General features: G+C 39.3%; 1 protein-coding gene and 1 pseudogene across 1 annotated transcript; both read left to right on the top strand.

The window, feature by feature from the left end:
- The first annotated feature begins 15,799 nt into the window (after positions 1 to 15,799).
- LOC147615468 (F-box only protein 6-like) lies at positions 15,800 to 17,873 on the top strand. Its single transcript, XM_086779571.1, has one exon. It carries the CDS (start codon positions 16,066 to 16,068, stop codon positions 17,626 to 17,628), a length of 1,563 nt encoding a protein of 520 aa, XP_086635697.1. The 5' UTR covers positions 15,800 to 16,065; the 3' UTR covers positions 17,629 to 17,873.
- Positions 17,874 to 25,696: 7,823 nt separating this feature from the next.
- LOC147615467 (type I inositol polyphosphate 5-phosphatase 8-like) lies at positions 25,697 to 53,600 on the top strand (annotated as a pseudogene).
- The last annotated feature ends 11,860 nt before the right edge of the window (positions 53,601 to 65,460 follow it).

Here is a 65,460-nt window from a genome sequence, read left to right as displayed (position 1 = left end):
CATTAAGCCCCGTGAATTCAATGTAATCTATTGGCTTTGGCTTCTTTCTCCTCTATTCTAACTGCAATCCTCCTATACCACCACATGAGTAATTGCCTCAATGCACTAACTTCATGGATTCCACCACCATGCGAGGTGGCCTTCTGAAACCCACAAAAATCCAATGTGAGTGCTCCATACCCTTGGTAGACTAGATAGCTAAGCTTCCATGATTTGTAAAGTAGGGATCATGAGCCTCCAAAATGTGCTGGCGTAAAAATGACAACAGCATATGCACATTGGTTATTTTCAATAAGAATCACTATACAACATAGGAATATACAAAATTGGGGATCTTACCATATAATGTGTTATGATACTTGATGTCCATGCCTCCACCATGTACTTGTAAAACATGGTTTAAAGTCATAGGAATTTCAAGTATAGGATCCCACTTTGGATCTACTCTAGCCATTGTTCTGCCATCCCATATGAATTGATCCCAAGTCAATGCACCATCCTTCCCAGTATTTATATTCCATGCCTTTTTTCCATTCTTACCCTTTCTCCTTGAGTGCATGCAATACAAGCAAGCAAACTTTGCATTTACAACATTTGAGACACTAAACATATATATATTTTGCATCTTATCTACAAAACATATATATTCATAAACTAATTTTTCCACAATTCTATAGATGGTATGTAGTGTACAAGGATGGATTCATGTTAAAGGAATGTCAAGTATAGGGTCTCACTTTGAATCCACTCTAACCATTGTTCTGCCATCCCATATTAATTGATCCCGAGTCAATACACCATCCTTCCCAATATTCATATTCCATGCCTTTTGTCCATTCTTATCCTTTTTCCTTGAGCGCATGCAATACAAGCAAGCAAACTCTGCATTTGCAGCATTTGAGATACTAAACATGCACTATATTGTCTTTAGATCGCCTGCCTGCAAGATGTCGTTCCACTGAGTAGTCTCCAAAACCATCCACATCATGTAGAATTTCACCTACTTTTTGATGTTGAACCACAATAGGAATCTCTGTTAGATTGAAAAACATCTTTAGGATCTCATGGTCCTCTTTTGGAACCTCAAATGTTTGCGAGCCACCAAATTTTGTTTTCAAATTTAACACTGAAGTACTAAGGATCACTTGGCTTTACGGAAGGATCCAATGCCTTGTTCATCATCAATGTCAAACATACTCTTTCTATCTTTTGATTCTTCATAATTTCACTCTCATCAAGTTTTAGTACAAATTTTAGTGTGCCACCACATTCTTGAACAGATATATCATAGAACTTTGCGTCGCAGCAGCTTGCAATTTTCACACATCTAAGACATAATTGTTGTTTGGATTCAGATTCAAGGTCACTTCTTTGGCACAATGTTTGAATATATACAAGTGAACTTTGTGTTTAGGCTCACCAATGAATTCAAGGATATTGTTATTCAATTGTTTCCTTGCTTTTCTGACACTAAAAGGTCACGATGGTAGTAGAGTTTCCCTTTTGTTTTGTAACATGGACTTAAAACTTTCATCCATTTGTCTGTAGACCATTGCATAGGATTATCTACTTAAACCAACTTTGTCACACATACCTTGAGCTGCAGTAAATGCATTCTTCACATCTTGCAATCGTGCATGCATGAGATCATCACTATTTGTTTTGAACTTTGAATAAGAAAGTGTAGAATTTACCATCTTTCTTGACAAGACTTGTGAGAGTTCTTTGTCATCTTGTTTAAGGTTCTTCAGATTATCAATCTCGGCATGTATACGACGTTTGTTGTGTCCACAATTTTTTGATAATGTAGTAAGTGGCCTTTGTTCTCTTACTCATTCACTTGCATCCAAATTAGAGGTGGGCCCATGTTTGAATGTTTTCTCTAATAGCCCTTCTAATTTGTTGGTCTTGGCCTCTAGATCCTTTTCTTTTTGTTCCAATTCATGGTTCTACAAGAGATGAGTATGAACAACTTCTACCAATTCATTGTATTCATTCTCCTTGTTAGATAATGGAGCATTTAACTATTTAATCTACCAACATGGTCAATGATCCCTCTCAATACTAGTAATATATTGTACATAGACTTAACAAACATAAGAATAAATAGTAGACTCTGGTATAATGAGACATTAAAAAACAAATTGTCTAATGGAGATTTTAGGAAAAGTGTTGGCAAAGGAGGTGCTGAGTTTTTTTTTGTTAATAGATAGGGATAAGAGTTGTGGTTTGCTAGTCAAGAAATACAGGTGAAAAGCAACAATGAGGCTAAATATTTTAGCTTCTATTTGGGTCTTGAAGAATGCAAAAAATGAAAGCTTAAGAGGTTGATTATAAAAGGTCATGCCACGCTAATCATAAGACAGGTACACAAGGCACTTGGAAAGTAAATAAGGATGAAATGAAGGGCTGGTTTTCTAAATTAAGGAAGCTTCTTAACTATTTTCATGCTTTTCAAACATGGCATGTGTCCAGGGATGACAGCAAAAGGGCTCATGAATTGGCAGAGCAAGTTTTTACCAAAGATGTGCATGCAATGGTGATCGAGAAGCCTTTATATCAAGGTAGAGAGTCTCTTTATGAGGAAGAGAATGTTCTTCTTTTACATGTTTTGCAAGAAAAAGTTTGGATTCTTCAAAGAGGAAAGAAATTGTCAAGAAAGCCATGAGGTATGTGTTAATTGTGGTAATTATCTTTATCAAAGGAACTAATGGTATTATGAGGAGAGTTTTATGTCAAGATAAGATCTAGGATTGCTTAAAAGCTTGCCATGAAGAGGGATGTGGAGGGAATTATGGAACTAGAATCACAAAGAGGAAAATCTTGACATCCAAGCTTATGTGGCCTAGCATGAACAAGGACATTAATCATTGGTGTAGGACTTGTCAGATGAGTGCTAGAACTTTCAAAAACTAATGCTAGTTCCTATGCACCATATTTTGAGCTATGGAGGTTTTGAGAAGTGGGGTATAGATGTTATTGGACCTCTTCGAGGGACTCAAAACAAGAAGCATTACATTATCATTGCAATAAATTACCTAGCTAGGTGGCCAAAAGCCAGAGTGACAAGCAATGCCACAGCACAACACGTGTGTAAATTTATTTATAAGATGATTTGTTGTCATTTTGGTGCTCCTTTGGAGGTTGTTAGTGATCTAGGAAGAGAGTTTAGGGTGGATGTAGTAAAATATCTTGCCAAGAAATTAGATATAAAACATAGGTTTACTACTCCCTATTAACCCCAATACAATGGACTTGTGGAAAGTTTTAATGGTGTCCTATAGAAATTATTATTCTGTAAGATTCCTCCCCAGCCTCTCAAGATGTCCAGTAACTTCCCCTATAATCAAATTCCTCTTCAGATATATAAAAGATCTTATTTCTACCTATTTTGAGAGAGAAAATGTTATAGAAAGAGGTTATTCAAATTTTAGATATTTTTGGATGAAAAAATATCTGTTCTTATTAAAATAAATTCCCCCGAAATAGAAGTTCAAAAAGATTTTCAAAAGGTGCGTTAGAAATCAATTATAATCTGATCAAAAGGCCTTATCCTAGGGATCCAGATTTTTGAAAATTTTAAATTAAGGTTTTGAGAGACCAATCAGATTCATCCAAATGTGTGGAGGAGATAAATAGAAGAAATAAAGAAAATCCCCCCAAAAATGAGTAAATACTCACATAAGATGAAGAGTGGAATAAGGACCAAAGGAAATACTAAAAAAATAAAATTTTGACACCTCAGAGTGGGGATTCTCCCTCATGAAGGAGGCGCCTAGTTCACATGTGTGGTGGAGTTTTAAATTCCCAAAAATTGAGATATTTCATCTCTCCTCTCTCCTAATTCAAGTCTAGTTCCAAAAAGTAAGCTAAACTGACCCAAAAATGGTCTAAAATTGACCAAACTGATTTGAAAAATTCTAGAATTAGTTTGCTTGGTTAGAAGCTCACTTTTTCCTATAAATAGAAGCCTCCCCCTTTGTTGAAGCTTAATAGTGTTTTATGCACTATTACTCTACTTCTCCCCAGAGCCAAAAACTGTGAATTTCTTAATAATTCACAAGTTTTTGACCATTCCCTCTTCTAAAGAATTGGTGGCCACTCTTGTTGCAAACAAGAGCAGATCCCTCAAACCATCAAGCCAAAGGAAGACTCCCAGAAATTCATGTAAGTTAGAAATCCTACTTTTTCTTTATTCTTTTAATGGTTTTCTAATTTTTGTTATCTTTAAAATGATAAATTGATGCTATGCCTTGTTGGAAAGGCTTTCCCCCTCTCTTCATTCTTAAATTCAGCCTTTCTTTATCCTAGTTAAGTAATCAAATTGTTAGAATTAAACTTTCCATATTGTTTCTCTTTTAAAAGTGGAATTTGATTAGTTTAGAATGCTTTAAACCATTAGGGGATAATTTTTAAGTAATTTAAGGTTAGGAAAATTTAAAAAATAGTCAGTCATACAAAGGAGGTTATGGCAAAATTTTCTTAAATTTTGTGAAATAAGTTTTATCTTTTATTATTCAAAAAGAGTAATCCCCATCGTTTGTGTATTCTAAAAGTGTTATTTTCATTCTAGGAATAGAAAAATGCATAGTAGAAATATTTTTATTATAAAAGTGTTATTTTTATTAAAATTAAATTCTATGCATAGAAAGATGCATATTGATTATTTTTATTATTATAAAAGAGTGATTTTCATTAGATTTAAATTCTATGCATAGAAAGATGCATATTGATTATTATTTTTAATTATAAAAGAGTGATTTTCATTAGATTTAAATTCTATGCATAGAATGATGCATATTGATTATTTTTTTAATAAAAGAGTGATTTTTATTAGATTTAAATTCTATGTATAAAATGATGCATAAAAGAATTTTTTTATTATAAAAGTATTACTTTCATCAATATTGATTTTTATGCATAAAATGATGCATAAAAGATTTTTTTAATTATAAAAGTGTTACTTTCATCAATATTATTTTTTATGCATAAAAGAAAATTTTAATTGCAAAAGTGTTGCTTTCACCAATATTGATTTTTATGCATAAAATGATGCATAAAAGAATTTTTTTATTATAAAAGTGTTACTTTCATCAAAATTGATTTTTTTAATGCATAAATAGATGCTTAAAAGGATTTTCCTTTTATATAAAAGTGTTATTTCCATAGAAGTTGGATTTTATGCATAAATAGATGCATACAGAATTTTTATATCAAAATAAGAGTTCTCTTTAATCCTATGTTTAAATCCCATGAATATTGGAAAATGAATAGGTAAATACTCTGATGCACGGGCTCGCGGTGCTTAGGACACCCATGCATATGTCGTGGAAGATATATATATGTATGATGAGTGACGAGAAAATTATTGTAATTTGTTACTGGATCTCGTCGTTTGCTGACCTGCTGGTCTCAACGGAGAGTCGAGAGTGATACTATTTTGTGAGAAACAAGGATTGAATGGAAATTTTGAGTTATGACATCTGTAACCAATAATTATTTAACAATGGATTGTTTTATAAATTAAAGTTTAAAGAGGAGTGTGTGCGTATCTGTATTCTAAAGCAAAAGTTAAGAAAGGCATTCAATTATGGGTGGGTGAGTACTTGTCTGGTTCTACCAATTCCAGTGGTTGGGCGGTGGCTAACCCATGGGCCGGATGGCTGGAATCAGTAGAGTTTTAATAATAAAATTGATCAATAGGAATACGCTTAGAACTTGAATAGTTAAATAATAACCTGAAGACTTCTCAAAATGAATAGATCAACGGTTGTGTGCCTGATTCAATTAGGAAAAAAGCGTTGATTCCTTCAAGTTAAATTTGTAATAGTTTCCCTTCTATCTGGTTTATTCAGATGAAGTTTGTAATAGTTTCCCTTCTATCTGGTTTATTCAGATGAAGTTTAGTTCAATATCTTGACCTCGTTAGAAAAACTCGTTAAGAAATTCAAAATGGTGGAATCGTCCCTGTTTTTCGAGCATGGGAAATTTTCCTGGTCTCGGTTTTCGGAATGACCACCGGCTTAGTCTCGTGCCCGGACATTCGAGGGCGAGGCCCCGAGTGAGAAACCCTGCCCCGCGTAAGAGGAAGGTACTTCCGCCTGCTACCATCCAGGAATCCGATGCGCAGAGGTGGCAGTGGGATCTCACATGTTCGAATTCATGGAGGACTATCCAAATGATATATTTGGCCAGGTAAAAAATATCATTTGAATGATAACTTGATGAATATAAAGATAATTGAAATTCAAGATAATTGATGAATATAAAGATAATTGAAATTAAATACGTACATATAAGAGTTCATCCTCCACATCAAGTTTCTCTCCAAGGTTCAACTCTTTAACTTGATCACTATGAATTAAGAGTGAATTTTTTGGTGAAGACGGGCATACAAATATAGTTAGGATAAGACATGTCCCCTGTGTTACACATTTTTTAAGAATTAAAATAAAGTCTTATTACCATTATATGTAATAAGATAGATTACCTTTGTTGATGTTAATTCCTTTTTCCTTCCCACAAGTGGTGTACACTCCACAACTTGGTGATGCACCATTACAAAACCGTGCATTGAGGCATAATGCTCAACCTTTGTGGCATCCTCCATCCTGTATAGCCATGTAAAGAAATGAGCAACATCAAAGAGAAAAAAGTGGTCAAATTTAAAGGCCGAGACATATATATCATCATTAACTTTATTCCAATAAGGAATCTTACTTATGGAACAACCCTCTACTACAATGTCCTATGCAAAGTCACGAAAAATCAGCTCAACACAATGATTCACCATCTTTCCTTTCACCTTGCCTTTAGTATAAATTATGCTTAAAGCTTCCATAACTCCACTCATGATGGTGGGGGCAGATAGTTGTTTCAAACTTTGAACATCCAATGCATGGTCTATAATGCTTACATTAAAGGAAAATATAGTTCATTTCAAATAATAGAATGGCTACATCTTGTGTAGATATCCATTATGATTGTTATGGCTCACCTTAACCCTCCTTGAAACACATCCAAAAAGAGATTAACTGGTGAACCCCAACTATCGTGAGGATCTTTCCAATGGCCGAGCTCGTAACCCTTGAGGTCTCCAAGCTCTACAACTCCTTGAGAAGCAATTCCACCACATCTCTCGTCGCCGCGAGCGTTGTCACACCGCCGCGTTGCGCTACGGGTGAGGTCATCCCTCCTCTCACCTCACTCCACTCACACACACTCACTAGCATGAAATAGGGAGAGAGATTAGTAAGAGTAAGACTCAATTGCACAATGGGAGAGTTTATTGTATTATGAGAGAAATTCACTTATATACATGGCCATAAGTGTTCACACTCACTTAAACTATGGCCGACCGGGCACTTTAGGCTCATAAGAGGCCTAATGCTATTATGATGACTACTCTCATAATATATCCATGAAGTACATCACTTAGGACTTCATCCTATCTTACTACCACACGCTCTTAAAGCGAGAATCACCATAAATACTCCATCACACCATTACGGGCGCTCATCCAAGTTGTAGCTTTGGACACTATTGCTTTATATCTTGAATGTATGACCCCTCCTTGATGTAAGATAATGGCGCTAGCTCTTGTTAATCCTAGAATTGGATTAACATTCTCCCCTTCCTGATGGCAATCATGTCCGCGTGATTGCGTTGAAAACCTTTGTGTGGGGAGAATGAACAAGCTTGTCGATGGCTTTGATGTTGAATGACATTCAACGGTCTTTGTTTCTCTCCGGAGGAAAAAAAGAAAGCTATTTAATGAATGAAGAGGTTAGTTGTGTATTTGGAATTCCTAACGGGGTGGGGGGTTTTGTGAATGATTGCATTTTTATATTTGTGTGAGCCCTTTTTTTTGGCCCACTTTGTTTTTGGGAATCATCGGCAAAGTTACATGTGATTTTTGTTAGTGGGGACACTAAGAGATGTTAATAATGGGAGAGAAGAGAGAGAAGGATCCGGAGGAACGTAGAATTAATCATCTGAACAAGATGGTGATTCTCAATTCCTCATTTGATTCATTGAAGCGACATTCATCATTTGAAGTAATTGGCTTGTGATGAATGATGTCCCTTTGTATGGCAGGATTCTTGTCAAATGTTGTTGAGTAGGACCTAATCTTGTCTTCTTCTATCCATGTGTTTTTTAGGTTTTTATGCATAATTAAGTGCTCTTAGAAGCAGATTTACATGAAGTACAAGAATTGAGTTATATAGACTCTTATATTGAACAGCTTTGTGTTGAAGTAGCTACTTGTTGGGGTGAGGAATAAGGATTGAAATAATTATGCTGACTTGCGAGGCTAATATAGATATCTTCACTAAGGATTGAAGATCATTGATTTGTGAATATGGTGGCATCATTTGGAGAGGTTTGTAATTTGAAGAAAAATTCTAGGTGATGGATTGTACCATTGACCAGGCTTTCGCCCACCATGGCCCCCCCATCTAGAGATGTACCTAGAAGTTGTTGATGGTGAGGCTTTGGTGCAAACATTCTCGAGTGCATGAGTATGGGTATTTACTTGTTATAGAGCAGCTGCTACATTAATTTAGCCGAAAGAATAATAAGCAATAAGCTAACAAATATATAATGGCTATTGAAAGATTATTGGAAAAGGTTAATGCGTGAGATGTCTTAATTCGTGATAAGGCTTAAATTGTGAAAGTGAAGATTCTTAAGCCATGAGATGGAATTCCGTAAATTTGTAGATTTTGACCCCTTTTATTTTTAATTTTATAGGTCATCTATGTCATGATTTACAAGCAACAGCTTCTTATGCGCTCATTTATTACTTCCAGAGGGGTGACAAGAGGATTGTTATTCTGTTCTTGATGTGCTCCTAAGTCTCTGTATTGCTTCTTAAATTTGTTGTTGAAATGATATCGAGGTAGTAGGGAAGATTGTTGATTGTTTGCTTGAAGAGACAAACTCTTGTGTTGGTGCTGAATGCACGGAAGTGGTGAGTGATTTGCTTGCTGTTTCTTGGGCCTCCATTCTTGTCGAACTTTAGGTGAAGTTATTGGAGTTGGTGGTGAGGTTTTCTTCACATTGTTCAATTTTGGCAACCATATGATGGAATTACCATCATAGTATCCTTGTTGTTGACGTACATGCACAGGCACTCATCTTTGACGAACACCATAACTTGGTGGCCGATTTTCTTGGTGTTGAGGCTTTCTTCTTTGAGCAAGCTTAGGGGACTTTGTTATGCGCTTGGGGACCCAAGCTTTGTTATTTCTTTGGTAGTACCCTTGTGCTTGCAGCAGTGTTTTTGGTACCCACACTTGTTGCATTGGTGGAGTTCTTTGAGGAACTTGCATAGGCTTTTGTGGACGGTGTTGTGGAGTACTTTTCTTTTGTGGACGGTGTTGTGGAGTACTTTTCTTTTTCCTCAACTTTCGAGTGCTACGGCAGTGAAGAAGAGGTTTTGACTGTCAAGGCACCCAAATTTGATTGGCACCTTCATAGTAGCCTTGAGCTACAAGTAGCTGCTTCTCCATCCACATTTTGATACTATTAAGATACCTTGATTGTGGTTGTCATGGTGGAGTTTTCGTTTGGGTTGATGTGGAAGGTTTGGGACCCTCCTTGACTTTGGTTGGCGCTGAGGCTGCAGGTTTGAGACTCATGGGCATTGTTGATGATGATGAGGTTAGAGTCTCTTGTGGAGTGGCTGTCGATGATGAGGCCTTTGAGCATATGGTTGTCTCCTTTGGTGAGGTTTGTCGATGAAGATGCATAGGCTCCGGGGTCTTTCCTTTGAGTTCCTTGTTAGAGATAGATGGTTTGGCTGGGGGAACTTCTTCGGGAGTAGATGTGGATTGCAAGGTTTTGGCATTGAACTTCGTAGATGGGGTTGAAGGAGTAGGGGCTTTATCGGAGTTGGTTGTTGATGCAGATGGTAGGTCATTATGTAGAGGGGCTTTTGTGGAAGAGGCTTGTATCATTTTGCATCCAGCATCATAGATATCCATTAAAGTTGGATCCTCTTCCTGGTAGTATGTTATTGTCAACTTTTTCTCGTTGACCATCATGATGACTCTATCGCTAGCAAAGCACAGTGGTGCTTGGGCAGCAACATTCCATTTATGCCCAAAGATTAAATTTGCTTCCAACACATACTCAACCCACAAAAAACTTGCAAGTGAGAGTTTCAATATACATTGTATGTTCAAAGTACCCCAGACATGGCATGTTCAAGTCTTGTGTAAAGGTAATTCTTTCAGGATGTGCCGTGAGTGTTGGTTAACCTTAAAAATCCCATAGCTCAAGGGTCATGAGGTTAAACACTTTTATAACATTTATTAAACAAAAAAAATCGCAACCAGAGTTAAGAATGTAAAGACGTAAGTAAAAAAATAAAAATTTTAAAAACATAATTAAAAATTTATAATTTATCCATATTTCAAAGAGCATTGTTGAAATTGCACATGAATCATTCCAATACATGTATATCGTCAAGGCTGAAAAGGTGATTGCCATTCTTCTTTACATGAACTTTTCTTTCATAGATGAATAACCTACAATAGATTTTCTTATTGTAGATAAGTTATCTTGGTGCTCCCTCCAATAAAAGTTGGATCTCTCTTAATAATGTTGTAGTTAGACTTCAAGGATGGCAAACCGATCCATTTATATCCTAGAATTAAATATGCCTCCAACACATACTCAAGCACAAAGAACTTGTAATTGAGGGGATTTGTTTGCATATAGATTTTTTTATTCAAGTGCCCTAAACATGGCATGCTCATGGTCTTTGTAAAAGGAATCCGCTTAATATTATACTGGAGGTTGGCCTAACAAATCAAAGGTCATGAGATTGTCTTCACACCATGAGTAAAGTTGAGCTTGTATCATTTTGATTGAAATGGACACTTTAATCCCAACCTCTAAACTCTAGGAGGATTAAGGTCAAGTTCAAGTACGAGGTTTTGTATTTCTTGTGATGCCTCTTCCTCCTCTTGCAAAAGGATTGCTATGAGCTTCAAAGTCCAATGCTCATTGATGCTAGGTAGAAACCAATGTTTGTGTGAACAATTAGTGGATTAATATATAGGCATTTAATCTGTAAGGGAAAAAGGTTGATTTGAATTTAAGCATGGGAGCCAATATTCAAAGAAAATCAAGGGAAAAAAGTTAAAGGCCTTTCACCTAGAGAATTATGGTGGTGATGGGTGTCAACTTACGATCCTTTGAGAGTTATGGCAGTTGTTACAGGCAACCCCGGCTACTACTGGGAATAGAAGCAAGATGATTGCTTGAGCTCGCAGCAGGGTCATGGTGCATAATCATCACTAGAAGAATCAAGAAGTGAGGATAGAAAGGCAAGTACTGAAAAAGTCAGAATCAGTGCTATGTAGAAGCTAGCTTGGAAGCCTATAAAAGAAGATAGGGGGTCTTTGTGGAAGTGGGCTTGGCCATCTACAAGGAGGTGATGCTACTGTAAGGATTGAAACCTGGAGATAAAGAGCATGAGTTTAAGAGTTTTCACCTAGCTAGCTTGAGTCTGTGGCGGTTATCATCCTTCCCATCATAGTCTTTAAACCTCACTCTTTTGCAAACCTTGATTCCATCATTCTATTGAGACTGCATTGAGAGAGGAGTGTGTGAGAGAGGGTGAGAACACAACCATGAACACCAACGTGCATCAAGAAGAGAAATCAGAAGAAAATTTTGGCTAGACATTTGCAGGCCTTGCTCTCAATCAGTTTTCTTCGCACAAGGCAATCTCCTTTGTTGCAAGTGGCCTACCCAATATTCTTTGGGTTTTTAGGTAATCTTTATAAAGCTTATAGAAGGAGGATTTAAAGAAGAGGTGGAGTTGCTATCTAAGGTTTTTTTGAGGATTTTCCAAGATGGTAATAAATGAAAGCTCAGAAGTTAAAAGAAGGTGAAGCTATCTCAAGGTTTTTACAGCTATCTAAAGTTGTGTGTTGTTTTAAGATAAGAAATACTTATTTTCTTGTCTATATTCTACCACTTTGGAGAACCCATCATACTTGTGAAAGAGGAGTAATATGCTAAACCTTGTCAAAATAAAGGCAAGTCAACAAATCTGATCCGAAGCTTTGTGTCACTTTTTATTGTGTTGTTGTGGACATTATGCGGTGTTGTTTTGTCATAATCAGTTTTTTTTAGAGAGTTTGTGAGATTTAACATCCCCATGCCACAATCATTGTATAATGTTTTTATCACTTTGTAAGATCATTGTACCCTTGTAAGTGAGTGAGTCAAGGAAAGTGTGAGTTGGTTTTGTTGGAGAGTTGGGCCTATGTTACCCCAATTTTGAGTGAGTTTAAAAATAGTTCTACTTTGATTGTATGGTTTGGGTGGGTTTGAGATCGGTTAGAAGACAACACAAACATTACATAATTCATTTTGTTCCTAATGCTGGTTTGTTTGGAGATCAAGATGACTACCATTATTTTGTCTTTGGTTCTTGAACTGCGTGTCTGAAATATTGTTTGCATTGAATTCATCGTGGAGGTGATTGGTTCCTTGAGGACTACATGTGAATGGTTTGTAATGCTAAAGCTCCCCGAATGGATGGGAAACCTTCACCTATCCTCACATCTACCTGAGGAGATCTTGCATGCTGAGTTTTGTGAAGAAGAAGATCTCATTTGATCCAATTGTAATCACAAAGTGTGGCTTAGTAGACATTGTAACTTCAAAATATATATAATGTCAACTTCAAATTAGATAGTTTGCTTTTAGTGTTGTACCAGATGCAATTAAAAACCCTCTGACGTTCTCCCACCAACACAAGGTTTCACTTGTACAGATATCATTGAATGTCAAAGGTAGTTGCTTTTAGATTGAGGAGAGAAAGAATTGTGCTGGTCTTAATGGTTGTCTAGTCTTGTTCCACTTGTGACTATGATGATTCTTGGCTAGCTATAGAGACATTTAAGTTTAAAGGGCAAGTCTCACATGTTTTGGTGCCCCATTGAGGATAGAGAAGCTTTGTGTTAGAGGTTTGATCATCAGGTTAGAAACCACTTTACAGGTCACCTTAAGACCTATGGTGGATGCTGGTGCAGGGTATGAGTTGTTCAAAGGAGAGAAGGGTGAGGATGTGGATAGATTTCTAAGAAGGATAGAGTTAGGATCTCTTAGCAAACAATAGGGATGATGATGCCTACAATTTATGAATGGTAGGGTTACTCTTGAAAGGAGCACCTAGGGAATGGTATGAGGATGTGCTAGAGAGCAGAAAGAGGACAAGAGTGATCAGAGCAACTAACAAATGATTTGAGAAGGAAGTATGGGAAAGTTGATAACCTAGAAGACCTTTTGAGAGAGCTTAGTATGTTGTATTAAGGGGAAGAGGAAGAGATATTAGCCTTTGTAAGTAGATTTGAAGGGGTATGGAGAAGATTTTACGGGTTTTGGGAGAAAATCAAGTGCCACCAGACTTCATGAAAAAAGATAAACTTATATGTTAGATATCCGTAACGCCGCTACGGGATTATTACATGGAGTTATTAAGGAAAAGGTGGAGCTTAAGGATGTTGAAACTTATGTAGAGGTAGTCAGGTTCCCCTCCTGTCTCCAATTTATCTATCACACCACATTTATCAAGTATTCTATATCTCCAAGTAATCACGTCCCATATTAATCTCAATTCTCTCTTCCATCCAATACAATTCTTGCCATATATCTTTATCCTACCTCTAGTATAGTTATACTTAAGTTGTCATATCCAGAGAAGGCCCTTTGGTTGCATCCTTCGTCCATGTAGGTTACAACGTCTCATGGTCATCATAAACGGGCCCCTGGGTATCGAACTAACGCTTTCATGCTGCTCGGTTGTTGAAACAAACCATGGGCAAAAAATAGTTGGATAATGCAATTAGAATCATAATTTTTTGTGAAATTAGAGAGCATCTCTTTATGTAACAGAGATAGTGTTAGCAAATTCTTATTCTGTCCTCTCCCTCGACCTCACAAAAAATGGCCCCTATTGGATTAACTTCAGGCATGTAACTCAAAACACATAGAAGTCGGAACTAAGGAAAAGTAACACGAAATCCATGTCTTGCACATGTAGCAAGGAAGGTAAGGACGTCTGACTCCGAGCCTTGCCACTCTCAGCACAGCTGCGGGAGGCAAAAGCAAGGACGTCTAGACTCTCTCTCCTGTGTGTCCGTGATTTGTAGCACAACATGATTCTCAGGAGATGGAATTCAAGGAGAAGGAAAGCAGCAAGTGGATGCGATTCTGCTTGCGTCTGTCATGTCGTAAAGGCTAGGGCTGGTGGAGACTGGAGCGTTGCGGCTTGAGGGAAGGAGAGGGTGGGAGAAGCTTCATTAAGGACCATAGACAGTGCCGAGCTTTAGCTTGGATGGCCACCCCGACCACATATGCTCCACCAGGCAACTGGCGATTACCATCAAGCATGCCTTTCAAAAGGGCATGATTTGGAGCCTGTTCCTTGCGCTCAAAACAAAAACCAAGTCACAATGCTTCACGATGATAAATGTAGAATCAATCTTCGTCTAGAAGAAGATCAATCTATTCTAATCTATGGGTGATCCATCTTGAGCCAAGTAAAATAGACATGAAGTAAGGCGAGAAGGATGCTCTGTATAGCGTGAAGGGGTCGAGATGTAGTGTCGTGTCTAAAGGGGGAAGGAAAGCGTCCAGCCGTGAAGAGGGTTTGGTCTGGCCCAACTTGAGAGGATACTTTGCAAGAGCAGAGAGCAGGATGCGTAGGGCTGTGCAGCGAGGAGCTATTAATGCAGGGTGACATGGAAGCCATTGGAAATTCAAAATGAATGGGTAAGTGGAGGCGTGTTCAGCAAGGCTTGTTGGACGAGGTTTGAGAGGGTACTGCTATGCTTGCCACCTGGCACTTGAGGGAGGCCTCACAACACATCACGTGGCACTCCATATAGATGCCACATCAATTCTCAGCCTTAAGGTATTAGAGAAAAGGCGACATCACCAAATCAATAATAAAGCACTTCCATGACATTTGCAAGGAGGATGGAGTCCTTGAAACGTTTCAAAATTTGATTCATACGAAAGATGTGAGTTTTCATTCGTAATCGTGTCTCAAAGGCTTTTGAAAAATAGCATTTCATGTATTATGCCCAGTGGGCTCGCTCGGCATTTTCGGACATCTCTTTTAGGCAGGGAGAAGGGGAGATCACAGGGGAAGGACAAGCAGAGGGATTATAAGGAGAAGGGAAGATCGCAGCGGAAGGGGAGATAACAACGGAAGGGAAAGCAGAGGCAGGAGGATCGAGGGGAGGATTGGAAGCAAGAGACGTTGAAGTGCAGGGGACGGTGGATGGCGACATGAGGTGGCTATGGCGGAGGGCGCAGCAGCTTGCATCAAGTAGGGTAGGGGCATCTTTACAGGCACGCAAGGTGCCGGGGAGCGATCCAGAAGGCGATGCAAGGACAGGTGGCATTGATATCTCCCACGAATTTATCCCTCTCTCCTGTCCCGCCCCTTCACCCCTTCCCCATGGGCTAATATCATTTTGCACCATTTGGACCCTATGTCGTGTCTCATGTCCATAATTTTACTCATTCTTTGAAATTTGATTACATCGTAGGGAGCAATCATGAATGAAGTCGAAATCAATCAATGAATGAATGAATTGGAAAATGTAGGGGGTAATCAATATGAAATGAATAAATTCTAAGCAAGTGATGATAGAAGAACCCAATATTTTCTTGTGATTATTTAACATTGTCAATTTTGCTTTCTGCTTTCTTGACGATTGCTTTCTGCTTTCTTGACGATCTATAAAGAGTTGCGGGGGGAGTATTTCCCGGAGGGGTAAACCTTGGCCATTTGTTCCAGAGATATTCCCCGGTCAAGCGGAAATTATATATCGCGAATCCCCAGCCTACGCCTGGGAACCCGTCTTCGAAGAGGAAGAAGGAGAAAAGGGCACCCAACCCGCTGATCAGAGCGATTTTGGGTGGGATCCCTGAATTATATTTCGGCTTTCTTGGCTTAAACCCTACCAACCGGCGGGGCAGAGGGGGAGGGGCAGGGTGCGGGGAAGAAAACGGTTGGTTCAGTGAAGAATGGACGGGGGCAGGCAATTAGGGCGCGCGGGGGGTAGGGGCGGAGGTAGGAGGCCGTTCAAGCATGGCAGGGCATGGGAGGCCTCATCAGATTCGGATCGCCAGGATCGCCCACAGAAGAGGTGCAAGGACGGGATGCAGGTGGTCATGGATGCAGCAGCTGCTGCAGCCGCCTCAACACAGCGAAGAATAGTGCAAAATACAGACTTTTGGTACCGCAGTCTCTTGGCCATCATAGCTTTGCGAAAGACGCCGCTGACGACAACTGAGTGGATAAAAAGAGCCAAGGAAGATCCAGGCATGTGGATCCAGGCACATGAAGAGCCTAAGTGCAAGTCAGGGCGGAAGGAGGAGCCAGAAACAGATGGTGAAGAAAGCAATGCTGTGTTTGTGCCTTTCCATCTCATATTTCCCAGGCTCCCAGTACATCAGCTTTTTCAACTTCGATGTGTCTGCAAGCTTTGGAATTTGATGCTGCAAGAAGGGCCACACACGAACAGGGAGGAGGAGCAGGAAGAATACTGGTTTGTCATGTCCCGACCGCTTCCACATGATCAACGAATTTGGAGCTTCAGGGGCTTCAGCAGCGTAGACAACAGGACCTTCTTCCGCTTCCCTCTTCCCAGCCTCAGTCATGGTAAATTATCAACCTTGCTCGGGGGAATGCATTGTAGCCTTCTACCGCGGTTCGAGCATCGATCTTATGTGGGCTCCTGTCTGCCTCGCCTAGTCAGTGCAGGGGGGCTTATGTGTGCCTTTGTGCATAAGCCAGATGCATTAGATGATTACTTTGTTATCGTCTTTAATTGTCTCTCAGGCTCTGTGAGGGTGCTGCCTCCTCTCCTGAATTCGCAATACCTCTCCACAGTACCTCGCTCCAAAGCTGTTGGTTGCCACATGTACATGTCAGTTGATGGTCAGGACCCAAGCCGGTATTTTGTCATGCTCACACAACAGGAAGCAGTTGTAAGGGACAGAGACAGTCCATACTTTGAGATTTTTGACTCCAGGAGAGGCTCTTGGAGGGTCGGGTGCAACATTGAATCGGCAGTGGCCGATTCTAAGGCGTCTCTCGGTGACTTCTTTTTTCTAACGTCTGAAGGGACTCTGCTGGTATACCATGCTGCACATGATTTGTGGAGGAAGGTGTTGGTGCCCAGAAGAGAATCTGGAGGTTCTCCAACCTTTTCAAAGCACAAGGGAAGATTGCTGCAAGGCCTCTCACTGACATCAGATAATACTTGCCTTGGGTTTGTTGTGTGGGAGCTACAGCTTGTTTCTTCCATAGATGCCATCTGGGTGGAGGTGGCAAGAACCCCACAGCATCTCTGGCAGGAGCTTTGTTGTAAAGATTGGATTCCCACGATCAGGGCAGAGGGAGGCCTTTTCTGCATGACATTCGAAGATTCAAATCTGCAGGGGCGTTTCAGACCACCTCTTGTGTATGACATCACTCAAAACTCGTGGTATGTATTGCCTGGCTCGAACGATTTTGGTTGCATCTTGGTGCATAGGCCAAGACTAAGTATGCTCCTGCCCCGTCTTGAGGGGGAAGAGGCATAGTGATAAAATTACCCCCTCATCTTACATACTGTACATAACACAGCTCGTGCAAGGCCCTTATCACAGAAATTCTTGGCCCTGTTTATGCTTTGCATGGCTTGTGCAAGGTACCTGTTTTATTTTAACAATTATGCTTCAAAGCTTTCCCTGGTCCAAATGCCTTGTACAGCATACTAACTGCACAGATGCACATCATGCTCTCGTGCAACCAAAATTACATTTTCCCCTTTTTGCTGGTGGTGTTTGTGAGGTTCCCACTGGGCACCTCATGCAGAGGGAGGGAGGGGGGGGGGCGGGCTTCATACAAAGATTGCTTCATGTGTGGCTTTTCTTTGTATTTTATCTCAAAATGTACACTGTCAAGGTGCGAGTGATGATTTTTACCAGCGTCAGTGGTTTAAAATCACATTGAGTCCGATTTTTACTTTTCTCACTTCTAATTATTTACTAGTCGCACGAACAACAAGAGTAAAGATTGGGTGTTCAAATCAGTGTCTGCTGCGAATGGGGTCTTTAAATTGGCCCCTGCGTTGGATGTTAATCAACTTGGAATCCCCTTCTAATAGGCTGTAGTGCGCATACTTTGTCATGAACATGGTAGGGCCAATCCAAGTCCAGCAGATTGTGCCCAAAACAGGATCTTTTACATGATTTGACAGTTGAAGAGAGCATTGGTAACAGAAAATAACCAGAAACTGTTTATTTGTGCATGTGCAGTTTCTTGGATTGTACTCTCAAAGACATAGTAGATTATATGAAGACCAGGATTTTGTTTAGGAATGCACACACGATTATGTTTTGAAGACATGTTAAGCTTGTCCATCCGTTTGCAAGCATCCTCCAAGGCGTGTGCCAAGGAGGAGATACTAGTGTTTTGTTCTTGTTTCAAGAGAGTTTTATATGCTGTAAGCACGTGTGTCAGTTCAGTACACAGACTAAAGTTCAAGAGTGCCGTCGTCTGCATGAACCGCAGCACGTGTGGTAGTATAGAAAGGGCTTGCATGTAGTCTCATGGTCTGCATTTATCGCAGGACCCAGTGCTGAATTGTTTGAATATATGCAAGGTGACACGTTCAGTTACCTTTTTAGCTTCTTGCATGCGTAAAAGCAATTTAAACCTATGATGAAATTATATAGATGCAGTCTTTAGCAATTTGATGGGACATGTATGTGGTACGCCTTGATGAAACATCCTCTTTGAAGGGAAAGCCCAGATTATTCTTAACAAGTGTGTTGTGAAGGGTTCTAAAGGCTTTTTGTAGCATAAGACAACTAACAAGGGCACTATGCCTGTAACATCTTGAAAACAATACCACTAAAGTAAATGAAGTTTTGTGGGGATAAACTCAATTGCATGCATATGGATGCAAGAAATGGGCGAAGCTGATGGTCTTCATATGGATGGATGGGACATCTCTCTTTGTTGCATGTTGCTACATGGACCGAGGACTCTAGTTCCTATATGCACCTTGACAAAAAAACATGCTATTGTGGAACTAAAAGAGAACAATACTTTCAAAGCAAATGCGATGTCATATAGCCAAAAAGTACTAGACTCTTCACATGACGATCATGCCATGTATCCCTTGTGGTGAGACTATGAACACATATGATAGACATGTTATGGATGTAAAAGAGCTCAACATATACAGGAAAACGTAAGCAAATGTGTAAGAGCACAAGTCTCCTTGTTGCAAATGGAATGACTCATACTGAGAACTTTGCCTACACAAAGCACGATGGCAATAATGTCACGAACTACCTCCAAGTAGTATGCATCATGTGGGAGATTTTACACCTGGTCCATGGGTTTCAAAGTCAGATCACCGTCTGTTAGATGTCGAAATTTAGAGCCATGCCCACTTCTTTATCCATTGTAAGAGGGCTCCCATCATCCATGTATGGAATCGTACAAGTCCACAAGATTCCACCTCATTGAGGCAACACACCTGTCATGTGCACGGATTGGTATCTAACGTGTACTGGGGTACACAAGACTAGCTCAGATAGCCTGGGGAGGCTTAGGGCTAGGCAGGCTTGATTCTTGGGTTGAGTGGCAAGGGAACGAACCAGTTAGAGGTCTTCGCTATTTTTGGCGCATTGGGCACGAGTCTATATAAGGGGCCCAGAGGTTCGGTTCTCAGAGAGCCAATGGGAGCAAGTCTCGTTCCCAGATGCTAGGTCTGATCTTGGATTGAGTCGCGGACGTGCGCCTGTATCTTAGTGTAGCCCAAGGCCCAACAGCAAATCCAAAGCCTCTAGGCGCCACCTGGTGGTATGGGACACCAGGCTGGTCAGGATCTGGTTGGGAGTTCGTGCTAGTAGCTCAGCTCGTGGCTCAGAGGGGACACCTCCTGATTCGGGATCGCATCCCGTAGATGTTATGGTTAGGTGGTGAGCAGCCTGCTCAGATTCCTCACGTTTGGTATGTTCGTGTTTGCTTGCAGATTAGAGGTTTTAGGAGTGCTGGGATCGTGTCAATTAGTATCAGAGAGGTAGGAATCTTTGTTACGAGTAAATTTGGATGTAAAAGAACCAAATACGACTAAGGAGAAGGAAATAAGCATATGCAAAGCATATGAGGGAAAGCATATGCATAAGAGAAGCATGAGACAAGGAAAAGAGAAGGAGAAGCATAAGAGAAGGAGAGGGGAAAAGAAGAGAAAGAAGAGGGGAAAAAAGATTGAAAGAGGGGAAAAGAACCAAATATGCATAAGAGAAAAAAGAGAGAAATCATATGCATAAGAGAAAAAGAGAGAAAGCATATGCTTATGCTTATGCATAAGCATATGAGCATATGCTCATGCATAAGCATAAGCATAAGCATACGCATAGGCATATGCTTATGAAAAGAAGAGAAAAAGAGAGGGAAAAAGAAGAGAAGGAAAGGAGCAGGAGACATATGCTCATGCATAAGCATAAGCATAAGAGAAGAAAAAACATATGCATAAGAGAAAAAGAGAGAAAGGATATGTTTGAAACAGGGGAAAAGAGATTGAAAGAGGGGAAAAGAGATTGAAAGAAGGCAAAAAGAAGAGGGGAAAAGCAGGGAAGGAAGAGGGGAAAAGAGATTGAAAGAGGGGAAAAAGAAGAGAGGAAAAGAGTATAAGCATAAGAGAAGGAAGAGGGGAAAAGAGATTGAAAGAGGGGAAAAAGAAGAGGGAAAAAGAAGAGAATGAAGAGGGGAAAAGAGATCGAAAGAGGGGAAAAAGAAGAGAGGAAAAGAGCATAAGCATAAGAGAAGGAAGAGGAACAAAGAACATAAGCATAAGAGAAAAAGAAGGAAAGCATATGCTTATGCTTATGTATGAGCATATGAGCATAAGAGAAAAAGAGAGAAAGCATATGCTTGTGCTTATGCATAAGCATATGAGCATATGCTCATGCATAAGCATAAGCATAGGCATAGGCATAGGCATATGCTTATGAAAAGAAGAGAAAAAGAGAGGGAAAAAGAAGAGAAGGAAAGGAGAAGGAGACATATGCTCATGCATAGGCATAAGCATGAGAGAAGAAAAAACATATGCATAAGAGATTGAAAGAGGGAAAAAACATAAGCATGAGAGAAGAAAAAACATATGCATAAGAGATTGAAAGAGGGAAAAAAGAAGAGGGGAAAAGAGCATAAGCATAAGAGAAGAAAAAACATATGCATAAGAGAAAAACAGAGAAAGCATATGTTTGAAAGAGGGGAAAAGAGATCGAAAGAGGGGAAAAAGAAGACAGGAAAAGAGCATAAGCATAAGAGAAGGAACAGGGAAAAAAGAGCATAAGCATAAGAGAAAAAGAAAGAAAGCATATGCTTATGCTTATGCATGAGCATATGAGCATAAGAGAAAAAGAGAGAAAGCATAAGCTTGTGCTTATGCATGAGAATATGAGCATATGCTCATGCATAAGCATAAGCATAGGCAAATACATATGCTTATGAAAAGAGGAGAAAAAGAGAGGAAAAAAGAGAGTGGAAAATAAGAGAAGGAAGAGGGAAAAAGAGATTGAAAGAGGGGAAAAAGAAGAGGGGAAAAGAGCATAAGCGTAAGAGCAGGAAAAGCATATGCATAAGAGAAAAAGAGAGAAAGCCTATGCTTGTGCTTATGCATGAGCATATGAGGGAAAGTGGGCGGGAAAGAGGGAGAAAAAGAGGAAAAGAGGGGAAGAAGAGGGAATAAGAGAAGAGAGGGTTCCTACACCCATGCCCATCACTGCAGCTAGCGCTTAAGGCGTTAGCTGCAAGCCAATGCAAATAACGGAAATAACAAAAGGGAAAAAGAGGGAGCACTTTCTTACCTGGAAAAGTCCCGAATCGTGTTTTGTGGACTGACCCTACAACAAAGAGGAAACATACCATTTTTTCAGATAACTAGCTAGAGGAAGGAGGAGTTTAGAGAAACAACTTTTGAAAGGGATTGGATGAGTTTGGATAAACCTGCAAACAAGGAGAAAGCATAAGCCTACAAATAAGGAGAAAGAGGAGGAAGAGAAATACCAAAAAGAGAAGAGGTGAGTCTTTTTTCTTTCACCATATCTCGTTTTTTGTCCTTAACCTCTGAAAGTCAAGCATGAAAATTAGCACATAGCCTTAGCAATACAAGGAGAAACATGCTTCAACACTCACAAAACAAAATCTCACAAAAAATGAACCTACATTGCTTAAAGAGACACACCTTCTTGAAAAACTTCCTTTCACATAAGCAGAGAGGGAGAAGGGTGGAGAGGGAGCACAAGTGTTGGGAGAGGGGCTGGGTAGGGGTGAGGAGTGGGGAATAGAGAGGAGGAAAGCAAGGTCGTCGAATATAAGGTGGGAGAAGAGATTTTTGCTTTTCCCACAATAGAGATGTGAAAGACAATGTCACACAGGGTTCCGAGTTTTAGCCCCGAGCGTCGCTAATTTGACTCATTATTTGGATATTGTTCGTTTTGAGAATCATCATGTATGTTTGAGAATCATCATTATTCGAAGCCTATGTATGTTTGAATTGTGATAGGTTGCTCTAGAAGATGTTGCTTGCACCAAATACCATGCCCGCATCAAGACTAGATGAAGCGAAGAAGATGCTAACAACGGTGGGTATGGATTATGATACCATCCATGCTTGTCGTAATGACTGTATTCTCTTTCATCGTGAGCATGGATTTTTGGCTAGTTGTCCGAAGTGTGGGGAACAACGATATAGAGATGACTTGTAGGGTGAGCAGATACTGGTAAAGATTTTGAGACACTTTTCCATCATTACAAGAATACATCACATGTTACAATGCAAATCCATAGCGGAGAACTGATGACTTGGCATGCATCTCATCGGTCCACTGATGACACATTGAGGATTCCTGCAGATTGTGTAGCTTGGAAGCACATAGATAATCATTGGCTAGACTTTGCGAGGGAGCCACACAACTTACATCTTGGGCTAGCCATGGACGGCGTCAATCCTTTCGGGTTACGCTCGACATCTTGGTCGACATGGCCTTGCTGAATTACAATATCCCACCATGGCTAACAATAAAGAAGGGACACCTCATGCTTGCACTACTTGTGCCACAAAAGTACAAGGCCAAAAATATGGACGTGTACATGGCACCTTTGATAGAGGAGTTACAGATCTTATGGAGAGGAGTGCGGGTCTTTGATATTTCCAGAGCTCCTAGACATACCAATGATATTTTGGTCAGGGGTATCTTGATGTGGACCTTGCATGACTACCCAGGAAATGCAGAGTGCACAACTACGTGGTTGTGTCTTTACATGTATACTATAGGATTATGCATTTATGACTCTCTCTCGCACGCATGTCTTATAATAACACATCCATGCACGTGTGCAGGACTTGTTACAAGTGGGTACCGTGCTTGTCATGTTTGTGGACCGGGTTGCACGACGATACTCCAAACATATGAGGAAAAATGTTTATGAAGGTCATGCTCGATATCTTCCCTCGACCATCTCACGCGTGGAGGTTAGCTTGATCCACCACCACCATATTTGAAGGCAAGTGACTAGATTCAGGCTTGGAGGGCGAATGGAGAGGAACCTCCTCGTGGTATGAAGAGGCTATCGATCTTTCATGAGCTTCCTTATTGGGGTTAGTTACAAATCAATCATCTCTTGTATTCCATGCATATCTTCAAGACTGTGGGGGCTACTATTTGGGCACACTTGGTTGGTTCCAAAGACTCGAGAGGAGTGTGAGCAGACTTGCGTGCTATGAATAGGAAGTCTCGTTTGTGGCCCCAACAAGTGCGTGCTTCGGGAAAAGTTGTCCTCCCGAAAGCAACATGGATCCTCTCCACGAGAGAGGAGGCAGCGGCGGTCAAGGCGGACATTTTCAAAGGACAATAAGCTAGAAAGGAGCATTTTCAAAGGACAATAAGCTTAAGGGGCTCAAGTCCCATGATTGGCACAAGGTCTTACAGGTATTCTAAGCTGTAGGATTAATGTACCAATAATCGTGATGCGTTAGTGTAATTATGATAATGTTATATTATTGACATGACTTCTTTATTGCTTTGATAGTTCATCCTCCCAATTACACTAAAAGGGTGCTTAAAAGAAGATGTTAGAAATGCTATATTCAAGATCAGTGGTATTGTGAGGTATGCCTACTATCAAATTGCATTGATTGCATTTTCTTCAATTTAAGCTGAATAATCTATAGACTGATTATGAATATATCTTACATGGGCATGTGAAATAGGTGGATATCTCAAAAAGAGATCTCCATATCGAGCATCGGGAAGGCTAGGGTGGATTCCATCGAAGCCGTATGCTTGCTTGAGAAGCACTTTCCCTCGAACATTATGACAACTCAAGTGCACTTGCTTGTGCACATAGTTAATGAGGTGGCCATTTGAGGTACCGTTCATAGTCGGTGGATGTTTTTTCTCGAGCAGTTTATGAAAACTTTGAAGGGTAAGACAAAGAGAAAGACCAAAAGCAAGCATGGCAGAGGGATGGCTTGTGCAAGAGTCATTAGTATATATCATGGAGTTTCTTGCATCCATGGATCCCGATATGCCGCAGGCTTGGCATAACAAGGATGATGATCGCATCGTTGGCGAGGTTCCCCAAGGAAAAGGGATTGAAAGAAAGATTAGCGAAGAGTAAATGGAGAAATTCAATAAGTTTTGTATCCTCAATAGCAAGGAGATGCAAAAGTGGATTGAGAGATATGAAGCGGCCAAAGCAGAAAGAATAGTTGCAAGGAAGAGATTCAGAGTAATTTATAGGTCATTGCAACCATATCCATCGGATCTCGCCCTTCTCCCCACTCACATGTCACTTGATTGGCTACAACTGGCTCTACGTAAAGCCGAATGTGATGGAGAGACAATAAACAAGCGCGAGCGAGAGTTATCATCTGGATGTATGATGCATGTAAGTTTCTTACCTCTTGACGTAATTAAGTAATTATTTGTGGCAATATACGCTATAAAATAGATGCATCTTCATTGTTTTAATGATGCTCTTTTGCAGTACAAAAAGTACAGTGCATTATGGTCATCTAGACAACATTTTCACATGGAACGGATTGATTCAAAGAGAGCCACGTATGATTGTGGATTCATGGCTAACTTCACACAAGATAGCCAAGCAAGTGCTTTGGATACCAATCTTCTCTTCTCATAGTTCGATTATTGTGGAACCATACACGAAATCTATGAAATTGATTTCAGATGATTTAGTATTTTCATTCTTGATGTAAAATGGTTTAGAACTATTTACAATGGTCCCCATGTGACAGTGAGAAAAGACAGTTTAGCAGTTTCTTTGCAATAGTCTCCACCAAACTTTGGACCGATGAAAGTGATACTTTTGTTCTTCCCGAGCATTGTGAGCAGGTGCATACTAATGATTTAATTAATCAAAACTTTCATTTTTAAAGATCCATTGATACATGTACTTAAGCATAATTTCATATATATAATTGATGGGATTTGGCACCCATCTTCAATATAGGTGGTTTTTCATCCGGATCGTTCTAATCCAAGATGGTGGTACGTGATCCAAGTTGCACTACAAAGTAAGCAAATTTTTGAAGATAGAGATGTGGATATGGAGATGGTACTACCAATGCCGGATCCAATTGATCCAAATGGATCTAGTGAAGAAGATGAAGATCACAATATGAGCCAAGAGGAAGATGCTCATAATGACATCGTACGGGAGGAAGATGGAGATCACGATATTGAGGAAGAAGATGACGATCATCAAGAATCACCACACTTTATTGAAGAAGATGATCAAGTCTTAGGTGAACGTACGATGTTAGAGTACGATGATGATATAGGAGATCAACTCGGTATAGAGTTAGAGGTAGACTTGTTTGGCACGTTAGACTTGGCTCAGGATGAAGCCGTTGATGTAAATGCTCTTCATTGATTTTTTTTCATCTCAAACTTGGACATGAATATATAAGCTTCAAACTTGATGTACATGCTCTTGTACTTTTATTCTCTCAAAGGATCAAACATGTATGAAAAGAAAAAAAAAATTGTCATTGGGAAAAACTATCTTTTAAGGTTGGTATGGGAAAAAACACTCTCTGTAAAACGTCGCTATAGGATATTGTCTCAGTGTCACTATATAATGACCATTCACAAGTCTAATAAGTGTTGCTATATAGCAACGCTCTTTAAACATCGCTATATGGGGACACTTGTCTAAAGTCACTATATAGCGACACTCAACAAATCCCGCTTTGATTATCGACGATTAGTGCCCCGCGCACACTAAACGTCGGTGCTTAAGCATCGGAATAGGGCCCGTGTGTAGAAGTGCTAGTCTCGCCGTGTGTAGAAGTGCTAGTCTCGCTGTGCTGGTCACCTCCTGTGAGAAGCCTCTACATTCTAGTTCCATTTTCTTCTTTAGCGGGCCGCCTCTTCCAAAGATCGGAACCCGTGCTACAATATTGCTACCAAAGTCTTTGACCAATGATGCTGACACTCCTCCACGTCCCACCAGTGTATGCATGGTTTAGAGCTACCCTCTGCTTTCCTCGTATCTCGATCGTCACACAGATTGCCAGGTACTCTTGCCTTGCACTCTGTGCACCCTAAATCTATTTGTCCTTTGGTTTTGCCAGGTCTTCCCTCTTTAAAAGCTGTCTTCTTATAATTCGCTCCCCCGTGCTATAAAACTTACCCCCCCCCATTGTTTTAGTCATTTAAGCTCCTCTCCCCTTACTAATAAACTTAGTACTAAATGCTTTAATCTACTTTTTTCAATTAAGTTATTTTTTACTTTCTTAATTTCTTCATTACATTCATAGCATTAAATTCATTACAATTCCCACAAATTTGATTCTTTATCTCTTCCAACCCCCCCCCCCCCTCTCCCTCTCCCCTTATTTCCCTTCACTTCCCCACATTTTCACTAGTCCCCTAACATACCTTTTTTAGTATAATTTCTTTATCTTTTTCATTCCAACTCGTAACCAAAAATATATTTTTCTCCATCCCCTTAAATCCTTTATTTTTCCCTTAGACATTCTTTCATATTACCCTCAATTTATTAAGCCCTTCTCTCCTTACTAATTTATTAAGTTCTTTACTAATTTCTGTCACATTTGTTTAAAACCTTTACATCATTTTTAGCATCCCCACTTTTTATCGTCCCTCTAAGTCTCCCTCAAATCCCTCCCTAATTTCCTCATTTCCCCCTTTAATTTGCTATGGCCCTTACATAGCAATTTTCCTTACAATCTTTGTATTCCTACTTCCCCTCCTTCCCCTTAATGTTTCTCTTTTTTCCCATTATGCTCCTTCCCCTTAATGTTTCTCTTTTTCCCCACTATGATCAACGGGTAGATGTAGTGATTTGAGACAAAATTTCTCCTAGTGAGAGCTGGTTGAAGACCTTGCCATTTGGTGATTTTGTCCTTGATTCTATCAATTACCTAGTCCCATTGGTCATTTATTGAGCATCTAAAACCCATTGGAATTCCTAGCAGCCTGAAGACCTCTCCCTCCCTTATGATTTTGCAGCCTTTATTTATAAGAATCTATGGCAGTGGGTTTCTAGTTGCATAGATACCTCTTTTTTCATGATTGATTCTCGAGCCAAAGGCTAAGCAAAACACATTTAAGCATTCAAGAATTCTAGTTACTGATTCCTCATCATTATGAGGAGTAAGATTAGTATCATCTGCAAATTGTTGGCATATGATCTGTCTTCCCCCTTCTACATGAATACCTTTCACAGTGCTGTTATCTGCCCTTTCTTGAATAAGCCAACCAAGCAGGGATTTTATATTCACGTGATCACAAGATTTTTTTTGTTAATAACACTTGTGAACATGTTATTCACATGTTCACATGTTTTCATGTTCTCAAAATAGCAGGTTACCAGTGACCTGGTAACCTGCCGAAGCCCGCCGGGCTTTTTGTTTTCCCGGCGGGAAAAAAAGTTAAAAAAATGGTCAAAATATATTCATGTTCACAGTCATTCCTACCATTTTTGGGCCTTCTGGACTCATTGATGATGTCAAAAGTTCAAAATTCTTTGTACAAAAAAAGTTATCTCTAAATTTATCACCTTAAGCTCGATTACCATCAATTAGATCTTATTATACTTCCAATTGAGTCTAATTGACATCAATTAATATCCAATTGAGTCCAATTGGTATCAATTAAGTCTAATTGGGTGTCAATTGATCGATTAGGCTCAATTGACATCAATTGACATCCCATTGGACTCAATTGGGCTTAATTGGACTTAATTGGATTCAATCAATTGACACCCAATTGGACACAACTGGGCTTAATTGGACTCAATTGACATCGATTAACACCCAATTGATGTCAATTGAGCTCAATTGACATCAATCCTAGTCAATTGATATCCAATTGATGCCAATTGAGCCGAATTGACACCAATTGCACTCAATTGGTACCCAATTGATGTCAATTGAGTCCTCAATTAACATCAATTAACACCCAATTGAGTCCAATTGACATCAATTAATACCCAATTGAGTCAAATTGATATCAATTAAGTATAATTGGGTGTCAATTAATCAATTCGACTCAACTGATATCAATTGACATCCAATTGGACTCAATTGACATCAATTGGGTGTCAATTGAGTCCAAGTGACACCCAATTGATATCAATTGCATCCAATTGGGCTTAATTGACATCAATTCACACCTAATTGATGTCAATTGAGTCCAATCCAGTTCAATTCACACCCAATTGATGTCAATTGGGCTCAATTGACATCCAATTGATGTTAATTGGACTCAATTGACATCAATTAATACCCAATTGATGTCAATTGAGCTCAATTGACATCAATCGTAGTCAATTGACACCCAATTGATGCCAATTGAGCCGAATTGAGCTTAATTGATATTAATTTCACTCAATTGGCACCCAATTGATATCAATTGAGTCCGATTAGACTCAATTAACACCCAATTAAGTCTAATTGATATCAATTAATACCTAATTGAGTCAAATTGATATCAATTAAGTCTAATTGGATGTCAATTGATCAATTGGGCTCAATTGGTACCAATTGACATCCAATTGGACTCAATTGACATCAATTGGGTGCCAAGTGAGTCCAAGTGACACCCAATTGATATCCATTGCATGCAATTGGGCTCAATTGACATCAATTCACACCTAATTAATGTCAATTGAGTCCAATCACGTTCAATTCACACCCAATTGATGTCAATTGGACTCAATTGACACCCAATTAACTCAGCCTAATTGATATCAATTGAGTCTAATTCAAACCCAATTGAGTCTAATTACATCTAATTGGACTCAAGTGATATCAATTAACACCCAATTGATGTCAATTAAACTCAATTAACATCAATTAACACCTAATTGATGTCAATTCAGCTCAATTGACATCAATCGTAGTTAATTGACACCCAATTGATGTTAATTGAGCCAAATTGGACTTAATTGACATCAATTGCACTCAATTGGCACCCAATTGATGTCAATTGAAACTCAATTAACATCAATTAACATCCAATTGAGTTCAATTGACATCAATTAATATCCAATTGAGTCAAATTGATATCAATTAAGTCTAATTGGGTGTCAATTGATCAATTGGGCTCAATTGATATCAATTGACATCCAAGTGGACTCAATTGACATCAATTGGGTGCCAATTGAGTCTAATTGACACCAAATTGATATCAATTGCATCCAAGTGGGGTCAATTGACATCAATTCACACCTAATTGATGTTAATTGAGTCCAATTAGGTTCAATTTACACCCAATTGATGTGAATTGGGCTCAATTGACACCCAATTGATATCAATTTGGCTTAATTGATACTTAATTGATATTAATTGGACTCGATTGACATTAATTAACACCCAATTGATGTCAATTGAGCTCAATTGACATCAATTGTAGTCAATTGATACCCAATTGATGTCAATTAAGCCAAATTAGGCTTAATGGACATCAATTACACTCAATTAGCACCTAATTGATGTCAATTGAGTCTAATTGAGCTCAATTAACATCAATTAGTACCCAATTGAGTCTAATTAATATCAATTAACATCTAATTGAGTCAAATTGATATCAATTAAGTCTAATTGGGTATCAATTGATCAATTGGGCTCAATTGATATCAATTGACATCCACTTGGACTCAATTGACATCAATTGGATGCCAATTGAGTCTAATTGACACCCAAGTGATATCAATTGCATTGAATTGGGCTCAATTGACATCAATTCACACCTAATTGATATCAATTGAGCCCAATTGATATTAATTGAGTCTAATTCGCACCCAATTGAGTCCAATTGCATCTAATTGGACTCGATTGACATCAATAAACACCCAATTGATGTCAATTAAACTCAATTAATATCAATAAATACCCAATTGATATCAATTGACTCCAATTGGGTTTAATTGACACCCAATTGATGTCAATTAAGTCCAAATAGATACAATTAGGCTCAATTAACACCTAACTGATGTCAATTGAGTCCAATTGGATTCAGTTGAGTCCAATTGGGTTAAATTAGATGCAATTAGGCTTAATTGATGTCAATTGAATTAAATTGGATGCAATTTATCAATTGATGTCAATTGAGTTCAATTGGATGCAATTAGGCTCAATTGACACCTAATTGATGTCAATTGAGTTCAATTCATACCCAATTATTGTTAATTGTATCCAATTGAGCTCAATTAATACCCAATTGATGTCAATTGGGCTCAATTAACATCAGTTAACACTCTTTTGAGTCCAATTGATGTCAATTGAGTCCAATTGGGTGTCAATTGATATCAATTGAGTCCAATTGATCAATTAATACCCAATTAGACTTAATTGATGTCAATTGGACTCAATTCATTCAATTTAGCATCAATTATAATCAATTGACACCCAATTGATATTAATTGACATCAATTAGGTGTTAATTGATGTCAATTGAGCCCATGTGACATCAATTGTGTGTCAATTGAATCCAATTGATGTCAATTGAGCCCAATTGACATCAAAACTAATTGACATCAATTGTGTGTCAATTGATACACAATTAGCTTCAATTGGGCTCAATTGACATCAATTGACACCCAATTGATGTCAATTAGGCTCCATTGACACCCAATTAGACTCAATTTGGCTCAATTGACATCAATTGACACCCAATTAGACTCAATTTAGCTTAATTAAGTCTAATTGGACTCAATTAGACTCAATTGATATCAATTGACACCCAATTATACTCAATTTGACTCAATTGACACCCAATTAGACTCAATTTTACTCAATTGACATCAATTGACACCCAATTGATATGAACTGATGTGAATTGAGCTCAATTGCATCGAATTAGGCTCAATTGACATTGATTGACACCCAATTAATATCAATTGAGAGCAATTGATGTGAATTGATGTCAATTGAGCTCAATTGCATGGAATTAGGTTTAACGGACACCCAATTAATATCAATTGAGTGCAATTGAGCCCAATTCAGCTCAGTTGTAATCAATTGACACCCAATTGATGTCAGTTGCATCCAATTTGGCTCAATTGAAACCCAACTGATGTCAATTGAGTCCAATTGATGTTAATTGGCACCCAATTGATGTCAATAAGGTTCAATTGATGTTAATTGACCCCCAATTGATGTCAATTACGTCCAATTGAGCTCAATTGACACCCAAATTATCCAATTGAAGTCAATTAGACTTAATTGACTTCAATTGTATTAATTGGATATTAATTGATATCAATTAACACCCAATTGCTATCAATTGAGTCTAATTCGACTCAATTGACACTCAATTTACATCTAATTGGGCGTGAATTGAGCTCAATTGTATCATATTAGGCTCAATTGACATCAATTGACACACAATCGATCACACAATTGAGTGCAATTGAGCCCAATTGATATCAATTGTGATCAATTGACACCCGATTGATGTTAATTGCATCCTATTGGGCTCAATTGAGCACAATAGGATGCAATTAACACCCAATTGAGTGTCAATTGAGTGCAATTGAGCCCAATTGAGCTCAATTGATATCAATTGACACCCAATTGATGTCAACTGAGCTCAATTGAGCTTAATTGATATCAATTGACACCCAATTGATGTCAACTGAGCTCGATTGAGCTTAATTGATATCAATTGACACCCAATTGATGTCAACTGAGCTCAATTGACACCCAATTGATGTCAACTGAGCTCAATTGAGGTTAATTGACATTAATTGTAATAAATTAACACCCAATTGAAGTCAATTGGGCTTAATTAATATCAATTAACATCCAATTATTATCAATTGAGTCCAATTCGACTCAATTGATACTTAGTTTACACCCAATTTATGCAAATTGGGTGTAAATTGGGCTCAATTGCGTCGAATTAGGCACAATTGACATCAATTGACACCCAATTAATATCAATTGAGTGTAAATCAAGTGTAATTGAGTCCAATTGGGCAATTGAGTGCAATGATGTCATGGACAATTGAGTCAACTGATGTAAGTATAGTTAGATTTAATTGGTGTGTCAATTGAACTTAAGGCTAGCAAATTATACAAAACTTTTTTTGTGCCAAGAATTTTAAACTTTTGACATCATAAATGAGTCCAGAAGGCCCAAAAATGGTAAGAATGACTGTGAACATGATTTTTTATTTTTTTATTTTTTTATTATTTTTATTATTTTTATTTTTTGAATTTGTCCGCCGGGAAAATGGGTTTTCCCGGCGGGCCCGCCGGGAAATGTACATTTTCCCGGCGGGATTACTGGCAGAGAAGGTTTTTGCAGGTCATAAAAAATGCCCGTGAATATACATTGTGATCACAAGAATTTTTATGTTAACAACAGGTTTTGTTAACGTGATCACGAAATTGTGAAGACGTTAATGAAATCCCTGCAACCAAGGGCATCAGTCGCGCTATTGCAAACAATAGTGGGGCTAGCGGGAATCCTTGTCTAATAGATATTTTTAACAAAAAGTGGGGAGAAACTTTACTCCCCACCATGTGGTCTTACCCTCTGGGTTGGGGGTGGGCCACACACACACACACACAAAATAAACTTGATTAGTAAATGTATCTCACACACACACACAACAAGAAAAGGCACCTACAGATGCACACACAAATGCGTTTCCATAATTTTAAAAAAACTTACAGGCGCATCTATTTGCGTGTCTATTGGTGCGTCGACAAAGCCGTGTCTAAAGGCGCGTCTATATAACAAACAGAGGTGCATACAGACGCGCAAATAGATGCCCTACTAGAAATTATAAAAAAATAGACAAATGTGTACATAGACATGCAAATAGACGCCCTGCTAGAAATTTTTAAAAAACAGAGAGACGCGTACATAAACGCGTTTATATACGCACTTATAGACGCTCTATAGAATATTTTTTGTTAATAAAAGTAGAATTTTGTATGGTTGAACAGAATGCTATGTATGTTATGTATGCTATGTAGTTACAAGAATCCCATTTCCACATTGTGCAATTCAATTCTTACAGCCAACCGCATTTTAATTAGCACGATTGATAGCACTTCTATAGCGGACAATTATAATTCTGAATAAAACATTACAACTCCAAAATGTTTAGTTCAGAAGGCATTAATTGATAGAACGTTGCACAAGGAAATTGAAAGCCAAAAAATTAAAAGGAGTGTATATTAATTCATAGCTCAGAAAGTGCTTGTATGTATATATAGCACGAAGCCAAGCCACGTCTTGTGGCTTCAAGTACAAAAAATAAGAGGAGTGTATTTACAAGAGAGGTATGAAGCCAAGCCGGTGGCTTCAAGTACAAAAAAGAGTAGCTAGCACTACTTCTACAACTAATCTAAGTTCTCCGTGTCCTCGCTCCCTTCTTTGCCCCCTTCTTCGCCCCCTTCTTCGCTCCCTTCTTCCTCATCTTCTCCCTCCTGATCAGCCGCCGCAAGGTTCTGTAAACGAGGAACAACATGTATCAATGTATGAAAAATCAAATCTTTACTTACAATATTGACATTATTTAATTACTTTCAAATACCTGGGGGGCCACTCCAGTAGCCCGGATATACTAATTCTTCAATAATCAACCCATCATCATAGAAGTGCCTCCATGTATCTCCTCTACGATGGTGGCGGTGGTAGGCTGTCTCGACAGGAGTAGGGTACCTGCCCATGATATCAAGCTGCAAGATGACACAATTTGCGAAGGGGTTAGTACAAAGAAACAACTTCCTAATAAACTACATAAACAATACAATTTGAGATCGATACTTACAAATTGGGCCTCCCATGATTCAACACCCCCTGCTCCAAAATGCATGCTTCCATATTGCTCCATTTGGATCCTTCGTGCCTCCACATGCTACAGATTGGGGTCTGCCTTCGTTGCCTTCATTGCTTTCTTCCACTCACGCTTGTGAGCGGTGTGGGGCTGGCCCCTTGGTGGTTGACCTCCCTTGAGCGTAGCAATCTCGGCTAGTGCCTGCCTCTTAAGCGAAGATCTTTTATTGCCAAGTATCATAACAATATTTGACTTGGCTTATTTATCTGTGAACTGAACATTGGGGGGATTGGGATACCTAGAGCGAACAGCAGGGAAAGTCTCAGCCAACTTTTTTGGATGGTCTTTGTAGTGAATAAAGCAAATGAGTGATGTCATAGTAAATCGTACCATCACCCTCTGGCATGTCTCCATCATTTGAATCATCCTTGTCCCCACCACTACCCCTCCCAAAGCAGGCTGCCATGCATCCCCCACCACTCTCCCTACTACTACGCCTGCTACACTGTCGTGTCGAGCTAGTACGCTAGCCGCTTGTAGTTGGAGAAGCGACTCTGGACTACATAAGAGTATGCTGGGCACTCGTAGCTGGAGAAGGGACTCTCAATGGCACGAGAGTACGCCGGTGGCTCTATGAGGCAGAAGGACCTCTTGACCCCGTAGGGGGGGAGAAGGGGCTTGGCTCTGTATAGCCAGTTGGGCTGTCTCGACTCTGCTGGGGTAATCTCAGCTCATGTGGGATTGGGGTGGTTTGGAGTCTGTACTGCCGACTCCTGAGGGGTGTTTGTAGTACCCATCATGTATGTGTATAACTCCGCACGAGTGGGAGGGTGCCCCAGAAGATTATATAACTCCCAAAAGATGGCATCTCGAAGATCAGGTGAGGCTGAAGATCCTGGCCACATGATGAACTGAAGAAAAGAAAAGAAAAAGATTACCATCAAGCATGCCCTTGTCACGAGATTGAAAAGAAAAAATAGAGTGACAGCCTGACATTGAGCAAGCATTTACAGGCTCCTGCATTCTTTGAATTAGAGTGACAGAAGTCTGTATTTGTTTGCTCAATGTTAGGCTATTGAAGCTTCACATGGGAAAAGAGAGGAAGGAAAGAGAGGAAAAGAGAGGAAAAAAAAGAAAGGAGATAAGATAGAAAAGAGAGGAGGGAAAGAGAGAAGAAGAGAGAAGGAAAGAGATGAGAAGAAAAGAGAAGGAAAGAGAGAAGATAAGAGAGAAAAAGAGAGATGAAAAGAGAAGGAAAGAGAGAAGAAAAGAGAGAAGAAAAAAGAGAGACAAGGTGAAGGAAAGAGGGGATAAAAGAGAGGAAAATAGAGAGAAGGAAAGAGAAGAGAAAAGAGAGGAGAAAAAAATAGAGGAAAAGAGAGGAAAATTACCGTGAAAAGAGAAGGAAAGAGAGGATAAAAGAGAGAAGGAAAAAGAGAGAAAAGGTGAGGATAAAAGAGAGAAAAAGAGAAGGAAAGAGAGGAGAAAAGAGAAGAGGGAAAGAGATGAGAAAAGAGACGAAAAGAGAAGGAAACAGAGGAGAAAAGAGAGGAAAAGAGAGAAAAAGAGAGGAGAGAAAAGAAAGGAGATAAGAGAGAAAAGAGAGGAGGCTGAAAAGAGAGAAAAAGAGACAAGGAAAGAGATGAGAAAAGAGATGAAAAGAGAAGGAAAGAGAGGAGATAAGAGAGAGATGAAAAGAGAAGGAAAGAGAGGATAAAAGAGAGAAGAAAAAAGAGAGACAAGGTGAAGGAAAGAGGGGATAAAAGAGAGGAAAATAGAGAGAATGAAAGAGAGAAAAATAGAGAAAAATGAGGAGGAAAAAAGAGAGAAAAAGAGAGGAGATAAGAGAGGAAAATTACCACGAAAAGAGAAGGAAAGAGAGGATAAAGGAGAGACGGAAAAAGAGAGAAAAGGTGAGGATAAAAGAGAGAAAGAAAGAGACTCGGAGAAAAGACAAGAAAGAAAGAAAGAAAGAGAGAAGGAAAGAGATGAGAAAAGAGACGAAAAGAGAAGGAAAGAGAGGAGATAAGAGCAAAAAAGAGAGGAAAAGAGAGGAGAAAAGAGAAGGAAAGAGAGGAGAAAGGAGAGAAAAAGAGAATGCAATTCCTTATTTTCTCACGAATGCAATCCCTTTCTTCAATCATGCTTTCCCTTTCCATCATTCATGCAATCCCTTTCTTCAATCATGCAATCCCTTTTCATCATTCATGCAATCCCTTTCTTCATTCATGCAATCACTTATTTCTGTCATTCAATATGCAATCCTTTTCTTTGAAGTGGTTCTTGGAAGTGGAAGGGGAAGGGGAAGGGGAAGGGAAAGAGAAGGAAAAGGAAGGGGAAAGGGAAGAACATATAAGACTGTCGGAGCGCGTCTATAAACACATCTAACAGCGCGTCTATAGGTGCGGTTGTCTGTTTTTCCAAAAGATAGACGCGTCTATAGACGCGCTCCGATAGATGCCTTTTTCTAAGAAATTGAAAAGGACATGCGCCCAACCACCGTAGTATAAAAAATATCCATTCCCTACATACGACAAAGGACGAATCCAAAGAGAGCAACTTCCAAAGAAGATCAACCGCCAAGAGACTTACCTTGGATAGAGGTATGGAAGCTTCTTGTCCTTCTTCAAAGTTGCTTCTCTTTCTTCTCTTCCTTGTTCACCCTCTGCTTCTCTTTCTTCTTTTTGGGTTGTTTATATGTAGGATGTCTTCATCTTCAACAAGTAAGTCCAATGAGGATGAATCCCTCCATATCCACCATCGAAAATGTGGTTGGAGCAAAAAATCAAATATATGTGTGATCGATGTCAAGGAAACATGTATCGTGCACGCAGAATTACACTCAATCACGTCTCAAAGTATGGAGAATGAGATGCGACTGTAAACATGGTAAGTGTTAAAGAGTTAAGGTTGATTGAGATACCTATGGGTGTTCATGTGTTTGAGTTATGATTCCCTTTTAATTTGATACAGGATGCAGTGCCACACCCGCATATGTTGCCCTATGCTCGTCGTGAGGAGGCAAAGCATCGGCGATATGAGGTGGGATCTTCAGGAGGGACCGTTACGGATGCATGGAGTGATGGTGATAGTAGCCCTCCGCCATTACCTCATGAGGCTGTGGAGGAGGAGGTGTTTGATTATATGGTGCGGGATTTATATGTCCATCAGTCCTCAGGTAGGGATGATAGCATGGAGTAGGATGATCTTTTTACCGCAACATCGACTCCACTGTTTGAGGGGTGCACATTCTTTGTTCTACGTGCCTCCCTTGAGTTACTAAACTTGCAGACCATCTATGGATGGAGCAATGCAAGTTTGAATGCATTACTCAACTAAGCTTTAAAGTCCATTTTGCTGACATGGTGAATTATGCTAATGGGTCAATCACTCGAATGCTTTTTCTCATTTATGGTATTCATGTGTAGGCTATTGTGTAAAATGCTTCCAAGGGAGAATAAATTACCGACCTCAAGAGATATGGCAAGGCAACATGTGACCTCTCTTGGAGGATTAGATTACAAGCGCATCCATGCATGCGTCAACGATTGCGTTCTATTTCATGGACAACATAAGGATGCACGAGAGTGTCCTACTTGTGGAGAGGCAAGATATAGAGCAGATCTCAAAACTTTGGATGTGCCTCGTAAGGTTCTGCGACATTTTTCCATAATCCTTCGCATCCAACATATGTTCAAGTGGAAATCCATTGCAGAGCTCATGTCATGGCATTCCTCCCATCGATCAATCGATGGCAAATGGAGAACTCCCACAGACACTCCTACGTGGAAGCATATTAAAGACACATGGACAAGCTTCAAGAAAGAACCTAGAAGCTTGAGAATTGGATTGGGTATGGACGGTGTGAACCCATTTGGTCTCAAAAGCACCTCTTACAGTGTATGGCCAGTGATATTGGTGAATTATAATCTTCCACCCTCTATGGTGATTAAGAAAGGACATGTTATGTTATCCCTTTTGATTCCAGGGAAACATAAAGTCAAAAATAGTGATGTTTATTTGGAGCCTTTGATTGATGAGCTAGAGATACTTTGGACAGGTATCGAGCAGGGATTTCATTAACGTCTTCACAATTTCGTGATCACGTTAACAAAACCTGTTGTTAACATAAAAATTCTTGTGATCACAATGTATATTCACGGGCATTTTTTATGACATGCAAAAACTTTCTCTGCCAGTAATCCCGCCGGGAAAATTATATTTCCCGGCGAGCCCGCCGGGAAAACCCATTTTCTCAGTGGACAAATTAAAAAAATAAAAAAAAATAAAAAAATCATGTTCACAGTCATTCTTACCATTTTTGGCCTTCTGGACTCACTTATGATGTCAAAAGTTCAAAATTCTTGGCACAAAAAAAGTTTTATATAATTTGCTGGCCTTAAGTTCAATTGACACACTAATTAAATCTAACTATACTTACATCAATTGACTCAATTGTCCATGACATCATTGCACTCAATTGAGCCCAATTGGACTCAATTACACTTGATTTACACTCAATTGATATTAATTGGGTGTCAATTGATGTCAATTGTGCCTAATTCGACGCAATTGAGCCCAATTTACACCCACTTTGCATAAATTGGGTGTAAACTAAGTATCAATTGAGTCGAATTGGACTCAATTGATAATAATTGGATGTTAATTGATATTAATTAAGCCCAATTGACTTCAATTGGGTGTTAATTTATTACAATTAATGTCAATTAAGCTCAATTGAGCTCAGTTGACATCAATTGGGTGTCAATTGATATCAATTGAGCTCAATTGGGCTCAATTGCACTCAATTGACACTCAATTGGGTGTTAATTGCATCCTATTGTGCTCAATTGAGCCCAATAGGATGCAATTAACATCAATCGGGTGTCAATTGATCACAATTGATATCAATTGGGCTCAATTGGGCTCAATTGCACTCAATTGTGTGTCAATTGATGTCAATTGAGCCTAATATGATACAATTGAGCTCAATTCACACCCAATTGGATGTAAATTGAGTGTCAATTGAGCCGAATTAGACTCAATTGATAGCAATTGGGTGTTAATTGATATCAATTAATATTCAATTAACACAATTGAAGTCAATTAAGTCTAATTGACTTTAATTAGATAATTTGGGTGTCAATTGAGCTCAATTGGACGTAAATGACATCAATTGGGTGTCAATTAACATCAATTGAACCTTATTGACATCAATTGGGTGCCAATTAACATCAATTGGACTCAATTGACATCAGTTGGGTTTCAATTGAGCCAAATTGGATGCAACTGACATCAATTGGGTGTCAATTTACAACTGAGCTGAATTGGGCTCAATTGCACTCAATTGATATTAATTGGGTGTCAATTAAACCTAATTCCATGCAATTGAGCTCAATTGACATCAATTCACATCAATTGCTCTCAATTGATATTAATTGGGTGTCAATTGAGCCTAATTCGATGCAATTGAGCTCAATTCACATCAATTGGGTGTCAATTGAGTAAAATTGAGTCTAATTGTGTGTCAATTGAGTCAAATTGAGTCTAATTGGGTGTCAATTGATATCAATTGAGCCAAATTGAGTCTAATTGAGCTCAGTTAGACTTAATTAAGCTAAATTGAGTCTAATTGGGTGTCAATTGATGTCAATTGAGCCAAATTGAGTCTAATTGGGTGTCAATGGAGCCTAAATGACATCAATTGGGTGTCAATTGATGTCAATTGAGCCCAATTGAAGCTAATTGTGTATCAATTGACACACAATTGATGTCAATTGGGCTCAATTGACATCAATTGGATTCAATTGACACATAATTGATGTCACATGGGCTCAATTGACATCAATTAACAGCTAATTGATGTCAATTAATATCAATTGGGTGTCAATTGATTATAATTGATATTAAATTGAATGAATTGAGTCCAACTGACATCAATTAAGTCTAATTAGGTATTAATTGATCAATTAGGCTCAATTGATATCAATTGGGCTCAATTGATACCCAATTGGACTCAATAGGGTGTTAACTGATGTTAATTGTGCCCAATTGACATCAATTGGGTATTAATTGAGCTCAATTGGACACAATTAACAATAATTGGGTATGAATTGAACTCAATTGACATCAATTAGGTGTCAATTGAGCCTAATTGCATCCAATTGAACTCAATTGACATCAATTGGGTAAATTGCATCCAATTTAATTCAATTGACATCAATTAAGCCTAATTGCATCCAATTTAACCCAATTGGACTCAATTGACATCAATTGGGTGTCAATTAAACCCAATTAGAGTCAATTGATATCAATTGGGTGTTTATTGATGTTAATTGAGTTTAATTGATATCAATTGGGTGTTTATTGATATCAATCGAGTCCAATTAGATGCAATTAGACTCAATTGGGTGTGAATTAGACTCAGTTAATATCAATTGGGCTCAATTGATATCAATTAGGTGTGAATTGATGTCAATTGAGCCCAATTCGATCCAATTGATATCACTTGGGTGTCAATTAGACTCAATTGGCAGCCAATTGATGTCAATTGAGTCCAAGTGGATGTCAATTGATATCAATTGAGCCCAATTGATCAATTGACACCCAATTAGACTTAATTGATATCAATTTGACTCAATTAGGTATTAATTGATATCAATTAGACTCAATTGGGTGTTAATTGATGTTAATTGAGCTCAATTAGACTCAATTGACATCAATTGAGTGTAATTGATGTCCATTAAGCCTAATTTGGCTTAATTGACATCAATTGGGTATCAATTGACTATAATTGATGTCAATTGAGCTCAATTGACATCAATTGGGTGTTAATTAATGTCAATCGAGTCTAATTAATATCAATTAGGTATCAATTAACCAAATTGATATCAATTGTCAATTGAGCCCAATTCACATCAATTGGGTGTAAATTGAACCTAATTGGACTCAATTAACATCAATTAGGTGTGAATTGATGTCAATTGACCCCACTTGGATGTAATTGATATCAATTTGGTGTCAATTGGACTCAATTGGCACCCGATTGATGTCAATTGAGTCCACTTGGATGTCAATTGATATCAATTAAGCCCAATTGATCAATTGACACCCAATTAGACTTAACTGATATCAATTTGACTCAATTGGGTATTAATTGATGTCAATTGAACTCAATTGGATGTTAATTGATGTTAATTGAGTCTCAATTGACATCAATTGGGTGCCAATTGAGTGCAATTGATGTCAATTAAGCCCAATTTGGGTCAATTAACATCAATTGGGTGTTAACTACGATTGATGTCAATTGAGCTGAATTGACATCAATTGGGTGTTAATTGATGTTAATTGAGTTTAATTGACATTAATTGGATGTTAATTGATGTCACTTGAGTTCAATTAGATGTAATTAGACTCAATTGGGTTTGAATTAGACTCAATTGATATCAATTGGGCTGAGTTAATTGGGTGTCAATTGAGCCCAATTGACATCAATTCGGTGTGAATTGAACGTGATTGGACTCAATTGACATTAATTAGGTGTGAATTGATGTCAATTGAGCCCAATTGGATGCAATGGATATCAATTGGGTGTCACTTGGACTCAATTGGCACCCAATTGATGTCAATTGAGTCCAATTGGATGTCAATTGATATCAATTGAGCCCAATTGATCAATTGACACCCAATTAGACTTAATTGATATCAATTTGACTCAATTAGATATTAATTGATGTTAATTAAACTTAATTGGATATTAATTGATATTAATTGATATTAATTGATGTTAATTGAGTCTAATCGAACTCAATTGATATCAATTGGGTGCCAATTGAGTGTAATTAATATCAATTAAGCTCAATTCGGCTCAATTGGCATCAATTGGCATCAATTGGGTGTCAATTGACTACAATTGATGTCAATTGAGCTCAATTGACATCAATTGGGTGTTAATTGATGTTAATTGAGTCCAATTAACATCAATTTGATGTCAATTGAGCCCAATTGACATCAATTGGGTGTGAATTGAATCGGATTGTGCTCAATTGACATCAATTAGGTGTGAATTGATGTCAATTAAGCCCAATTGGATGCAATTGATATCAATTGGGTGTCATTTGGACTCAATTGGCACCCAATTGATGTCAATTGAGTCCAATTGGATGTCAATTGATATCAGTTGAGTCGAATTGATTAATTGATACCCAATTATACTTAATTGATATCAATTTGACTCAATTGGGTATTAGTTGATGTCAATTGGACTCAATTGGGTGTTAATTGATGTTAATTGAGGACTCAATTGACATCAATTGGGTACCAATTGAGTGCAATTGGTGTCAATTCGGCTCAATTGGCATCAATTGGATATCAATTGACTAGGATTGATGTCAATTGAGCTCAATTGACATCAATTGGGTGTTAATCGATGTCAATTGAGTCCAATTAAGCCTAGTTGTGTCCAATTGGGTGTCAATTGATTGAATCCAATTAAGTCCAATTAAGCCCAATTGAGTCCAATGGGGTGTCAATTGATGTCAATTGAGCCCAATCGATCAATTGACACCCAATTAGACTTAATTGATACCAATTGGACTCAATTGGATATTAATTGATGTCAATTAGACTCAATTGGAAGTATAATAAGATCTAATTGATGGTAATCGAGCTTAAGGTGATAAATTTAGAGATAACTTTTTTTGTACAAAGAATTTTGAACTTTTGACATCATAAATGAGTCCAGAAGGCCCAAAAATGGTAGGAATGACTGTGAACATGAAAATATTTTGACCATTTTTTAAAACTTTTTTTCCTGCCGTGAAAATGGATTTTCCCGGCGGGCCCGCCAGGAAAACAAAAAGCCCGGTGGGCTTCGGCAGGTTACCAGGTCACTGGTAACCTGCTATTTTGAGAACATGAAAACATGTGAACATGTGAATAACATGTCCACAAGTGTTATTAACAAAAAAAATCTTGTGATCACGTGAATATAAAATCATTGGTATCGAGGTGCATGATGTGAGCAGGCCTCCCTCATCACGAGACTTCAACTACAAAGCAGTCTTGATGTGGATGATGCATGACTTCCCAGGCTATGGCGAGTGTTCAAGTAAGCATTGCACTTTTAATTATGAGTAGGCAATCGATGTGGCACCCTAAACCCACCTGGGACTCTTAATTGCGTCTATTGTTCAGGTCTCACTACATCAGGTTACCATGCATGTCCTGTTTGTGGTCCTTCGCTAGTTGCCTCACGGGTAGACGCATTGAATAAGGTCATCTATAAGAATCACCGTCGATTTCTCCCACCTAATCATCCTAGATATGTCGCCCCTTGGAATGAAGTCCCCCCATAGTCACTCACTGCGGGAGATTGGATGAGAATTTGGGACGGATCCACGACTCCTCCACCACTCCGGTAAGGATTTTTAACTATTGTGTGCTATATTGACTGGAAATAAAGATTGCCCGCTAACACCAGCTTTTGTTTAAATACTCCATCTTTTATCGTTTACCATATTGGTCCCACCTCAAGATCAATCACCTACTTGATTCCATGCATATCTTCAAGAATGTGGCGTAGAGGTGTAGAGCAATTATATGGCTTGAAATCTCATGATTGGCACAAGATGCTCCAAGTAAGTATTTTATGTGCATAAAATCTTTTTTCTTCCAAATTTGTGAGTGAATTAGAAGCAACTAATCAACCATTCCTCGTGTGTTCAGTTCATACTACCTACTAGCATTTCTCGCAGTGCATCGAAGGACGTGAAGGATTGTATTTACAAGATGGGCGAGCTTGTGAGGTACCTTACACGATACAAAATGTGAATATTGTATTTACAAGATGGGCGAGCTTGTGAGGTACTTTACAGGATGCAAGGTGTTCATATTGCTAATATTGCGTACTTTTTCCTTTTTAGGTATGTGAGCTCAAAGGAAATAGATCCCACCACGCTTGAGAATGCTCGAGTTATGTCGGTGGAGGTGGTTTGTTTAGTGGAGGAGACATTTCCATGTTCTATTCTCACAAGCCAACTACATCTCATAGTGCATTTGGTGGATGAGATTGCTATATGCAGTACTGTACATGCACGATGGTTGTTCTTCCTTGAGCACTTCATGAAGACCTTTAAGGGTTTCGTGAGACAAAATGCAAGACCCAAAGGTAGCATGGCCGAGGGTTGTTGGTTGGTACAGGAGTCACTTGTATATATTTTTGAGTTTCTTGTTGATGTGGATAGCTCTCTCCCACGACTATGGAGAGATGATGAAGACCTAAGGATGACCTCTATTGTGTCTCAAGGGAAAGGACGCAGCAAAGTAATAGACACGGAGTTGCTTAATAATATCAACCTCTATTGCATGCTTAATAGTGATGTGATGAAAAGATGGGTGACAAGATACGAGGATGCAAAGGCAAGAAGACAAGGAGAAAGGGTCCTCTTTCGTACACACCACGGATCTCGTGTGCCATACCCTCAGCATCTAAGAGCACTTCCAAAGGATATTCATGTGGATTGTCTACTTGACGAAATGGAGAGTGTAGAGAGAGACGAGGGGATGCATATCACAATGGAAGAATGGGAGTATGCTAGGGGATGCATGAGCAAGGTCGGTATATAGAATGTTATGCATAAGTTAGGAGCTTTCAACAATTTAGATTGCTTATTTAATTGATTTTGTCTTGGTGTAGTGTACTATGTTCACTGCTATATGGTGTGAGGGCAAGCATTTTCGAACACAACGGATTGATGATAAGAGAAACACACAAGATTGCGGCATCATTGCTAGCTTTGAGGGAGCCAATAGAGCCATGGATGATTATTGTGGCATAATCCAAGATATTATTAAGCTTGACTTTCGACGCTTCTTTGTGTATGTTTTGGATATAAAGTGGTTTAAGGACGTGGTGGAAAGAGCCCCTAATGCAACAATCAAAGGCCATGCAAGTGGCTTTGTAACTATTGACTCCACAAAGTTTTGGCAAAGTAAGAAGGATACACTAGTACTACCACAACAATGTGAATAGGTATTGTACACACATATAAAAATACTCACTTTTAAATATTTGATACCTTCGATGCAAGGAAAATAACATGATTATATTTGTGTTTGAATTAGGTTGTCTATCAACCAATGGTGGATAATAATAGGTGGTAGCATGTCATACCTATTACGCCACATTCCAAAGTGATGTATAGTACATTTACTAATATGGAGCGTATGGAGGATGATCATGGCCATGGAGGTGATGATGACCATGATACGAGAGAGAAGGATGATCATGAGATAGGAGATACAGATATTGAGGCCATTATCCCGTGAGGACGAGCCTACCATTGGTGATGCTGATTTCAATGAGCACATGAGTAGCACAAGTAGTAGTGGGTTGAACGTATTTGTAGATCTCAACACTGGTTTGGATTCTAAAGTAGATAGTTTAGCAAGGATTGATCTCATTGAGGATGAGATTGAACCGTAGCCCATCATTGATATTGGCAAAACTATCTTACATATTGTCTCATTCTCCTCACCTCACTTTATTTTTGTATATGTGAGTTTGCCAAAAAGCATTGATATTTTTGTTAAAATTACGTTCTTTGGTAATCATGAGCAATGTTAAGAAAGCAGTGATGTACATTTATCAACCTGCACCAAAATTTCATTTTCTATATTCTCTGTTTTGCATCTAAATCCGCATCTAAATCCCGTCTAATTCATAGTGCAGATGCGCTAATAGATGCGCTATTAGACGCGCCCATATTTTTGCTATTCGAGTAGTGTCTATAGATGCGTCCGCTATTTTGTGCATCTATCAAGCGCGTCTATAGTTGCTTTGTCTTGTAGTGACAGACACTTATTTCTTTACATAGGAACACACACACACATGAATACTTCCCTAACTATGAATTATTCTTTTATGTACCCCCTTGAAATCTTCCCTTTACACTTTCTTTTTAACCACCCCACATACCAAGCCCACTAATCTTCCCATACCTCCTCTAATCCCTTCTTAACCCATGCACTCATTCCACTTGTGACTTAAACTTCACTTGTGGCTAAATTATTTTTTTAATTATCTAAGAATCCATATGGTTGCCTATATTCCTAGGTAAAGCGATAACAAACCGGAGAAAACAGGCATTACCTATCTACCCAAACATAACTATGATGTTCTAACACCTAGTTTGTTTGGATGGTGGCAGGTAAGTGGGCCCCGACCTCGGAACTTGATTCCTAGGTAAAGCGATAATAAGCCGGGGAAAACATGCATTACCTGTCTACCCAAACATAACTATGATGTTCTAACACCTAGTTTGTTTGGATGGTGGCAGGTAAGTGGGCCCCGACCTCGAAACCTAAGGATTCGACATCTTTTTTCAATATTATGTTTGTCAAACTTAATATTATTAAAAATTCTTAATTTGATCAAATTTTTTGCAAACTCTAGTTGCCTTTTTCAACTTAGATGTCTCAAACATTTTTTCCTTATATGTGTTCCTTTTTTAACATTTTATCCAATTGATGGAATTAACTGTATGGCTCATGGGACTTTTTAATCTAAACACACACACACACACACACACACACACACACACACACACACACACACACGTGTCACACACACACACATTTGGCAATGGCTATGCCCTACTTCCCATCTATACACATAGCTCTTCTAGGATCTACTTAATATACATTTACATATATGTCTAACGAAATGTGTGGATTAGGGAATGAATTCATTCGTCATGCCCTAATCTACCTAATAAGAATTTGCCCAAGGCTGATCACATCCATGTAAGTGTCAGTGATTCCTTTTAAACAAAGTCAAAATACTTAAGCTACTGTAAATTCTAAAAGAATGGAAAATAGAAATGTTGACTCTAATTGCAATTCTATTTGTTATAGATACATATTTTTTTGACTTTTTAACACTTATTCATATGCTATCCATTGGAGTAATTTTTATAAAAAAGGGACTAAAAATGGTGTAAATTCTTATAGTGGTGAGAGAGAGAGAGAGAGAGAGAGAGAGAGAGAGAGAGAGAGAGAGAGAGAGAGAGAGTACTATTTGACGATGCTCCACAAATGATTTTATTGTAAAATGAAAGATCTAAAAATCTATTTTCTTCATTAATATAACAAGATTCCACCGTAGCATCTTGGAAAAAGCTTTTTAACTCTATTATACTTTGAGCACTACCTTCCTCATTTAACTTTGGGGGTTTGAAGGGTTTCTAATTTTGAATTTTTTGAGACATGTTAGATGTTTATTTTATTGGATGCATGATATCCATTTATGTATAACAACATACGTGGATTAGGGCATGACGGCATTGGTCACGCCGTAATCGAATTTGCCAAATTGATCACATTCACATAAGGGTCAATGAATTATTTTAAACAACATCAAAGTAAGATGTTGTAAACATGGAAACTAGAAACAAAACCCACACTTGTCTCTATACATTTCTATTGTCATTAATATATATTTTTCTCAACACTTATTCCAATGCTATCCACTGACATCGGTTTTGTCAAAAAATGAATAGAAAATGGTTTGTGAATTCTTGTAAAATGGTTTGTGAAAACTGAATTCTTGTAGTGGTGAAGAGGTTGAGAGGGAGACGGAGAGAGGGAGAGAGGGAGAGAGAGAGAGAGAGAGAAGTCCTAATATAACAAGATTCCACCCTAGTATCTGTAAGAAACCTTGAGCTACATTTGCATTTGATGTGGGGGAGTTTGGGACATGTTCGACCTTTATGTAATTGAATATTTAGTTTTCTATTTTTGTTTTGATTTTTTTTTGGAAGCTGGACCCATCATTTTTTAATCATCATAAGACTACCAAAATTATTTGCCACCCTGGTAGAATTAACGTTACGGCAAGGGTTTAACTCTTTGGTATAAGAGTTGATTCTTCACACCTTTTGATGAAAGGGCAGTAACGTGATATGGAATAGCGAATTATCTTGCATCAAAACTTTTGATGAAGTGATTCAATCCTACGGAACTTTTTCTGATCCCGTGATGCCGTCAACAACAGAGAGAAGAGCTGAGCTGATCAAGTGGTTGGGCGACTAGTATGAGTTTCTGCCGGGAGATCAAAATATTCAGGTGCTATAATTTCGTTTGGACGACCGAGAATTTACGGGAGCAGCAACGTTAATTCAGGTGGACAGGATAATAATGAAATTCTGGTTGTATGAGAGGTTGAGGATGGATAACAGAAGTAGGTTTCATTCGCCCAAACAGCATCACACTTTCCTACTATCAGCTTATGATGCTATCAATTCAGTATGGAAAATTCATCGTTTGGTGATGAATTCTATCACCTTTAGGATGGACTATTCATCGTTTGGTGATGGGGTAGTTAATTCTATCACCTTCAGGATGGACTATTCATCGTTTGGTGATGGCGGCTACTAGTAATTAATTATTTCTATCACCTTTCCGATGGGAGACTCATCGTTAATTGGCGATGGCAGCTACTACGATAATTATCTTTATATTCACCTTCCCGATGGAAAATTATTCATAGTTTGGCGATGCAACCTGGGAGTTATTAATCCTTTCGTAGAAGCAGCAAGGCATCACATTCTTCTGCTGCCCTTGATCAGCCTCTCTCTGTGATTCTTTCATCTCTTTGTAGACGTTTTTGAATTCGCTACAACGTTCCCTCTCAATTCAAGGCAGCGTCCGCTTTTTCGCCTTAATATCATGCACCAATGGGCCCCAGCCGCTTAAACAAAGTTTTTGAGTTGATTGGTGGTAGCGGTGATAGGAGATGCATCGCTCATGTATTATAATCGTTGCGCTCCCATTCTCCCGACCGAGGCTTATAAAATCAGAAGCAGCAAGGGCTCCATCTTTCTTTAATCACGCTCTCTCAGCTTGCAAAATGAGACAATTGAGTCGCAGATCATGTGACGAGGTGCAGCTTGCACGAGCAAGCGCGAGACATTTGCAGTCTCGACGCTTGTTTCACCAAATTATTGCAGGAGGCAGCTTCGTTAGTTTCGAATCGAAGACATTCCAAAACAAATGTACCGCCGCCCACGGCAGCTCTGGACAAGGGGTTTTCTAAGGAAAATTTCACTGTTGCGCCTGCCTCACCACCACAGATCACCTTGTAGCTTGTCCTACATCCCATCACAGCTGCCGCCGGCCAATCAATCCATTTCGCCGAAGAGCGTAGAGCTCTTCTCCCCTACCGACCCTCCAATCCCTTCTGGATATCCATGGCCACATTCAAGTATTGGCTCTCTTTTGACAATATTCCCTCGCTTTCAGTATCGCCATTACCCACCACAGCGCCATCGCCGAAGCTGTCGTTTGAACCCACACTTCTCCTTTATAGCATAACCTGGCCGCATAATCTGTCCTTCAAGCATAAGCGAGGGCATCATTGAGGAAGTGCAGCGTTCATGGACGGCACTATCAGGCCTCGTGGCCCCTTCCATTAAGAGCGCACTGCTGGAGAACTGTGTACCAGCTGTTTTTCACACCACAACAAGGAAGTACTTTCTCAATTATTTGAGTTCATGCTGCTCCAAATCAGTACTGTTGCAACCACTTTTAGTCACAGTTTCCAGGAGCCTGCAAGGAATTACACATGCGGATTCCGAAGAACAAAGGAGCTGGAGAGGTAACTTGATTCACCAGAGCTATGCGTCACCTCGATTTGGGATGGATATTGCAATTCAACATGCATCAATACATCCTTCGATACATTCCATGTCCAAAATGTTGCTCTCATCATTTTCCGTCCATCAACCGCACTTATGGCCCGGGTTATTGCTGAAGAAATGGGCGAGTAGCAAGTCCCTGGAGTGCGCTAACTTGCATGGGGTGCAAGAGAGGCAAGATATTCAACGACAAGGTACGGCTACCTGTGGTGGTGAATCTTGTAGGAAACTGTGATTGCCTGACAACATAACAAATTAAACCAAAGTTCACCTTAACCTGCTCACTCGAAATTAGGCGATCTCATAGCTAGGAACGGATGCCTCCCTTGTGGATGGCAAAGCCTGTGCTAAAGGATACGTAAAAGAACGCTTTCGGGCTACCGATAAAAGTTGCAGTTATAATTCTCTCTGAGCAATAGCACTCGAGTCCCCGGTTTGGAAAGCCGACGTTAGATTCAATGAAGGGTGTGGTAGCTAGCTTTACGGATTTACGATGGTGATAGATTGGGTTTCAGATGTTTCAAACTCCCTCGCTTTGCTTTAATCTTCAGCAATGTGAACCGACGATATTTCTGTTATACGAGGTTACTCGCCCCCTCAGATAAGCTATCAACCAGGAATGCATATAGGATCCTTGAAAGAAAGAAGGCATCTTTGCCGGCTAAACCGAAATCTTTGCAAGTACATTTCGCGGTCTCGATAGATGGACAGCTGTTAACATCTGGCTTGTTGTAATTAAGGTGTGAGCTAATAACACAGCCTGATGTCTTGCAGAAGAAGCTCTGAAACCCACACTGCAGAAGCTACTGCACGAGGAATCAGACACCCTATCGCCACTGTACGCTTGCAAAAATGATCTAAAGTAAGCTAATTGAGCAGCCTCACAGCAAACTTCTCGTTCTCGAATACATCATTGTAGGTTTCACCTTACCTTGTCCCGAATCGTTCACTGGAATTCGGATACCATATGATAACGAAGAAATGGATCTATAATGGAGCAGGTTGTGTGTCGGCACATGGAACGTGGGAGGGAATTCTCCACCTGCGGATTTGGATCTAGGTTGTTGGCTAGAAACTTCAGAGGCGGCAGACATGTATGTACTGGGGTAAGATTCAAACTAATCATTAATGGCACAAATGTATAAATCTCCTCTGGAAATCTTCAAAGTTTAACTATACGAGTAATACGACCACCACGTACTTCACTTTCCAAATACAGATGCCAGGGCTGGTAGATTGATCATTGATAGAATGACAGATTGGTGCTGCCCTGCAGGTTTCAGGAGATTGTCCCTTTGAACGCTGGCAATGTCCTCTGCATACGTGATGGCAGCCTTCGGGCAAGCAAATGGGATGCCCTCATACGTAAGACTCTTAGCACCAAGGGCGGTCAATTGAAGTGTTAAAGTTACAGTCTTCCCTGCTCCCCTGCCTCGGCCGAAGATGCGGCATCCGCTGTCCTTTACAGCCAATTCGACGACCTTGTATCGGGTGTGGAAGCTGCTGCTGCTCAACCGGAGTTCTGCTGGGTGAAGCAACAACAGCAGCAGGAAGGACCCTGCACAGCAGCTGGAAAATCAAGAGTTCTGGAGCAAGAGACTTGTTCGAACAAGCTGCACAGCTCCGTAGCGAACTCTCAATGCCGCTACAGTTGCCCGTGTTCACCGGGTGATGTGATCAGAGCCCTGGCCAAGGATAGAAACTGTTCAAAAATGCGACGTCCAGCTTACGTTCGTGTTGCAAGTAAACAAATGGTGGGCATCTTCCTATCAATTTGGATTCGGAGGAAGCTTCGGCCTTGTGTCCGGGCGCTTCGGGTTTCCTCCGTGGGCTGTGGCATCATGGGCTATCTGGGCAACAAGGTAATCATCTATGCATCTTCGATCCTTCGGATCAATTGTGTATCGAAGTGAAATACATTGTAGGGCCAGAATTCGCACGACCAGGGAATTGTTGTTGTAGCTGACAATGTCAGTAGGCTGAAATTGAAGCATGGGACGACTAAATGCATCTGACGACGACAGCGTTGCGACGACGATATGTACCTTTATGACATCAACATTATCGCGTAGTGTTCGGTATGTGACGAGACCGCTGAACACCGCAAAGTCGACACTATGCTTCCTTGTTAGACTTATACAGGAATGATACTATGTACTGTTCACTATCCCTATGAAACGTTTAACGCAAGCCTGAAATAACGGAAACATTAGACTAGACGCTAGACGCATCTATCAGAAGTACGACAGAAACATGACGCAAAGATAGCTCTTTCAGCAGAAGATCAGAATGAAATTGAAGACCGAATTACGAGAACCAAAGCGTGATTACATGCTTATGAACTTGATATTTCTTTGTGTACTCAGGGGGCCATATCAGTTAGTCTCTCCATCCTCGAAACAACCGTTTGTTTTGTCTGCTCTCACTTGTCTTCTGGAGAGAGAGAACGCGCAGAAATTCTGATGTGACCGAAATTTTGAAACGAACGAAATTCGCACGCAGTACCAGAGACCCCGTGCCAGGATTGGAGAAGCTACCACCACAAACAATTCTGAAACACGAGTAAGCAGCTTCGAAATCGGTTTCTTTTTCCTTGAGCAATTTGGACTCGAAATCGTGAGCTCATACGATGGAGTTAGCAAGACGTCTCTCACGTTCATTTCGATTCTGAACATTACAGCCAAATAACCTGGTTTGGGGACCTGAACTACCGTATACTTTCGATAGATTACTGCGCAATGAAGGCACTGCTTGACCAGGAAGATTGGACCGCGCTCCTCGAAAAAGATCAGGCATAGACGGTTTGCCATGCGACAAGAACTTGTAACCAAGCATTCGTGTGTGTACAAGCAAGTACTTAAGCAGCCAATTAACGTCTTATTTGCATCTTACATCGCAGCTAACATTTGAACTTGGAGCAGGTCGTGTGTTTGACGGCTGGAGGGAGGGATCCATAGAGTTTCCTCCGACTTACAAATACCGCTACAATTCTAATGAGTACCTGGCGATAGGGGGCGCTGCTGCTGGATCCGGCCAAAAGAGTCGTTCCCCCGCCTGGTACGTAGGACCGTACCCTGTAGGGATGAACGAAATGCCCAATCTCGCAAAGTTTCGGTCTGATCATCGACGACTACATTGTCCAATTGATGAGCAGCCAGTGATGATATCCGTAATGGAAATTTTGCAGGTGCGACCGCATACTGTGGTATGGGGAAGGCTTGAAGCAACTGGCTTACAAACGATCCGAGAGCCAATTCTCCGATCACCGCCCGGTAAAGGCTATATTTTCTTTGGAAGTCGAATTGTTCGGGCAGCAAAGCGAGCCTGTGCAATTGCCTAACCAACCTCAGCTAAAACCGGCACTTGATGATCAAACTCAGAGGATCCAATCTTGCGGGAAGATGCAGCGTGACTCATGCACGCAATTCAGCAGCAGCAAAGATCATACTCAGGTTTTGGGCATTTCCTGTATAAGGTTAGACAAAAGCCAGATAATTTATCCATGTTGACAGAGCTGGTGGCTCACTTTGCAGCAACGCTTACTTTTCTACCAGACCCAAATTGACATTCGTTACGTTTGCTTTCATAAGAGAATTTGAAAACGTATGGATTAATAGATTCGGCCTGATAATTTATAGCTGTAAGGTATATTTTGACATCTCTCACTGCATGAATAGATCCAAAGACATGCAGTGAATACCTCTGAAGACGCAGTATGGAGCGTTTAATGGCACCTTCTTCAAAGTTTAATTAGAGCAAAGCTGCACCAGGGACGCCCAAGAAGCACAATATACTTGCACATCACCATACGACCGGTTCATTCTTAACAGAAATTATTTGTCACACTCGGTGCAATATTTCCTTTGATATGTTCTGCTGCCTGACATTCAACAAAACTCCACTGTATCAGATTCAATGGGAACTGTTGTTGCACTTACCATACTTCAGGTCTGTTTTCACGACATAGATACTTCAATGCCCCAATGCTGATGATAATTAGTTGGCTTCCCTGCAACCCAATATCCGTCCATCGGGCGGGCCGTGCATTGGATTTCATCTTTTGTCACCACCAGCGTTAGTTAATGTCGCTTTGTACAGAGGAGAAACATGCCTACACATACGGAAAAGATTGAATAGCTATATTGCAAGAGACTGGATAATTTCATGAAAACGAGATTACAGGAGATAGAATCATATCTATATTGGAAACAAGTGCACTAGACTTATTGTTCTTTCTGTTGGAGACCCCGTAGTAACTCACTTGGGCCTTTGTAATCGAGTTTATCATATGATCAGTAATAATTCATTATCTGTGACTAGCTTTTGTGCATAGGAAAGTTGTGATAAGCTGATTAGTATTTTTATGAGCACTCCCTTGATAGTGGAGTGCTTCGAAGGTGATGGTTTCATATGTAAATTTACCAACTATTTTTAGGGGATGTCTCTCTCACTCTCTCCACGTGAGGATGTTGTGAGAGAAGTCATGGCTATTCCTCCATCAATTTAAAGGAGAAATCTAACGCCTCAAAATCCCAAGATGAAATAAAGGCAGGGGTTTAGGTTGCAAGAGGATGATATGGGAGAAAGCATTCTACTAGGAGGATTATGAGGACTAGTATTGGCCAAGGTGACTTGAAATATCAACCAATATGGAGAGTCTAGTGTCATTGCTCTCTCTTCAAGTCTATATAGGAAGATTCAAGGCCTAATTCAAATTTCCTTTAATTTGATTTTTTCATGAATAAAATGCACCCTTTCCCTATTCAATTTGTGAATAACCCCTTTTAATGGTATCCTTCTATATTTGTTTTTTAAAAAAAAGTACAAAAAAAAAGATTTTAAAAATTCCTTCTGTTGAAACCAGGTCCTACAATTACATATTTATGAGTAATCCCATATTTATGATGACCCCCATGCTACAAGTTGCATATGTGCTAAACATACTCTCATCCCTACCATCTTTTGTATTTTGATGTTATTCAAGAACTTCTTAGATTAGCTTTCTATAAAGCATTTTTAGGTTATTCATTATTGTCCGACTACTTTCCATAGCGGCCAACAAGCATTAGGGGAGAATTGGGGTCTCAAAAGGGCCTCATAAAGGGACTGGATTAGGAAATGCTTAGTGGGCTAATGCAAGGGGTCTGGAGGGTCCCAAGGTGTCCTAACCAGCACAACCTAGTTGGGTTAAGCCCACAATTGAGGCCACCTCTTCCCCCATCAATGAGGGGAGGGGGCCACTTTATGTATTTCAATGCTCATGCATGATGCATGATGAACAACTAGGAAATATCAATTCCAAGCCATGCAATTGACATTAGATGGGCATGATACTTTTCCTAGGCCTTCAACTTGCCTTGTTTAAGGCTTGGACAAAGTATCATTTCGAGAAATTACCATTTTGATGGTTAGAAGCACACCAATGCATGTTTTTCAATGCTCATGCATGATGCATGGTGAAAAACTAGGAAGTATCCATTCAAGCCATGAAAATGTCATGATCAGATGGTCATGATACTTTGCACAGGCCATGAAATTTCCTTTTTTAAGGCTTTTACAAAGTGCCATGTCCATAAAATACCATTTGCATGGCTAGAAGCACATCAATGCATGTTTTTCAACACTCAAGCATGATGCATGGTGAAAAGCTAAGAAACATCCATTCCAAGCCATGCAAATGACATCGGATGGATATGATACTTTGCACAGGCATTAAAATCACCTAGTTTAAGGCTTGATCAAAGTATTTTGTCCATAAAATACCATTTTCATGGCTAGAAGCACACTGATGCATGTTTTTCAATGGTGATGCATGATGCATGGTCAAAAACGAGGAAATATCCATTCCATGCCATGAAAATGACACCAAATGTCCATGATACTTTGCACAATCTTGAACTCACCCATTTTAATTCTCGCACAAAGTATCATGCTTATCAAATGTAATTTTCATGGAGGCTAGAAGTTGATAGATGCATGTTTTTCAATGCCCATGCATGATGCGTGGTGCTAAACTAGGAAATATCCAATCCAAGCCATGCAAATGACATTGAATGGCCATGATTCTTTGCATAGGACTTGAAATCACGTGGCTTGAGGCTTGTGAAAAGTATCATGCACATATAATACCATATGCGTGGCTAGAAGTACAATGATGTATGTTTTAAAAGGTGCAAGGTGTGGTAGAAAAGAAGATAGCGTAAAAACCAAGTCAGAACGCATCCTAAAACGGGGCCTCCCAGGCTCCAAGATTTTGTAATCCAATACAAGTCATCATTTATTAAACCTAGTCAGAAACTAGAAGTCAGAGAAGTACTAAAATTTTTAGGAAATGCAAAAACAAAGGAAAACTCTGCTTTTGTTGGTATAGGTGCCGGTATATCCCGATGCCTATATCAACTCAGATGAACTTTCAAAAAGCAAACCCAAATGTTTCTTTTTTTCACACACACCTCTTGTTTCAGATGTTCCCAAATTTTTGCCTCTTCCTCATGACCTTTCCACCATCTCCCTACCCTCCCCTGCCATCCCTACACCCTCCACACCACTGTTGGCCCACTCCCCTCCACTCCAAGCTTGAAGAAGAAGATTTATATTTTGGGAACTAAAGGAGTGGAGGATATTTTAAGTGGTTTGTCTTCAAATTTATTCTTCCAGGTAAGCTTCCCAACCCTTTCATCCACATTAGAAGAATCTTTGGAATCTGCATTGTGTGTTTACACGTTTCTTATGTCTTTGTGGTTGCACAAAAGGTAAATATGAGATTTTTCTATGGCCCAAGGGAGATGATGCCATAATTTTCCAATTACTTGCTTGCTTAATATGATTACATCTTGTTGCTTGCTTGCTTGCTTGAGTTCAATGCTTTCTTGGTATCTTGCTGTCTTGTTTATGTGCTTTCATTTCTCTCATTTGTTTTGATTATTTTGTTGCTTGACATTGTTGCTTTTTACTCATTGCATGATTTGTAGCATAATTTTTAGCACTCATGCACAATGCATGGTAAGAAATTTGAAATAACATGCCCAACCATGAAAATGATGCTCGATCCCCATCAAACTTTGAAAGCACAAGGGTTTTTATCTCGTTGAAGCTATATGTAAAGTATCATGCCTATCAGACACACACAGATATGCTAGAAGCACTCATGCATACTTTTAACACTCATGCATGATGGATGTTTAATAATTGTGGAAATAAGTCTGCCCAACCATGCAAATGATATCCTATCAACTCAAAAATTTGCAAGGATAAGGGTATTATTGGTATTTGTATAAAGTATCATATCCATAAAACCCACGCACATATGCTAGAAGCACACCGATGCATATTTTTAACACTCATCCAGTAAGAATTATGGAAATACACATGCCCGGCCATGAAAAAGATACTTGACACACATTAGACTTTTGCAAGAAAATTTCTATTAATTTCATTAAGGCCTATACCCATCGGGTGTCCACAAATGTTGTAGAAGCACACCAATGCATATTTTAAACACTCATGCACGATGCATGGTAAGAATTTAAGCATGCCCCATCATGCCAATGATATCTATCCACATTCAAATTTGCAAGCACAAGGTTCTTAATCTCATTAAGGACTGTGAGCAGTGTAATAATCATCAGACAACATACATATGCTAGAAGCACACTTATGCATAATTGTAACACTCATGCACAATGCATAGTAAGAATTGTGAAAATATGCATGCCCAAGCATGCAAATGCATCCTACCAATAAAAAATATACACATATAGTAGACGCATACCGATGCATATAATTAGTGCTCATGCATGATGCAAGGTAAGAAATTTGGAAATATGCATATCTAACCACTCAAATGACATCTGATCCACATCAAAATTTGGAAGCGCAAGGGTCTTACTCTCATAAGGGTATCATACCCATTTTACGCACGCACGCACGCATGCACACACATGCTAGAAGCATACTCATGCTTATTTTTAAGACTCATGCGTGATAGCATGGTAAGAATTGTTAAAATACGTGTGCTGGACCATGCAAATGATATCCAAACCATATTAAACATTGAAAGAACAAGGAAGTTACTCTCATTGAGTGCTTTCCAATAAACTCACACACAAATGATAGAAGCACACCGATTCACAAATGTAGAATTATGCATGCCCGACTACACAAATGGTACCCAACTCACATCCAAATTTATAGAAATAAGTATCTTACTCTCATTAGGGCTTGTGAAAAGCATCGTATCCATTGGGCACACACACACACATATGCTAGAAGCACACTAATGCATATTTTTAGTATTGTTGCATGATGAATTGGTAAGAATTATGAAAATTTGCATGCCTGACCATGAAAATGATACCCAATCCACATGAAAATTTCCAAGCACAAGGATCTTACTCTCTTTTGGCTTTTGTAATGAATCATACCTACTGGACACACACACACACACGCGCGCGCACACACACACACACACACACACACACACACACACACACGTGCTCACACCAGTGCATCTTTTTAATGCTTTTGCATGATGCACTGGTGTGCTAGAAGCACACCAGTGCATCTTTTTAATGCTTTTGCATGATGCATGGTAAGAAATATGCATGCCCAACCATGCAAATGACAGGGAGGGGGAGGGAGAGAGAGGGAGGGATGGAGATTCAAAATCGGTGTGCTTCTAGCGATGAAAATGGTATTCAAAAGGCATGATACTTTCTAAAATGGATTATTTTAAGTCCTATTCAAAGTATCATGGCTATCGGATGTCATTTGCATGGCTTGGATCATATATTTCCTAGTTTTCCACCATTATGCATGACCATTCAAAAATATGCATTTGTCAGCTTCTAGCCATGAAAATGACATCCAAAGGTCATGATACTTTGCACAATCCTTAAACTAGCAAGTTCAAGCCTTTGCAAAGTATCATGGCGTTTAGATGTTATTTGCTTGTCTTGGCATGGATATTTCATATGCATGAGTGTTGACAAATAGGCATCGGTGTGTATCTAACCATGCAAATGGTATTATATGGGTCTCAACCTTGGACCAATGATTTACTTTTTAGAAGACTTGAAATAGGAGATTGGAAGGTCTGTACAAAGTATCATGGTTGTTTGATGTCATTTGCATTGCTTGGAATGGATACTTCCTAGTTTTTCACCATTCATCATGCATGAGCGTTGAAAAACATGCATCGGTATGCTTCTAGCCCCATGAAAATAGTATTTTATGGTCATGATACTTTTCACAAGATTTGAAGTAGGTAATTTTAAGGCCTACACAAAGTTTCATGACCATTGGATATCATTTGCATGGCTTGGAATGGATTTTTCGTAGTTTTTCACCATGCATCATGCATGAGCATTGAAAAACATGCATTGGTGTGATTCTAGCCATGAGAATGGTATTAAATGGGTTTGAAACTTTATGAAACTCTTAAAATAGGTGAGTTCAACTCCTTTGCAAATTATCATGGCCATTTGATGTCATTTTCATGGCCTGGAATGGAAATTTCCTAGTTATTTCCCATCATGCATCATGCGTGAGCATTGAAAAGCATGCATCGGTGTGCTTCTAGCCATGAAAAGGGTATTTGATGGGCATGATACTTTTTACAAGCCTTCAAAAAGGTGAATTCAAGGCCTGTGCAAAGTATCATGGCCATCCTGCATCATTTTCATGGCTTGGAATGGATATTTCCTAGTTTTTCACCATGCATCATGAATGAACGTTGAAAAGCATGCATGGGTGTGCTTCAAGCCATTAAAATGGTATTCAAAGAGCATGATACTTCATATAAGCCTTAAAATATTGGAGTGTAAGGCATTCAAAGTATCCCGACCATATGATGTCAATTGCATGGCTTGGAATGGATATTTCCTAGTTTTTCACCATGCATCACACATGAGTATTGGAAACCTTGCATCGGTGTGCTTCTAGCCATGCAAATGGTATTCTATGGACATGATTCTTTTAACAAGCCTTAAATTAGGTAATTTTAATGCCTTTGAAAACTATCATGGCCATTTGATGCGATCTGCATGGCTTGGAATGGATATGTCCTAAATTTTCACCATCCATCATGCATGAGCATTGAATAACATGCATCACTATGTTTCTAGCCATGAAATTTGTATTCAAAGGTTATTATACTTTGCACAAGCATGTGAAAAGTATCACGTCCATTTAATGTTATTTGCATGGCTTGGAATGGATATTTCCAAGGTTTTCACCATGCACCATGCACGAGCATTGAAAGCATGGATTGATGTGTGTCTAGCCATGCAAATGGTAGTAGCTAGGCATGATATGTTGCACAAGACTTGAACTACAAGATTTCAAGGCCCATGCAAAGTATCATGGCCATCTAATGTCATTTTCATCCCTTGGAATGGATATTTCCTTGTTTATCACCATGCATCATCCATGAGCGTTGAGAAAGTAGGATTCCTAGGTGGGGCTGGGATGATATGGTCTATCTCAGCCCATATGAGATTTAAACTCAGCCCATATGACTTTCTTGGACTCTATCTATTAATGCCAATGTTTCCTCTTGCATGCCATCTATACACAAAACATGGATGCTAGAGTTTTGATGATAGTACCTCCCACATGCACATCATCATGATTAATAAATATTTCATGGTTTCAAGAAGGATACCCCAATAAAACAAGGTGAAGTCACAAAGTAGAATTACTTTATCCATTTTGGAATTCACTTACAAAACAAGGGTGATATTATGCAAGAACGTGTCATAACAAGGTAACAAGAACGATGTTCTACTTACACATGTGTCCATCTTACTCTATAATCCAATCCCATTACAAGCTTAGGGCAAGTTTATTGATGCTATGGTTAAAGGAGATACCAAAATGATGTTAGTGAATGCATGTGCACACAAGGTTTTCCTATGATGTTAGTGAATGCATGTGTGCACAAGGTTTTCCTATGCTATTTGAAATTTAGGATTTCCTATGTCAACTTGCATTTCTAAAAATTTCTAATCATTAAATTCTCCAAAGGACTCGTGTACCTCCTTTAGGACTTCTTAACTTTAAACTTTGGAATTTACACTTGCTACAGTAGTCAAAAGTTACCGGTAATTTCTATCATGATCTTATTCAAAAGTAGAAAACACCCACACACTAGTAGCTTTTTCAATTAAGTCATAGTTTTTACATTAAGGCGCCCCATTGATAACTTATTCCATTGTTCGAGAGGTCATGGATGTATCCACAAAGTTTGACATATAAACAAAATGTTGGTAAGTGAACCTCAAACTTGAAAAAATTAGACAATGAAGGCATCCTACAAGGGATCACAAAATTGTGTATAAATCATTAGACCCAAATTTTATACAAGAGGTAAAAGATAGCATCTAGGTCCACTAAAGGTCAACATTGCTATGCACATGAATGTTATGACATATTGCACCATGTGTGACATGGCTGTGGTTCACCCCCATGTCAAAGGCATTCAGAGCTTCATGAAGTTGTAAGCAAATGGACAAAATAGGGCTAGAGGTTATGAGGGAGTTGTGGGGAGGAGGGGCAAGATCAACCTCAAAAAGTGAATAGTGCAAGGGGATAAAAGGTGGGGATTTTGGGAGCTCAAAGGGCGAGAGGGTAATTGGTTGGGAAGTTGAAGAGAGGAAACAAACTATGCTCCCTTCCATCGCCAAGAATCTGCTCTATCTGATGATCTCTATCTGCATCCATAATCCCCTTTGCCCTACCTTGCTGTCTGCATATTCTTCAGGAAAATGACATTGTTCTTGATGTAGTGTATGACGAGTCTGAGAAATACACTTAAAATGGCGTTCTTTGAAAGTGAACCGGGATGATATCACAATCAACGATGGCCAAATAGGATGTCTCCCTAGGAGATTGAGTTGTATATTTTGTCTTCGGCTGTAAACCCAACTCCAGCACCTAGGAGCAAGCGATTGTTCCCATCTTTAGTGTTGGAGCTTACTGGTCTCGGTATGGGTTCTTGTCTTAGCAACTCTTGGTTTTTCTGCTACATGGTTGATTGGGGTTTTTCTTGTCATTCTAAAGCATTACCTCGCTTTTTAGGCTCAAATAATAAGGGAATACTCGAATGGACCTTGACCTCCAAGCTACGACTGACTTGCAAGTTGCAGGAGTTTGGCAGCAGACTCGGCCCTCAATTGTGACAGAGGAAATGTCTAAGTCGCAGCTGTGGAGTACAAAATGCAACGTGATTATGATGCCCAGAGTGACGTTCAAGAATTTGGTTGTGGGAGAGAACTGGATGGTTCATGGAATGGTAGACTCTAGATGGTGCCCACCAGGAGGACCTGGAGCAGCTGGAAGCTTTACCGGTCAGGCGACGATCGCATTGCAGTCCATGACTTTGAAGTCCTTAAATATATATCTCTATATCTTCATCCTGCGTGTAATGCTATTTTGCCTTCAATAGAATAAGGTTGCCTTCACAAGTTGAGTTGAACTTTGCTAGGATCTGGATCTGTAGGCTCTCAAGAATGGAATCTGGGAAACTTTCTTGTTGACCTCTCTTCTCAGGGTATGGATGCTCAACAACAGCTTAGACAATGTGTGAAGTAACAAGACAATGTTTATTTCCAAGAATCTCCCTAAAGAGAGCATAGACTCTATGTTGGGAAGCGCTTGGGATAACAAGGAGGGTATACACAAGGATGACTACTACCAATGCAAAGTTTCTTTTTCTAGTGTGGTTTTTAGATACTTCATTGGAAGGTCAACTTTGTACATGCACTTTCACTATGAAAGGTGGATGAAAAAAGGTGGAAGGTGGGTTCCCTTGGAGTCCAATGAAGAGTTGGATGGCTTAGACTTGCATATACAACTACCACATGGTGAGAATGTGATAGTAAAGGTGAATAGGTTATGGACCTTGGTAGACATTCGCGAGCACTTGACCATAATGCATGGTGCTAAGAGTATCATGGATGAAAAATTCATCATTCATCATAGAAAGGTTTCTTTTTTATTTTTTGTAATTACTTCTTTTGACACTGATTTGTCATGGCATTCTAATAATGTGTAGTGGTTATTTGTTGCTACAGGTAAACAAGCATTTCGAAAGAACTATGATGGTGTCAAATGATTGGTGTAATGATGTTATTAAATGCAGCCAGTGAACACACGTGTTCTTTGGTTTAGGCTTCAGGGAAATTTTTCTAAAAGCATATTCCCTTGCTTTGTAGCAGTGAGACGGTATAAATTTTTTGTTAAGGTGCATTGTTTTTTGTTTAATTGGACATGCCAAGTGAAAAAAAAACTAATTTTTTCAGTGATATAAAAGGGGGTGGACTCTCTCATTTCTCATGTTTCTTTTTAGTAGCCTACTACTTTCCCTCAAGCCCTAACACTCCTTTTTCTCACTCTACACAACACAATGGCCACTCCTTTGCGATCGTTTAGTTCAATTTCTTCAAGATAATAACATTGCTCCTAGACCAGAGTTGCTTTCCATTTTTAATCTGGAGGTAGATTTGGGGGCTACCTTGTTTGTGAATTAGGAAACTTTTTCCCATATATCATTGTGTATATGGAGGAGTCAATACGGCCTTACATACAAAGCCTAGATGACACAAACACCCTTTGGGTGCCTTGTGCCTTATTGTTGTACATAGTGAGGGATGCCAATTTTGGGAAGAGATTGAAGAGATTTGTCGACAATATAGAAGGACTTGTGGAAGAGGAAGACGTTCCTTCACCAGAATTGCTTGATAGCAAGGTGGAGGAAGTTTTGTCTTTGCAATATTTGGCAGAGGAGGAGGAAGACACACAAGAGGCCTCCACCTCACTTCAAGAACAGGTAAAAGTTGAAGAAGGTGAGGCCTTAGCCTCCGCACAAGCATCCACCTCAAAGGAACCAGAAGGAGTGACCGTGGAAGAAGGGGAGGGAGAAGCAGAGGGAGAAGGGGAAGGGGAAGAAGAGAAGGAGGAGGAGATAATAATCCCTGAGCTAGAGCTTTAGAATCTTGGAGAGGTGATAATCAAAGGAGTACCATACGTTTTCTTGTTAGATATAGAGCGTCTTTTTGGCCTCCGGGAAGATGAAGCTCTTGCCTCTATCAAAATTGCTAAGACAGTGGCACCACTGGACATTGATCCTAATCACTTGTGTGATCAAATTGCTCAAGGGGTTGATTTTGTGCTGTTGCCCTTGCCCTTTCATGCATGAAGAGCAGTGAGCAAGAATCTGTTCGAGAAGCAAAATTTAACGAAGTGCAAAAACTTTTTTTGATACCCTCCACACCTCTTCCTTTCTGTTACCCCTGCAACAATTGATGAGGCCAAGTCATCAATTGACATTTTTGATGAGCAGCTCGATGCAAAGGATGCTGATCATTTAAGCTTTCACATCTCTTTTTAAATGTGCATTGCATTTTTTTGTTTTTCATATGAAAGTTACTAATACAAATTTTATAATGCCTCAAAAAGTGTGGATATCGACGATTTTGCAGCCCGTAGAGGAGGCCGTTGAAGATCAGTAGGAAAGGACGCTTCCTTGGCCAACTACTTGGACCAAGTACCTCCTGGAGCAATTCTTGTAATGCATGCCTTGTATAGTCCCAACGGCAATACACAGTTGACATTGCTAAAAGCTTTGTCTGAAACTCTCTGCTTAGCTTCCACAACAAGAAATGTAGATAGGATCATTTTGGTCAAGAGAGAGTTAGCCAAAAACTGCTTTGGAGGCCCTTTTAGAGGGTGTGTTTTGGCATCAATTGGTGTGGCACAATCTCTAGATATAGATGATGTACAACAAATATCAGCTAGTGTGGTTAGCAATGAGCTGATTGGTTCAAAGAGATGGAGAAAGTGTACAAAGGAAAAAGTCAAACGACTGAAACCCTGAACTTGTAACACGATATACATATAATATAAATCTCATTTTTGTCTTCAACACCATATTAGATAATTAGGGAAAAATCCCATTCCCATTTGAAAAATGGGAGCATGGTGAACTTGTCCAAAAGTTTGTCAAAACCCCCTCATGTGACATATCATCGGAAAGATCTTGAAGAGTAGAATCTAAATCTATGATCTTCGACAAATTTGGAGTTAGTATGTTTAAGATATGTCCAAAACTATTTGGAGTAATTGATTCCCAAAATGTGAGATTTTTCCCAAATTACCTAATATTGACTTCTTCCATGATGCAAATTCTATCTTGTTTCATGGTGTATAACATTGTACATTCATTGTTTGTTTTATAAATCCAATGTTTGTTTTTTAATTTGTCACTGTGTATCTAACTTGCATCGTGGTGTTGTAGATGCCAAATTTCTAGAGAAATTGCAAGTTTTGTATTTTTTTAGTACTCAAAAAGACTATTTCCAAGGTCCATAT

The sequence above is a fragment of the Cibotium barometz genome, chromosome 40 (assembly GCF_041138505.1).
Source record: "Cibotium barometz isolate CiBa-2024 chromosome 40, ASM4113850v1, whole genome shotgun sequence".
NCBI classification, from domain to species: Eukaryota; Viridiplantae; Streptophyta; class Polypodiopsida; order Cyatheales; family Cibotiaceae; genus Cibotium; species Cibotium barometz.
Note: the sequence above shows the minus strand (reverse complement) of the source record. Positions and strands in the feature narration are given on the sequence as shown.

What these genes read in the sequence shown, in the direction of transcription:
- LOC147615468 (XM_086779571.1), top strand. Translation starts at nt 16,066, where the DNA reads ATGGACGGGGGCAGGCAATTAGGGCGCGCGGGGGGTAGGGGCGGAGGT.